The 68,345-nt window shown below is 43.1% G+C and overlaps 2 protein-coding genes across 2 annotated transcripts; both read right to left on the bottom strand.

Annotated features, from left to right (window-relative positions):
- Positions 1–12,690: 12,690 nt before the first annotated feature.
- On the bottom strand, positions 12,691–20,031 carry GPRC5D (G protein-coupled receptor class C group 5 member D). The gene is made up of 3 exons (XM_054718505.1): positions 19,137–20,031; positions 13,985–14,041; positions 12,691–12,920 (listed from the first exon to the last, which is right to left on the bottom strand). Exons 1-3 carry the CDS (start codon positions 20,029–20,031, stop codon positions 12,913–12,915), a joined length of 960 nt encoding a protein of 319 aa, XP_054574480.1. The 3' UTR covers positions 12,691–12,912.
- A 19,096-nt stretch (positions 20,032–39,127) lies between these two features.
- On the bottom strand, positions 39,128–60,705 carry HEBP1 (heme binding protein 1). The gene is made up of 4 exons (XM_008140428.3): positions 60,491–60,705; positions 53,723–53,861; positions 51,845–52,025; positions 39,128–39,657 (listed from the first exon to the last, which is right to left on the bottom strand). The coding sequence occupies exons 1-4, from the start codon at positions 60,566–60,568 to the stop codon at positions 39,486–39,488; spliced, it is 570 nt and encodes a 189-aa protein (XP_008138650.2). The 5' UTR covers positions 60,569–60,705; the 3' UTR covers positions 39,128–39,485.
- Positions 60,706–68,345: the final 7,640 nt, after the last annotated feature.

The following is a 68,345-nucleotide window of genomic DNA, read 5'->3' as shown; positions in this document are numbered from 1 at the left end:
TGGGCTCGATAAGCTCAAGGATTCTTGGAATTCTCAGAGTTCCAGACTTTTACTTGCCAAATTGTCGTGCCTGGTATTTGAATCTTAAGAACCATGGAGAGATTACCAGTTTTATTGTACAATATCCTCATACCTGCAACCCAAACACTTCCTTAGCCCTCAGGTGAAATGAAAATGCATTCCATTGTTTGGATGCGCCCTCACCTTTTGTGAGTGTTATTTGTTACTGGATGTTATAATCCACTTCCTAGCTGGCAGTTGTATTAAAAATTTTTTTTTTATTGAATTTATTGGGGTGACATGGTTAATAAAATTATATAGGTTTCAGATGTATAATTCTATAATACACCATCTGTATATTGTATTGTGGTGATTGCATTTTACAGAACAGTTCTTCATAGCCTTGCTTTAGGGAAGATGCTATGTGAATATAGTCATCCCTTGATATCTACCAGGTATGGATTCCAGGACCACATCCCCCACCCTGTTGATACCAAACTCTGTGGATGTCCAAGTCCCTTATATAAAACTAGAGGCCTGGTGCACAGATTTGTGCACCAGTGGGGTCCTTCTGGCAATCTGGGACCCCTTGGGGGACGTCGGAGAGCCAGTTTCGGCCTGATCCCTGCAGGCCAGGCAAAGGGATCCCACTGGTGCACAAATCCATGCACCAGGCCTCTAGTATGCATATAAGATCTTTGGTTAATCTCTTCCTGCCCTCCCTTCTCCCGTCTTCCCTCTGAGATTCATCAGTCTGTTCCATGTTTCCATGCCTGTGCGTTGAGTGTCTGCCCCCTGGTGGTCATTGCGCATCATAGCTACGGGTGGTCAGCTGGTCGGCCAGTTGCTTAGGCTTTTATATATATAGATGGTGTAGTATTTGCATATAACCTACACATATCCTTCTGTATACTTTAAATAATCTCTTGATTACTTATAATACCTAATGCAATATAAATGCTATGCAAATAGATGTTATAGTGCTTAGGAAATAATGACAAGGAAGAAAAGTCTGTACTTGTTCAGTACAGAATCAACCATTGCAGGCCTAACTACATAATACATGTCAGCAACAGGTAACATTCCCCCCCCCCAAAAAAAAATATTTTTAATTAATTAATTTTTCTGCAAAAAGCTTTATTGTTTCCATTTAGTCTACTGCATGGGAGAGGGCTCTAGGGCAGTTAAAAGGATGCCTAGTGGTTTTAGGGAGAGGCTCAGGCAAAAGCCGGACATCAGGGGGAGGCAGAGGGGCTCCTCAAAGGCCTCTGGGCTCCAAGGGCTCCTGGTCCTGCATGAGGGAAGCCCAGCCAGCCTGAGGGTCGGCTAGCCTGTGGAGGTGAGTCAGGTGTAGCCCATCTTCTTGATGAGTTTCACCTCCTCACCCAGGAAGTGGTTCTTCAGGAAGTCACAGAGATGAGGGTCTGGGCTGGTCGAACCCAGAGCCTGCAGCTCCAAAAGGACCTGGTTCAGGCTCTTCTCCATGACCATGGCGGCTTCCTGGGAATCCTGAGTTTTACCTCTCATCTTGGGAAGGCTTCAGCACGTCCTGGAAGAGAATGTGGCTGCTGTTGCATCTTTAAGAGATGCTCAGAGCCCTCAGGCTTCTTCTCCACCAACTCTGGGAAGAAGAAGCCCATGCACTCCAGAGCCACATTATTGCAGTCAAAATAGAAGCCTGGAGAGAGGTAGGTGTAAGAGGTCCGCAGATGCAGGCTGATCAGGTGGTTGGCGATGTGGAATACTTCTGATGAATTTGGGAGCTCATGGTTATTTGGCAATAGGGAGTTAAGGTAAAAAAAAAACAAACGGAGTTGGCTGGCCTTGTTGTTGGCTGTTCGTGGAGGCTGAGGTGGTTCCGAAGGTGGTGACTGGAAAAGAGGTTGGAGGTTGGTCGGAGGCTGGAAGAAGGGGCGTCCCTGGTCTATCCCATCCAAACACTGTTGAAGCAAGAGACAGATTCGGGGACCACTGAGGGCACAGCCTCCCCAAATATTTTAAATCTGGGTTGGTTGAAACTATAGATGTGGAACCTGTGAATATGGAGGGCTTGTTGTATATGCTATATTTAATATCACTTTATGTTGACATGGTGATAATGTAGAATCCTTTGCAAAGATACTTGAACTTTATAAACACCAGTGTCCTCAGATACATGCAGTCAATGCCTGAAATATTGCCCCATTTAGTTCTCTACATAAAAGCTACCACTTTTAAGTGCAAAATTTGTTCTTTGTTCTTTGAGGATGATTAATTGCATAAGAAAGAACCCTATTATTTGTATTGCTCAGCAAAATAAAAATGGTCTGTGGGTTGCCCTTGCATAGCACGAGTTTAGTCATCTGAGTCCTAAGCCCATGAATTCTATGAACATTGGGAACTAGGGTGAGGGTCCGAGGGAGCATCTGACTGGGCTTAACTAGATGAGAGGGACAGAGACGAGAGGACCAAGGTTGAGTGGGGGACAATGAGTGGAGTGGGGGTGAGGGGATGGGAAAGAGTGGGCTGATAGGTAGGAGGAAGAGTTGTAAAATCAGAGACCTGGCAAAATAATAAAGAGAAAATTATGTTAAGGTGAAGTTAAAGACTTAAGAGTCAGAAATTCAGGAGACTATTAAGTTATAATTCCCAGAGTATCATGAACTGCCTGAGACACTGGGCAGAGGGGCTTGGCCTCATCACAGAACCTCCTAGTGAGAGCGGCTATATCCTCCTGTCAGTTCCCGAAGGTCCCAGCCACATCATGTGAGAGGGGGACGATGTGAGGAGAAACAGCCCCCAAAGGCACAGACCCTGCTGTGCACAGAATGGGCTTCTTTTGATGACGTGGACTCCAGCCCACCCCAAGCCCCTTCAAAGGCACTGGCTGGGTCCTCTGTTCCCCCATTTTCCTAACATACCTGGTGGCAGTGACACACCAAATTGGTGCCTGTATGTTTTTGCCAGGTCACTGGGTTAGTGTGTGTGTGTGTGTGTGTGTGTGTGTGTGTGTGTGTGTGTGTGTGTGTGTGTAAGATTTCATTTTAAGAGAACAGGAAGAAAAATAGTTCTTTATCAATTCTGCATAAAGGATAAATGCAGAAGTTTTCATGCTCTTCAAATACCTTTTTTAGAGATAGTGGGAGTCTCTGAACTCCCTAGTATGTGAGTGAGGTGTCTGATGGTGGGTGTGTGAGTACACACACACACACACACACACACACACACACATATACTTACACTTACATATCCATATATACACAGATCAGATGTCATTGCAAGTTACAGAGGGTCATTTCTGTAAGTGAGATGAAACATTATCTTTAATCCTAACCACTGGCCACATGCAGACACATTGCCAAGCAAAAGAAAACACAGCTCCTTGCAAATAGGTAGCAAATCTGAAGACTGTATAGCTGAGGAGGAACGCATGCCACCAACTGTCCCCTGCTTGGGTGAGCAATCCATTCCTGAGACCTGGATTTCCACTTTCCCATGCGCCCTTTGGGTTGTGTCACAACCCAATGGCATTCTGTCGCTTTCCACGGCTTCCCAGATCCCTGCTTTTCTCAAGGTGTCTCTTCAGCCAGAAAGTCATTCCAGTCTTACAAAGCTCCGTATGTATGGTGACCCTCAGACCCTTCCTGGCTGCCCTAGAGCCCAGGCAGTCACACCTCACCATCCTTTAATCCATTCCAGTCACGTGGTGCTTGTGATTGGGTCTGCCAGCGCTTCTTGGTTCTGATCCTTAAAGTTAGAGTTCTTTTTTTTTTTAAAAAAATATATTTTATTGATTTTTTACAGAGAGGAAGGCAGAAGGATAGAGAGATAGAAACATCGATGAGAGAGAAACATCAATCAGCTGCCTCGTGCACACTCCTTACTGGGTATGTGCCCGCAACCAAGGTACATGCTCTTGACCGGAATCGAACCTGGGACCCTTGAGTCCGAAGGCTGACACTCTATCCACTGAGCCAAACCGGTTAGGGCTCAAGTTAGAGTTCTTAATGGTTCCAGTCACTCTGGTCAGAGACATATTTTTCCAGAAGTCCTTCCTTTGAGGGCCCCCAGCTCAAAATGCCTCCCACTGCAGTCCCCCCCCCACCCCCGCCCCAACTCTTCCCACTGTCCTCCAACTCTTTGTCCTGCAGAACATTTGCATCTCAGCCCACAGGTCACTTCCGTAGTGAGGCCTCCCTCAGCCAGCCAGTCTGTTTCCTTCAGAGTACTTCTACTTTGAAATTACGTTTATTTGTTGTTTTTTACTTGTTTTTCTCCCATTTTTCTATATATTTCGGGAAGACCAGAAATTGTTTTGTTTCCTCCTGTATTCGCAGGGGCTGGCACAGCGCGTGCACACATAGGAGCATTTGTTCATGAGCGAATAAACTTTCAGGGACAAAAAAATTTACCTGTTCATTTTGTGTTCGTTTGCCACAATTAAGATTATGGCATCTCACTCCGAGAACACCACTGTCAGATTCCCCCCTTGTGTTTTCTGTGCCAGTTTATCCATGAATAATTCTGATGAACTTCAGCTGATCCACCATCAGTTTTCTTTTTTGTTTTCATAAGAGAACACGGAAAACCAATGTGATAAAAGCTACTCACAAGCTCGAGGCTTGGAGGAAAGAAAGAAACGTCTCTTTACTCTTTGGACTGAATGCCTTTCATCAGCTCCAAGTTTTCATTTCCCCGAAGCTTTTCTCTGTCAAGCTTGGGAAAGCGCCGTTTCCTAGGAGAATTACACAAGAACAAACTTCACAATGTGAAGAAAGAGAGAAGCATGCCCCAGAGCCAGACAGCAGAGAAGCCTTTCGGATGGATCCCCCCCGCCCCCCCCCCCCCCAAAGATCAAGTGCAGTCCTTTTCCCCAAGTGCATTCCTTTCCTCAACTGACTTGAACCAAATGGATGAACAAGGACCTTTCACACCGAATAAACCAAGCTGGGAGGAGATGAGAGTGCCAGCAAATAGGCTCAGGAAGGGTTTATCTTCCTAAATTTCAAGGCAACAAGCTGCTTCTGGTCACATGTTCTCCTGGATGGTGACTGGGTGCAGCAGCTGTGGGGTGGGGGTGGGCTGAACATTACACCAGACCAGGGGAGAAAAGAAGATGCAAATTGGAAGCTGAATGTCCCCAAGGGCCTGACTGACTGAGAAAAATCTTTCCATTGATTGTGCCATACAAAGCCAATCCCTTTCTGCCTTCCGGGGGCCAAATTGGAAAAGCCTGGACAGTGTTTGCTACAAACCAGAGCACAGAGGAAGCCATTTCTTGTCAACAGAACAGTGCTTCCCAAACTCACACTATCTTAAGAGTTACCTAGGAACTTAAAAACGAGGAATCCCAGGGCCCCTCCTGCAGGTTCTGGGTTAGTAGGTCTGGGCCCCAATATGAAAATTTTTTATCTGTAACAAGTACCTCAGCTGATTGTGCTGATTAGGCAGGTTTGGGGACAGGCATTGGATAGTTGGCCCCATTTCTTCTTTTGCTGATTCATGCATCTTCCAGGCAAGCCCCAGCAGCTGCCTTCCCAACTCTGGAAGAATCTCAGTGTGCTCTCTTGGTTTACTCATCCAGAGCTCGAGTGTGGTTCTGCAAACAGGACCTTGGTGGAGATACCCCAGTGTAAAAGAGGAACTGGCTGTGGAGACAGAAGTATCAGGAGAGAATCCCTTTAGGGAGGGAGCAGCCTTCCCCACCTCTAGGCATTCTCAGGGCCTCTCTTTATGCTCCCAATACAATCACCTCTCCCCCCACAGTTTCCTCCTCCACCTCTAAGCTTGTTCCTGAATCTCTCTCTGTCTTTTGGAACTTCACAGCCTCTAAGCTCGTTCCTGAATCTCTCTCTTCTGTCTTTTGGAACTCCACAGCCTTCCCTTCATCTGTGTGTTTCCACTTCGCACTCTACTGGTTCAACTCTGTACTCATCTGCTGTCCTCCCCAACCCCACACCTGTTTCTCTTCCTGAGCTCGCCTCCTGGGTTACCTCTTCTACAAGGGGAACCCTCATCCCCTTAGTTACCCAGGCCTGGATCCTGACGTCTCTCTCTTTCTAATTCCTTCCACTCAATCCTAAATATCTGCTTATGGCAGTGGTTTGCAACCCAGGCTGCAAAACAGAAACATTTGGAAAGATTTTAAAACATAACCATGCCTGGGCTCCACTCCCAGAAATTCTGATGTAATTGGTCTGTGGTGAGGTCAGGCCATGGAGAGCTTTTAAAACTTCCCAGGTGATTCTACTGTGCAGCTAGTGTTACAGAAAACCGGAGAAGAACCAAGCAATACTTAGAGAGATGGAGTTACATTTATTATGTGCGGGTCCAGAGGAAAATGTCTCTCAAATTCTGGGCCCCAACATGGAGGAATTTTCCCTATTTATGTGTTTTTACCTTCTTTGTCTCCCAAATATGGGGTGTTTCTGGCCCCCTTTGCAAGTTCTTAAAAAGCCCCTATGTGCTGGGGCCTTGAGACCTCAACCAAAGGCTTGGCCTGGTGCCAGCACTGATAATTTCGTCCGGGGAAGGTTTAATGGCCTCTCTGAAGTGGGAGTAGTCTTATTTTTCTTATTATTTAAGCAAGCAAGCATTTACAGAAGCCAAATAGCAGGGTTAAAATTTCAAACAGCAGTTTTTATATAAGATGGATGCTTCACTAGGGCTCCCTCTCCTTCCCCGTCACACCCTTCCACAGGAGGCAAGTCTGATCCCCAGGGTTGGGCTGGGGTCAGGAGAGCGAGGCACAGAATTCAAGGGAGTGTCCAAACCCTCAGTAATCACGATCAATAATATTTTATACAACATTTTAATAATAAAAATTAATGCAAAAAAAGTCCATGATAAACAACACATCAAAATTTTGTAAAACAGGCTGTTTTGGTGTGTTTGCTTTATAACCCTGTGTTATTTTGCAACAGGAGCAATTGTTTCCAATCAGGCTGGGGTTCTGAGGCTGGTGTGGCTGTCACAGTCCTCTCATGGGTTTAGGAGGGTTGACCAAGGCTGCAAACAGATTAGGCAATGAGGCGCTTGAGATTCTTCAAGAGTTTATTTTACTTTTAATTTTTAAAAAAATATATTTTATTGATTTTCTACAGAGAGGAAGAGAGAGGGATAGAGAGCTAGAAACATCGATGAGAGAGAAACATCGATCAGCTGCCTCTTGCACACCCCCTACTGGGGATGTGCCCGCAACCAAGGTACCCTTGACCGGAATCGAACCTGAGACCCTTGAGTCCGCAGGCCGACGCTCTATCCACTGAGCCAAACCGGTTTTGGCAACTTTTAATTTTTTTATTCATTGGTTTTAGAGAGAGGAAGGGAGAGAATATGAGAGAGACAAATGTTGATTTGTTGTTTCACTTAGCTATGCATTCATTGATTGATTCTTGCATGTGCCCCAACCGGAGATCGAATCTGCAACCCTGGCTGTTGGAACCATGCTCCAACCAACTGAGCTACCCGGCCAGGCTTGAGAGTCTATACTAACTTTTTCTATTTGATTTAAAACATGGGAGAGTATTTTGATACGATCAATATTTAGAAATTCATCATTCAACTCATTTCTTTAATCAGACAGTTTAACCCCCATAGTAATCCAATCCCACTGGTTTCCTTGAGACATTCTTGAAGGCAGTCCAGGAAAGGCATTCTAATCAGAGTTTAAGCAATGGCGCATCTCTGTGTCTCCTGAGGTAGCCACTTTGAAGTTCTTTAAATAAGCGAGTTCTGCTATATGTTAAAATGAAAACTTAATTCTAACTAATCTATCTTTGAAGAGCAGCAAACTTGATCTCTCACAAGAGACCAGTAGCTTCAAACTGGCCTGAGCCATTAAGACATTTTTAACAATTCCAAGAAAAGTCTTTCTTTACTTAGATGTCAAGTATTACTTCTCAAAGTCAAGGTCTTCACAATCACTCCCATTTAATGTTAATTGAGAAGCATCTCCCTCAAGTGCAAAATATAGCAGCTTTTCTACCAAGGAAAAAAACATAGATTTTCTAGTTTATTTCTCATTGTGTGCTTTTAAAATAGGCTTATTCTGAGAAAGGTGCTACAGAAGTATCTTGTTTACTATCTGAGTGTGAAGAGAAAAAAGGGAACTTCATTGTGCCATAAGTTAAGTTGGTCTTGATGAGTGACAACCCCATGTCCCCATGTCTCCAGAGGAAGTTTCTGAGAAAAAGTAGATTTAGAACTGATTGTGGGAGGATGAAAAGTAGGATAAAAAGGCACAAATCTGACCAATACGAAGATATATAATCCTAGGAAAAGGGAGCATTTATGTAAAAGAAGAATAAAGGAATAATGTGTAGAGAGAGTGAGGGAAAGTTAGCCTAACCACACCACAGGTTGAATTAAGAAATGGTGCCGAAACCGGTTTGGCTCAGTGGATAGAGCGTCGGCCTGCGGACTCAAGGGTCCCAGGTTCGATTCCAGTCAAGGGCATGTACATTGCTTGCGGGCACATCCCTGGTAGGGGGTGTGCAGGAGGCAGCTGGTCGATGTTTCTCTCTCATCAATGTTTCTAGCTCTCTATCCCTCTCCCTTCCTCTCTGTAAAAAATCAATAAAATATATTTAGAAAAAAAAAAAAAAAAAAAGAAATGGTAAGTAGAAAACCTTTAGGTTTATGGGGCGATTATGAGATTTAATGTGGAGGGACATAAACCTTTGATGGGCTTTGAATTAGGAAAAAAAGCATCAAGATGAAGGATATCCTATCTAATAAAAGAGTAATATGCAAATTGACCATCACTCCAACACACAAGATGGCCGCCCCCATGTGGTCAAAGATGGCTGGCTGCCCCCATGTGGACACAAGATGGCCACCACGAGATGGCCGGCAAGGGAGGGCAGTTGGTGACAACCAGGCCTGCAGGGGAGGGCAGTTAGGGGCAACAAGGCTGGCAAGAGAGGGCAGTTAGGGGTGACTGGGCCAGCAGGGTAGGGTAGTTAGGGGTGATCAGGCTGGCAGGGGAGGGCAGTTAGTGTGACCAGGCTGGCAAGGGAGGGAAGTTATGGGTGATCAGGCCAGCCGGGGAGGGCAGTTGGGGGCGACCAGGCCTGCAGGGGAGGGCAGTTAGGGGCAATTGGGCCATCAGGGGAGCAATTAGGCATCGATCAGGCTGGCAGAGGAGTGGTTAGGGGGTGATCAGGCTGGCAGGCAGAAGCGGTTAGGGGCAATCAGGCAGGCAGGCAGGCAGGCGAGCGGTTGGGAGCCAGCTGTCCTGGATTGTGAGAGGGATGTCCAACTGCCCGTTTGTGCTCTAACTGAGTTAACTAGCCATTTACATCAGGAAGGTATTTTATAGTGAAGTTTTTCATTGATACCTTTTCTTTTAGATAAATAAATAAAATCAGAAGAGGACTATTTAAAATACTTAAGAGAATAAGTGCCTTTCAAATTATGTAACCCATTATATATAAGTAAATGAGTTTAGATCTTCAAGTCATACTTATTGAATTGAGTACTTGAGTACAATAGGCTAATCATAGTTTTATTTATTCTTTTAAATGGTTCCTCATGAATCTCAACTTAGAAGACTATTGGGGTTTTAGCTTTATGTGAATTGCTCCATAAACTCAAAAGGAATAAAATTGTATTTTCATTAAAATATTCTATAATTTTATAAAATTTTATTTTCCTGGATTAGTCTCTCCTGAGTGGGTCAGTCATGATGCATGTTATGCCTTCCCCTGTTGCCCACAGAACACTTCTCACTAGGGAGCAGGCATATGTGACCAAGTCTGTACCACATGACCAAGCCAGCTGAATGGACCAATGGTGGGTACTGGACCCAAGGGCAGCCAATCCACAGGCCGATTGTAAATTAAGAGGAGGAACAATGCAAAAGAGCTCCCAATCAGAGACAGTGATGAATAGCTGGACCAATCAGACCCACTCTTAGGAGTCTGAATTATGACATAGGGAGAGAGTCAGTCAGCTGATAGTGGCTAAGCAGGGGTTGGGGGACCAGGGTGGGGGACAGTATATGAAGTCCATGTATATGAAGCCAGATGGGTGACTATACTGGGTTCCCAGAGAGAGTTTTGTCTCCCTGCTGCCATGCGTAACCTTACAGTACAACTTCATTCCTGAAACAGCCTGAACGAAATACTTGCAAAATACAGCTTCCCCCCACACCCCAGCCCGCCAATCTAACTAGTACATAGTCCAACATTTGGTTAAATTGTGCTATCCACTTCAGAGGCAATTTGGTACAAAGATGTTCAATTTTACCTTTACTAATTTTAGGAAAAACATTTTGGGAAACAGTATGAGCTATCACCTGTGGCTTCAATGTGTTCATTAAAATTTGTGAGCTGACTCAACAGAAAATTTCCTGCCTGTAAAACAAACAAAATAAACAAAATTATGTCAAAGGTGTCATTGCCATCATTTGGGGGTTAGAAAGTAGGAGGATCAGTGATGACGGTTTTCTTCCAAAGATGTGAGGTTGCATGGGTTGCTGTTCCCTCTCAAGTTAGGGTCTTTATGTGGTTTGTTAAGTAGTATGCCACCTCATCAATAGGTCCAAGGCTTAATGTTTTGTGTGTTTCTTTCCTATTACCAATAAAAGCAGAAGGTAAAACTCTGGTCACTTAACCTAGGTACTGGTTTGTGCTGAGAACATTGCTCAGGGCACAGATTTAAAAAAGGAGCAGTTAATTTGAGGGTAGCAGAAAAATATATGAAAATGGAACATTGTGTAGAGGGTGAGCACTTAAACAGCAGCTGGGGACCTGGATTCTAGTTGGTTTTGTCACTAACAAGCCATGTTATCCTGGGCAAGTCCCTTTCCTCATCTCTAAAAGGAGGGCGCTGTTGCCCTGGCTGGTATAGCTCAGTTGGTTGGGCGTCCCATGCATTAAAAGGTCGTCGGTTCCATTCCCTGTCAAGGCACATGCCCAGGTTGTGGGCTCAATCCCGGTATGGGATGTGCAGGAGGCAGCCAATCGACGTTTTGTTCTCTCTCTCCCTCTCCCTTTCTCTCTCTAAAAAATCAATAAAAATAAAAAATTCTTTGCAGTGTGTTGTCTCCCCCACAAATAACATACACTGAGTGGTCAGATTATTATGATCTCTGAACGCATAATAATCTGGCCACTCAGTGTATATCCTATGTAATAAAAGGCTAATATGCAAATTGTCCCCTTGACCAGGAGTTCGACCAGCAGGCAGGCCGGCCAACTGCCCATGCCCCTCCCCCTGGCCAGGCTGGCCGGACCCCACCCATGCACGAATTCATGCACCGGACCTCTAATATATATACTGAGTGGCCAGATTATTATGCGTTCAGAGTAATCTGGCCACTCAGTGTATATCTACCAAAGCAGTGCTGTCTGCCTAGGACCGAGCCTGAGAACGGTTCCGGGTACCCTGCACATGCTCAGGAGATACTCGCTGACATTGAAGAAGTCCATGCTGTACACTGGTCATTAAAAAGGCTTTTTTTTTATGTATGGAGTCTCAGCTATTTTTCAAAGATCTTTCACACAGCAGCGCTCAACACTCACTGGTCTGAAATATCCCATTTGGTCCTCAGGGAGGAGCACACCTTACTTGTAAAGACAGAAACATAGGCATGGAGAAGCCTGCTGGAGTGGGAAAAAGAGCTGTCTATGCATTGGAAAACCACTAACCACTGTGTGATTTTGGGCAAGTCATTCCATCTCTCTAGGGTTCTGCTTCCTCATCTGCAAGGTCATTGGGCTGAATTAGATCCTTAGAGCCCTTCTGGCAGCACACCTCTGACTCTGTCCTGTTCTACCTGCTACATATAACAAATGGGTACCAAGGACAGATGAATCCATGGGGAAGGACGTGGGGCTGCATGAGGAATGAAGCCAGAGTAATTAGTGCAGAGGCATCGGTTCATTAGAAACTTCAAGACAGGCAGACCCTGCTTTTTATGTGCAGCACCTAAAATCCTTTATGAGCATCAACTGGGTGGCTCTTTCTTTGCTGCTACTGGTTCATCAAAGCAGGTCACTGACCCCAGCCGCATATGCCATCATACTCGCTGTCCTGGGGTGCAGACATCCTGGGAGAGAGCCTGCCAGCCTCCAAGTCTATGAAATGTCTGCGTTATTTAAAATACCCATCTGTGGGATCCTGAGGATTCTGCTATGACTTTTATCACAAATGCTGGGTCACTGATATGTAAGGGCCCTTTATAAAAAGTGACTAGCCCTGGCTGGTGTTTCTCGGTGGTTAGAGTGTTGGCTTGTACACCGAAGGGTCTCGGGTTTGATTCGCTGTCCAAGGCACGTACCTGGGTTGCAGGTTCGATCCCTGACCCTGGGCAGGTGCGTGTGGGAGGCAACCAATCCATGTGTTTCTCTCACATCGATATTTCTCTCTCCTCTCCTCTCTGTCTCTCTTCCCCTCTCCCCTCCCTTCCACTCTCTCTACAAATCAATGGAAAAATATCCTTGCGGTGAGGATTAACAAAACAAACAAACACACAAATAAATAAAAATGACTACAAGAGTATTCCAAGAGTGAGTTGCTGCTGACCTCTAGACTTTGTCATATTAGCGTGACCCTAATTTCTTCAGACCAGGGTCTTTCCGTCCCATTGGTGAGAGGAACCAATTTGTTCTAACGTTGCTAAGGAAGGGAAGCTCTCAGTTACGGAAGGAAGAAAGAGACACATAGTCAGGTAGGGTGGCCAGCAAGACTGTAATTATGCTTGAACAGGCAGTCTTCTGATGAAGGTCCAGATGGATGGAGGGGACCGGGAAGCAGAGCAGGAAGGATGAGGCGATATTTCGTTGGCAGTGTGATTCTGTGGGCTCCCCAGGGGCCCACCAGGGCTACATTAGGATGGTCTTCTGGGTTTTCACTACTTGTGGTTCCTGTGGACTTTATAATTCTGCATCAGAGTTTAGCCGTGGGATGAAATACTCTTGTGTGAGATCAACAGTCTAGAAAGGAAGAAATGCCATCATAAACTTTCTGAGCCAACATAGGGAATGATACTCTCTAGAACTATGTTTAAAATATTATTATTTCACCATCATTTAATACTTTGTTAATAAAAAAGGAAAAAAAAATTGAGTCTACCCATATCAGAACTCCTTTACCCTTAGTCGTTAACAAGAATTTCTTTGCAAGATTCTTGAATAGCAGCTGATCACCAGAAGTTGAAAGTAACCCAAGAAATTCTCACAGGGGATAATAAAGATTTTCCCATCATGTAAAGGCCCTCCAGAGGGTTAATTATAGCAAATGATACAGCTATATCCTGGACTGTGTGTCATTCCAGGAAAAGGCCGAGTCTCGGAAAACAGACCAGAGGGATTAGCCTAGAGTTGCCTAGTACAGTTTGTGACTTTCACTCTTGCATTTTAGTTACTTCTGATCCCCATAGTACAAGAATTTTGTCTGGATTGTGTGACTTCAGGCCATCTCAGCACAAAAACAAGTTTCCTCCAATTCTACTCAGCAGTGTTCCCTCTGCTTTTGCCCAGAAGGATTAAAATTGGTACATCCAGCTGGACCTGCAGATGATGATGTCAAGACCTAGCCCAGCTCTTGGGGCAGCCTGGGCAGCTGGAGCTGGACAGTGACTCAGACAGGCAGCCAGCGGGGCTCAGGGGATCATTTCGACAGCTGATACTAAAAACTTACTTACAATCCCCCGCTCTTGTGCCCAGGGCAAACAGCGGTGAGCCTGCTTCTCTGCACCCTCAAACAAACCCTCAAGCTGCCTTTTCTTTCCAGGGACACTCTATTGTTGATGGCAGTGGAGATGGGGATTGGGAGAGGCTTGGGCAGAAGCAAAAGGCCTGACTTGCCTTTATTGTGCCACCCTGGTATGGTTTAATCTAGAAGGCTCAAGCTCCACATGCCTGTAAGGATGACCCTGCCCTGCCACTCCTCTCTCAGGTCAGTAGAAGCCACCGGAGACGAAGCCTGACCGCTCTCTCTCCTAAGGTGGGAGTGCTCGCTCTGGCCCTCTCTGGTGAATGTAGATGAGCACATTTACCTGTAGCTGAATATGATGTTAATGCTACATCCTCCTCAGCTCCATCACTGTCTCGGGCTGAAAGCCAAAGGAGGGAAGGGCTGGGTTAGTGTCAGAGTTTCACTGGGAAACAGCACACGAGGACGAGGAGAAGATTTAATGGCTTGCAAAGAGGCTCTTGGCCCTTTAGAAAGGAATTCTCCATTGAGGCTGTTCTAACAACATCAAAAAATCTGTAATTTAAAAAAGAGTATTTTTTAAAGCTTCTGAGGAAGATTGTCTATGGAGAGCCTTTTGTGTTCAGGAGAAGCTCATCTGTGGTTAGTAATTAAAGAGGCTGAAGGTCCCTCATCGCTTTCTAGAGAAAAAAAACATGGGCACTGGGTCTGAGCCTTTGCTCTCTGGTATCGCCACACGACCAGGGCATCTCACTGTTCTTCAACAGCAAAATAAAAAGCCTCAACTAAGTCATCTCTAAAGTCTCTTGAGGCTTGACACTACACATTTTGATTTGATGTAAAAAAAACTGGACATGAAATAAAACATCATTAAAGACAATTTTATATTGTTGTAGAATATCACACATGTAGTTATTTGTTGAATGTCTGTCTCCTCAACAGGACTGTAGCTTTATGAAGAAAGTATCTGTGTTTGTCTCTAAGGCTAGGCCCTGGCTCGATACATGTTTGTTGTTTGATGGCTACAGACATAGCTGGGCCACTAGTATTTACACTGTGCAGCTGTAGAATTGGAGCCGGTCGGCTCTGCTCTCTCACTGGTTAGCTGTGTTACCCAGGGCCCAATTCCTTAACTGATTGTTGCCTTTGTTTCCTGATGGAAGTAAAAGAGGGATCATGATGATCAAAACAGTAAATCTATTTCATAGGTTTGTTTTGAAGATTAAATCAACTAATATATATAAAGCCCTTAGAATAGGGTATGATATACAGTATAGAAACCACCACAGTGCTATCCTTTGTGTATTATTATTGGTGGTAGTGCTGTTGGCATGGTTATAAATGATGGTCTGACATCCTCCTACTGGCATTTTTTAGAGGGGTTGGATCTGGTGATATATGAAAGGCTCTTTTTTCCTTCACAGGAGAATGAACTGAATTTTTGGTTTAACTTTGTTCCTTGTGGCATAACAAGACTCCTTCACACTCAACCCCTTGGTAACCAATGTTTGTCTAACATTCTTATCAGAACAGATCATAAATTAGAGAAGCCCAGTTCTCCAGCTCACTGCCTTCCTCCCCACTTTATGCCAGTTCTCTCTCTTTGTGACCTGTCACTCTGGAGGGTGACAAAAAGAGTGGGTTTGCAATTTGTTCCCTTGAAAGAACAAATGAAAGTCATACCTCCTGGGACCATTCAAATTGGGTTTCTCATAGTAAGGTGGGTGCCTTGAAGAAAAAATTGTTGAGAATTCTTAAAAAGAACTATGTTCAGCCGAAACCAGTTTGGCTCAGTGGATAGAGCGTCGGCCTGCGGACTGAAGGGTCCCAGGTTCGATTCTGGTCAGGGGCATGTGCCTTGATTGCGGGCACATCCCCAGTGGGGGTTGTGCAAGAGGCAGCTGATCGATGTCTCTCTATCATCGATGTTTCTAACTCTATCCCTCTCTCTTCCTCTCTGTAAAAAAATCAATGAAATATATTAAAAAAAAAAAAAAAGAACTATGTTCAGCAAAAGTGAGTAATTGCTATAAGGAAAACAACCCAAAGGGCTTATGTTTGCAAAATCATTTTTTCTCTTGGTTCATATTATTTTATAGTCATTGACCCATTTTTATATTACACTAGAGGCCCAGTGCATGAAATTCGTGCACGGGAAGGGTTCCTAGGCCTAGTGACGATTAGGGCCAATCTGTGGGGCGACCGGTGGGGTGGTCGGTGGGGCCCCCGCTGGCACCCACATTGGCTGGCCTGGGACCTGTGGGCTGGGAACAGCTCCTGCATTCAGTGTCTGCCCCTTGGTGGTCAGTGCGCGTCATAGCAACTGGTCCTTCCACTGGTTGTTCCACCATTCAGTCGATTTGCATATTAGGCTTTTATTTTATAGGATAGACTTACTATTTTTGTCTTTAACCTTCAAATGAAATAATACTAGGTTTGTTTGTACACATTCAAAGACTGGATGAAAAAATGCCCACAATAATGTGATACTTTCAAATATTCATCGGTCTTGCTTTGACCAAACCTGATATAACAATATTCTAATTAGTCTAAAACACGTAAAGTAGGCAATAATTAGAAAAGGAGCTTTCCCACCCTAAAAAAAGATTCATAGCTGATATTCTACTATACTTAAGGTCTCTGCAAATTCTATCACATTTAAAATTCTCAGTTAAAAGAACAACTAATTTAAAAAATCAATCAATATACTGCTTGTTAGGAACACATTTGTAACAGGGCATAGAATATTTATACCCAATTGTTTGGTGTCCTGTAGCAACATGACTGCATTTTCATTCTTCATTCAGATGTTTTTATATCTTGGAGTTAAGTCCATAAGCCACTTCAGAGAGATAAAGCCTAATCTTCTTTCGAAAGACTTCCAGGGAAATGGGGTCCTTAATCCCCTTTGCTGATCTGTTTCAGTGTTTGCCAACCCTTATTTTCCTATTTAATCTAAATCCCTCATGCTTTGGTTTGAGTCCATTTCTGCCCATTGTCTTCAATTGGAGACAGAAAATTATAGGACAATAGCCTCTTGGAGAGAGGTCTTTATATTTGTGAAATTCCCTGCGAATCTCCTCTTGGCTTATTCTTCTTTCAGTTGAATAATTCTGGTCCCACAACCCAGTGGTAAATCAAATAATTATGTGGCTGGAGTCACAGCTACGAACAGTATTAATCAGAAGAGTCCCATAACAAACGCATACTTCACAGACTCAAACAAGATGTCATGTTTTAGTACAGAATTGAGAGAGAGGTAATTTAAACAGTCTACGAGAATGGCACATCCAGAACTGCCATCTCAGTTTCATTGTCTTAGCCTTTCTGCATAGGTCTGACGTTCTAACTAACCCTTTAATCATCGTTGTGGTTTCCCACCGAAACCTCTCCAAGTTCCCCACACTTCTCATGAGTGGATCCCAGGACTGGAAGGGGTGTTCTTATTAGAGACTGACCCATGTTGAGTACAATGGCCTGATTGTTCTTGCTGACCACAGGTCTGTTTATATCATAGGGAGATTGTTTCCTGAGCAAACAAAAACAAAGACAGTGCTAAGCTGCTGTCCCACTGTCAGCTCATGACCTATGACACCCTTAGGATTTTTCAAGTAATTGTTATTATACTGTACTTACTATATTATACTTGCCTGGTTCTTATCTATTCTGTGTCTATTTGTATGTTTTCCCTAGCTAGGTGTAATCCTGTACTTTTTATTGAATTTTAATCATTCTTACAATATTTGATATTTTGTACTTTTTCCAGGTGACTTAGATTCTGATTCCATTCCCTAAAACTTAAATTTCTGGTTATTCTGCCCGATTTTGGAGCACAATCTATGTGTTCTTTACTACACAATTGTCCCCCGCCCCCCGCCGCCCCCAACAAAGTATCAAACTACTCTGACACTGACATCACTGGCAGGCTATTCTCTGCTCAGAAATGGATTTTCTAGCGATGCTGGAGGAATAGGCCTAGTCCCAGGAAACACTGTGCTTTTGCAAGCTCTTGCTCTTCCACCAGGACACTCCTTCAACAACGTTCAACACTTGCCCAATATTTTTGGGGTATGGAATATTGATCATTACAAATTCCAGTGTGTTTGGGGTTCATGAAACTAAGACTTCTTTCTCTCTCTCCTCCTCTCTCTGACTTTTGTTTCCTGGAATCATGAAACAACAATAAAACAAACACAGGAAGTTTTATCCTATCTTCTGGTGAGAACTATGAGAAGTAGTTTCAAGAAAGATGGACTCTGCAATTCTGCCACAAACCTCAGCGAGCTGATGACACAGCATCAGCAAGCAATGAAAAACTGCCATCGGAAGGATATATACTGTCAGTGTCTGGCTCTCGGTCATCTGAACTGAAAAGAATTAATGGATGCATCTATCTGAGAAGGATTTAATTTGAATGTGTAATTAGCCATAGATTACAGCTTTAAAAAGTGTATGCACTTGAAAGGAAAGCTCCTATTAATTTTTTGAGCCTAGTGACCATTATATGTGCTATGCAGTCTATAAAAGAGCATCATCTTTGCACATTAGAAATAGTGAGAAATCAGATGCCTATTAAGACACAAGAATTGATGTACAACTATGACATTTGGTTATGAATAATATGCCAGATGTTTTAGAAAGGAAATAAAGAGTTTTGATATATTTCCAGATGACTGAAATTAGCCACCATTTTCCTCAGGTTGTTGGTGTCCAAGCCTCCTTATTGGCATTGGATAATATATTTTATTCTTTAATAAAGGATAGTCAGGTGGCTTGCTCTTACATAAGGATCAAAATGTGACCTAGAAATTATTATGAAAATGTCACATAAGCACATTGCTTTTATTTCTATTAATGATGGTACATCTGTGCCTTTACTCAGGATTCTGATTTAATGCCTCTTCCTGTTCCTTTTTGTAAACCCTGAAGGGTTTTAAGCAGTGAACACTTTGAAAAGCAGAGATCCGGAGTTACTGGGCTTTGTGACTTTAACGAGGTGATGAGTCCTGCAAATCAGTTTATGATGATGTTTGGGCAAATTAACTTTGAGACTTAACTTTTAAAATGTCAATCACTGTTGCCAGGATTGACTTTTGTACTTGACAGCCACAACATCTGGATTTAGCGTTATATGTCATGCAATTGCGTGGTGCAAGCCTAATTTGGGGCTGATTAAGTCATTTTATAGTGGGTGCCTTTCTTTACCCAGCACGAGCACTAGAGCCACACCCTCTTTACTTAGGGCCTTTGATTCATTTCTGCCTTGGTCTCATTCCATTGGTCTCTCTGTATTTTAGAAGAACTCATTTTTTTTTTTTTCATAAAAGGTTAACCTTGATTCTGGGGTCTTCATTTCCATGCTTGAACTATTTAGCCATCCACTAAATTCTGACCACTCCCTTTTTCTTCCCTCTTGGCTATCCTCTTGTCCTATTTCTCTCCTGTTTCTCCCACAGAAGAACCTCCCTGCTCTCTGAATACCCGCAGGAAAGTACCTCTTGAGAGTTCCTGGTTCTCCGCTCTGAAGCTGCATTGGTAGACTGGGGCCGAGCAGGCGTTGCCCTGTAAGGAGCAATCCTGTTTACACGATCTGTAGAGAATGCAGAGCTCAGGTATGATGTACAGCAGCAGGAAAACCCATGCGTTGGTGACCAGGGCAATGCAGACGACAGGGTCATCCCACTGGGGCTGCCGCTGGAGCTGTGGGTTGCCTCTCATGAGCATGGAGATCCACACCACCCAGATAATGATGGAGATGAGCATAGTGACGAAGATGAACTTTCCATGCTGCTTCCAGTTCTCACATGGGCCACAAAAGGTGGCTTTGGAGACGAAGAAGGTGATGGCCATCAGGAGAAGGACATAGACCAGGAGTACCACAAAGTCCACATTGAGCTGACAGGGTGCCATATGTACAAACATCATACATCTGGTCATTATGAGAGTCACATACTCAATGGCAATGATCGTCTGCAACAGGCTACAACCAATAGCAATGCACAAAATTGTCGTCCAAGAGAAGGAGACTCCACCGCGGACTAGCTTCACCAGGTTGGAGGCATGAGCCAAGAGGCATGAGAAACAGAGAGCAAAGAGCACCCCAAAGAAAAAGTAGCGTACAGGGGCAGTCTGCTGATTGAACTGGAAGATGAAGGCAAAAGCAAGGCTAAAGAGCCCCAGCACACCCAGGAGGAAGAGGACCTGGGTGGGGAGAACATTCCACCGGCAACAGTCTTGAACCTTTCGCATGAGGAAGAGAAATGCCAAGAGCAGAATAATTGTAACCACTATGCCGATTATTGCCAGGCACTCCAGCACAATGCCCCATGGCCCCTCTGTGTCACAGAGGAAGTAATAGTCCCCAGTGGACTCGCTGAAGTCCTCATACATGGTGACTGTAAGTGGACCTCACGAGAATGGACTTCTGTTTTCCTGCAGAAAAAAGATGAGACAAACTTATGACTTTACATCTACCCACAAGAATCCATGTTGGGTATATGCATGTCACTATAATGTCTCTCAGTCTAAAATAAAGACGTATTAAATGAAATAGCCCCCAAACTATCAAACCCTCAAAACTATCCTAGCTCTATCCTTCCGGGAAGAACAGAACAGTCTTTCCAGATAATCCATCCATTTCTATGTTACAATTTCTCTGTTACAAGGATTTTTGAAGTTAATGCAGAATCTTTTTCATAAATTGGTGTGTTTGACAAGATATGCATGATCTATAGGATTCCAGATAAATCAGGCTCCAGGACAAGGGCTGTTGACATTAATAGATCATTGGATCACTAAGACACTGATGCACTGCTTGAAGGAGACAGACAGGTGATTTTTCCTAGTAATATTAATGACTGTTTCTTCTTTAAATTCAAGTCAATTCAATGCATCATGTTATTGTTCAATATCTACTATTTGTTTGTCAAAGAATGATACAACATGGTCCCTGTCTTTAAATAACTTTTTGGGTAGTTTATCACCAGAATCTATGTCTTAACAGAGGTTTTCTAGGAAAAAAATTCCGCATATTCATTTGGAAAAAAGTACCTTGCAATCGAATACTCCTAGCTCGCCTCCTCTTCAGTTATTCCCAAGCCAGATGGCTGGAGTGACCCAGGTTTATAGCTGAGGCATGGCCCCTTCATTCCGACTTACCTTCTCTGTGTCCACGCTGGAAGCTGAGGCTCTGGTGACTGCGAGGTTGTAACTGCCAATGAGTAAGAAGGAGACAACCTCAGCTTCTTTATTCTCTCCCCAAATGGGCGGAAGGACTGAGGCCCTCACTCAGATTCCTGCAGTGCCTATAAAAAAACCCGGAAGGTCAGAAAGACACACCTATTCCAGTTTCACAGCAACTTTTCTACAGAGACTTCTTTGGTGATAACAATTATTTTCCACTCCACTGCTCACTCAAGGCACCTTGGCCTTCGAGAGGTCCTGAAGGGGGAGTGAACTTAGGAATGACTGCTTGCTCCCCAGATACTCCAATGTGTTCTGGAAGCTGAGAGAGGCCTTTAGTTGGTCTTACATGAGGACCCTTCATTCTTCTCCTGACCTACTTCCTGCAAAGCTGTCTCCAGAGTCTTCCTCAGATCTTGATTTTGATTGTAAGATCCAAAGAGCATCCATTCAACAAAGGAATAAAACTTTTACTGGGCCAGAAAGAGAGTATGTGCATTTAAAGGGCCAGTCATTGGCAAAATTGTGAATTGGGGGAAATTTGTCTTCTCTGCTACTCTCTTTTAGAAATCCTTGCTCAAGTCTTGGCTGTCCATCAAGTGTGGGCTTTGGCTTAAGTTCTCTCCCTCTTCTCCTTACCCTGTATCAGATGTATTTGTTCTGGCTCTCAGTCTACTGGGCATTCCTAGGGCCCAAGATAGAACCCAAAACTGAAAGTTACCAGCTGATGTTGGCAGATCATATTTCTTTTCTCTTGTGGTCACATACAGTAGAACACACACTACCGTGTCCCACCTATACTGGCTATGGGCCCCCTCCTCAACCCTCCACCCCTGCTCCCAATGTACTCCTTGGTTCTTTTCCTGGATATTTGTAGTTTGACAGAGACGTCTGAAGACCCCAAATCAGTACCTGTTAGTCTGGTTTCAAGTTGCTCTGTGACCTGGCCCTACCTTTCTCATCCATATTTCTTTCAGGTCTCCTGGCCCTGTGGTTTATCCAGGTTGGTTTTCCCACTGCCTCCCAAGTAAGCAAGCTCCCATCTGCTTGCCTTCTCTTTGATGTTGTACCTGACCTGGACTGCCTTTGCTTTATTCCTACTTACCCTTTGTGCTTTATTCACATTGATCCTGTTTCCTACCCAAATACTTTTCCTACCTTTAAAATCTAGCTCAGCCCTAGCCGGTTTGGCTCAGTGGGTAGAGTGTGGGCCTGTGGTTTGATTCCAGTCAAGGGCATGTACCTCAGTTGCAGGCTCCTCCCCAGCCTGGGCCCTGATCAGGGCGTGTGCAGGAGGCAACCAATCGATGTGTTTCTCCCACATCGATATTTCTCTCTGTCTTTCTGTCTCTCTTCCACTCTCCCTAAAAATCAATAGAAAAATATCCTCGGGTGAGGATTAAAAAAATAAAAAATAAATAAAAAAAGATCTAGCTCATCCTCTCTCTTCTATGAACTTTCCTGCCTTCCTGATCACTCCAGCACTCATTTGTCCTCTCCCTCTGTGAACTCAACAAGCAAGCACATAGGGTCTAGCTGTTCAAAATGAAAGAAACCATATTTTCTGCCTCTTTTATTTGCATTAATTAATTTATTAATAAAATAAATGTATTAAAAATAGTAACTACATTTATTAATTTATTTTATTTGTATTAGCCGAATCCTCTTGATTAGATATATAGGTGCTTAGGGGTCAAGTTCCACATTTTATGCACCCATAGCACCTGGCCCCAAGTGGAGTACCTCCTACGTGGTGGACAGATTGTTTAATTGAAGGATCCTCATGATAGCATCCCAGGCCTTGTGAAGGTACTTTTCATCAGTGTGCTTTTCCAACAGATGCTTTTTAATGAAACCCACCTTAAATAAGTCAGGACCTTAACTGACCCCAAAGTCGCTCTGAAGTGGGGTGGTTCTATTTTAGAGATGGCTTAACTTTAAAAAGCCATTTTTTTTTTTTTTTTTTCTTTCCCTTTGAGAGAAGAATATTCTAGGGAGGCAAGTCCTCCCCTTTACTTGCTTTAGGAATAATTGTGGTCAGACTGAAGCTGTAAAGGCTAATCCAAAGTTTACATTAAAGGATAAAGGGATTTTCTAGATCATGAAATGTGACATCCATGCAAATTCACTTAAAAAGCCTAGTGAGTGGTTAAATAGTAGTCAGTAGGCCAAGAGAGGATTTCCCACTTAATGCTTCCAAGAGAATTATTTTGGTGACCTTTTCCCTCCTCCCAGCCCCTCTAGTTAGTCAGCCATTCCTCCCTGTTGTGATGTTCTGGCCAGCCTGTCTTCTGAGGAGATTCCTCCTGACCTGAGTGCTTGAGGCAGGGGGATTAATGGGTTAATGACACAAAGGCCTTTGAATACCTGAGATAAAAGAACGTGTCTTAGGTACTAATTATTGTTACTTAAACACCTGGGGTGCTAGAATTAACCCGGTGCTGCTCGGCCTTAAGGAAACGAGGCCTCCTTTTGCCTACACACCTCCACATCACGCACACCTCATTTCTTTTGGCTTTTGTGTGGCAACAACATCACACCAAACAGTTCAGATATGGCTTTGATGAATCAAAGTGTATCGATTACCACGAGTCCATTAAAAATGGAGATGAAACAGTCAAGAGGTCAAATGCCTTTTGTCAAACACCTATTTGTGTTGTTTCCTTCTCCCAGAAACAGAGCTGAAGGAAATGTTAGAGGTCACCCGTCCTAACCCTTTCATTAATAATTCATAATAAGAAAGCCAACTTTATTACATGAGGAATTAAATAATAAGGAAGCAGAGGGCCAGAGAAATGAAGCAATGTAGCAAACATGTGGAAAGGTAGAGGAGCAGCCAGGGTTGCTGGTCACATTGTTGTGTTTTTTTTTCTTTCTTTCTTTATATTTGTTACCTGGTCACATTCTTGCTGCCAGGAGGAATACCTCAGGAGGACACGTGGGTCATAATTATAAAGAAAGAAAAAAAGAACCACTGTGCTGTATACCTGAAATGAATACAAAATAATATTCTCTTTTTAATACAAAATAATGTTGAAAGTAAACTGTAATTGGAAAAAAATAGTTACAGTATGTAAAGTTCAGAGTAGGGAATATACTTAATAATCTATAATAATAAAAGTGTAATATGCTAATTAGACTGAACAGCCGAATGACCTTCCGGACTTCCTTCTGGACGAAGCCGGGGCTGTGAGGGCTGAGGCAAGCCTCCGTGGATGCGAGGGCCAAGCCCCTTGCATAAATTTCATGCATTGGGCCTCTAATATTGCAATAACTATGTATGGTGTCAGATGGGTACTAGACTTATTGGGGTGCTCACTTCATAAGTTATATAAATGTATAATCACTATGTTGTACACCTGAAACTAATATAATGTTGTATGTCAACGGTTAATACTATCTAATAAAGAGGAATATGCAAATTGACCATCACACTGTAACAAGATGGCTGTGCCCACAGCGGAGGCAGGAATTCTGTAACACAAGATGGCTGTGCCCACAGAGGAGGCCGAGTTCCTGTAACGAGCCTTAATGAGCAATCAGCAGAGACCTGAGGCTGCGTGGCGCTGGGCCGGGGCAGGGGACCTGAGGCTGCGCCCCTGCCTGGTGGGGCTTGACAGGGAACCTCAGGCTGCGCCCGCCGCCCCGGCACCAGGCTGGGGGACCTCAGGCCGTGCCCCTCGCCCCAGCGCCGGGCCAGGGGACCTCAGGCTGTGCCTCCTGCCTGTGGGGCTTGACAGGGGACCTCAAGGCATGCCCCCCGTCCTGGCCTGGGCCAGGGGAACTCAGACTGTGCACCCCGCCCCGGCGCTGGGCCAGGGGACCTGAGGCTGTGCCCTCCCGCCCGTGGGGCTTGACAGGGGACCTCAGGCTGCACCCCCTGGCCTGGGCCGGGTGACTTCAGGCCGCACCCCCCACCTGGCAAGGCTTGACGGGGGTGGGGCCGGCCGTGTCTGGGTCTCACGCGATTTCGAGGCACACGTGGGTGGGCGGGGACTTGACTTTGGTTCCCGTGACGTGCCCCAGACCCTGACAGGAGGAAGATTTTCATATACATTTTACTAATTTTCTTTCATCTCTGACACTTCTATTATAGAGAAAGGGCAAATAGCAATATTAAAATATTTTCTCTAATTAATTCCCTTTTAATGTGCACAAATTTTGTGCACTAGTTGAAAAATAAAAAGATAGAGTTCAATACCAAAAAACAAAAAACAAGAAAAAACCCCACCCAAAAACAAAACAAACAAACCCAGAAAAGAATAGATTATGAGAGAGAGTGCATCAGATATTCTTCATTCTGCGACAAATCCTGCAGCTGTCATGACTGGCCATGTGCAGCCTGGCCGTGTGAAATGGGGTGTACTGGCCAGGAACACATCATTTGCTTTTTTGTTCACAGTCATTTCCAAGGCTGGCTTTGTGGGGGTGTGACCAGTGCAGCTGTTCAGGGCCCCCCACTCAGAAGGATCCTGTGCTTGGAGTCTAATGCTCTGTGGTCATCATCTTGAAATTCTTAATAATTTTATCTCTGAGTTTGTGTTTTGTAAGTGGAGTCAGATGGGACAGTGGAGCATGTGCAGGGGCTGAGAGCCTTGGCCCATGTGTGATCCTGCCTCCAGTGCCTCCCAGCCTCCCTGACACAATTTCTTGGCATCCACTCCATGCTACCCTTTGGTGCCCTGAGTTACCCCATCTCCCCTTTCTGCCTCTGCCTCATGGATGCTGCCACATTCCCTCTGGGGTCACCTGTCCATCATGGGTTGGGTAGTGGGCCCTTGGAAAAATGGATTAACATAAGCATGTCTAGCCAGGGTGTCACATTTTCATTTGCACTGGGCCCTGCAAATTAGGTAGCTGGCATGGGCATTAATTCAATTTTCTGATATATGGTGGTTAATTTGATCAATATTATATCAGGATGTAAACATTGTTCCATTGAATTGTATATTATGTAATGTGCAGTTGGTTGCAAAGAACCTCAGTGTTTTATCTGGATCAGCAAATCGTCAAGACTGGGTGTCATTTATGAATGTTCAGGATATTTTTTGGAAAGAAAGTTTTCTAATATTTTTTTTCCAGTTTGTGACTATTATAATATTTTGAGTGAAGTAGTATACATTGTTCTTATATTGGGTTGTTTTATCATTATTAGAGGAAAGCAGATGGTGTGAAAAGTATAGAGGCATGTTCAAGGTCAATTGTTGAATCTGGAAGTGTAAATACAACAATAGTGAGAAAAATGTTAACTAATAAAAATTTTGATTTTATTTGGGCTGCATTATAAAAAGGAAAAGACCCTTATAATAAATATTATTTAAATGTGACTTACTAAAATATGCAAAGCTTAATAAAATGACAGACAGCATCCATATATATAAAGAGCCAGGGGCCGTCACAACTGAAACAACCGAATGGACAACTGAACAGGCTGAGTGGGGTGACAAGGCCAGCAGGAGGGTTAGTGAGGGGTGACCAAATGACTGAGCAGCAGGCTGCGTGGGGTGACCAGGTCAGCAGGGGGGTTAGTGAGGTACAACCAAATGAGCAGCAGGCTGTGTGGGGCAACCAGGATGGCAGGGGGGGCAGTGAAGGGCAACCAGGTCGTTAGAGGGGGGCAGTGAGGGATGACAAGGCTGTTAGGGGGTTAGTGAGGGATGACCAAACAACTGAACAGCAGGCTGTGTGGTGTAACCAGGCCAGCAAGGGGGGAAGTGAGGGGTGACCAGGCCAGCAGAGGGGGGCAGTGAGGCGTGACCAGGCTGGCAGGGGGGGCAGTTGGGGATGACCAGGCTGGCAGGGGGTAGTTGTGGGCAACCAGGCTGGCAGGGGGGGCAGTTACGGTGACCAGGCCGGCAGAGGGGGGCAGTTGGGGATGACCAGGCCACCAGGGAGGCAGTAAGGGGAGACTAGGCTGGCGGATGGGCAGTTAGGGGTGATCAAGCAGGCAGGCAGGTGAGCAGTTAGGAGCCAGCAGTCCCGGATTGGAGAGAGTGCAGGCTGGGCTGAGGGGATCCCCCCCGCCCCCCCGCCCCCCCCCCTGCACGAATTTCATGCACTGGGCCTCTAGTATAATTTATAATGAAAATTTTATAAATGAAAACTTAAAATCTTCAAAATGAAAAACACACCTGGAGAAACAACATGGTATCCTATCAGTAAGTCCCTCACATGTTTCCAAAGAAAGTTGTCATCTACTATTAATAAAAAAGCTTTATAATAATTTAGTAGTGTATTAGGTGGCAAAACAAAAATGGGTCACACAGCTGTTAAAAATTATTCTTCCAGGATGAATGGAACAATACATATGATATTGATGATACAATGATGAATCAGCTGACAAATTTAATATATCTCTTAATATACTAGTATAAGGTGACCAGATTTTAACATTGGTAAAGCGGGACACCATTGACTGGGTGGGGGTGAGTGTGTCTTTTTTTTTAAATATATTTTATTGATTTTTTACAGAGAGGAAGAGAGAGGGATAGAGAGTTAGAAACATCGATGAGAGAGAAACATCGATCAGCTGCCTCTTGCACACCTCCCACTGGGGATGTGCCCGCAACCAAGGTACATGCCCTTGACCGGGAATCGAACCTGGGACCCTTGAGTCTGCAGGCCGACGCTCTATCCACTGAGCCAAACCGGTTTCGGCCCGGGCGGGGCGGGGGGGGGTTCTTGATTAAAAATTTGGTCTATATTGTAATCGCTTTTGTTTTTTTTAATAAAAGGAAATTCACTTCTTAGATCATCGTTGAATTTGCATCCTCTTTTCTTACTCATTATGTTAAAAATCTAAAAAAAATAATTTAAAATTATATCATAAATTATTATATACATATTGCTTAAAAACACAGTAAGTAGGTACATAATTACATGAACATATTTTATTGTTAGTTTATAAATTAAATTAATTTGATTGTTATAAAGTAACTATATTTTAAAAATTATTTTAATCCTATATTTCTTTCTAAATAATAACAGTACTAACTTGTATTATTTTTCCTCTGAATTTGCCGTAACGTAAGTCATAAGTGTCACTTTCAAGGCCGGCACTAGACTTTTTGCCGCCACTATAAAATATAAATAATACGAGTACTGTCTGCTAAATTCAAGAAAATTTATATATTTATGAAATAAATAAATAAATTACTTACCTAAATTATCTGAATAGCTGATTTGTGTAACTAGCTTACTAGCACGCAGTACGATGTGTATCGTCTGAGAGACAGTTACAAAATGTTTTCGTTGTTGCCAATCCCAAAAAATGCCATTGTTCATTAAGTCCAAACAATGGTGGTCGAATTCTAACAACTGATCAACAATGCGAACTTTGATAAGCAGTTCTCGATAATCAGTTCTCAACAATTATTTGTTATTATTAAAGTTTAACATTATAAAATTAACAAAAATAATATAAAACTCATATCCTGGCTAAATAGCCACATGGCCGCTGAAAACCGTCTATTCCCTTCCCCTTCTCCCGCAGTTCCCTAGCTTGTTGTGCATTCTTTCCAAAAATCGGGACTTTTTTAAAACGCTGCGGGACACGGGACAAATTGTTAAAAATCGGGACTGTCTGCTCACCTTATACTAGTACCATAATATCTTATCAAATCTGTACAACTACAGAATATAGGAAAGCCATTTTATGACAGTATAGTTAACATGCAATATTACATTAGTTTCAGGTGTACAACATAGTGATCTGACATTTATATTCCTTATGATGTGATCACCACAGTAAGTCTAGTAACTATCTGCCACCATACAAAGTTATTATGATAATATTGCCTATTTTTTCTGTGCTGTACATTACATACCTGTGACTTATTTGAAAAGCGATGTTTTAACACAGTTACAATCTGATATAGATTTTGTGATTCAACTTAATGAAAGCACTGATGCTATCAGTTGTCAATATCTGCAGTTAGATCAGATGTGAGTGATATAGTTTTTACAGAAGATTTTTTGTATGTTTAAATTTAATTTTATTCACAATTGGATTAGGTATGATCTCCAAGTTGGAAAAGTGCATTGTTGTTGATTCAATATTATTTAATTGTAAAGGGATTACAAGCTTGGACAACAAAACTGGAAAAATTTATAAAGGGATTATAAGCTTGGATGACAAATATGACCAGAAAATATGGCAGTTATTAAAAATTGTTCAAAATGACTAACAACCATGGTTTATTCATCACGAAGCTTTGGCACCTAAATAAATTTTAGTTGAACCTCATGGATTTATTGAAATCAGATGAGATGTCAGTGAGCACAACTTTTAGAAATATTTTGTTCAGATGTTGGAGCTGACTATATCCACTTAGTATTCATGGTGGAATTGCTGGTTGTTATAAGGTAAAGTATTAAGCTAAGCACGATACATAAAATTCGATTTCTTGATTTGGAAAAGACTCTCATTTGGCAAATATTTTTGGACATGATATATGGGTAATAAAAGTGCATACTTAGATAATTCTTGGGCATTCTTAACTACAATTTTGGGAGAAAACTGTGATATATTTTAACATGTCAAACACATTCAACGATTCCAAAAGAAGTGGAAGTTTTTAAAAATGGCTGTGATTATCTGAGATTCCTCCCATCAGGGGTCGAATTCCCCTAGACTTGAATCTTGGCTGGCTTCAGTGACTCTCTTATAAACCGTAAACTGTTGTGGAAGTGATGATGCATGAGTCCTGAGACTAGGTCAAAACAAGCCTCACAGCTTTTGCCTTGCTCCTTTGGGATACTTGGTCTCCAGATGCTATCTCCTGAGACACAGCTGTCATGCTCTGAGAATCCTGAGCCACACAAGAGACCACACACACGTAGGTACTTCAGTCAACAGCACCAGCGGAGCCCAGCCTTTCAGCCATCCTCGCCAAAGCACTGGACATGGCAATGGAAATGCCCTCTGGGAAATGGATCCTCTTGTTCCAGCTGTTCAACTGAACCTTCAGAATTTATATACATATTTACATGTAAGAATTATTAGGATTGCTGTGAGTGTTCTACAGGTTAACATCTATTTCTATGGAGTTCTAAAAAGCCTAGTCAAAGCCAAAGGCACACATCCATATAGGATCAGATAACCCCAGCGGCACCGGCATTCCATTGAAAGGATGTTCATTCCAAAGTCTTTACATTTTTCCAATAAATGTAATAATTTTTGCTGCTGTATGTTCCCAATATTATTATAACACATAGAAGGGAACATTATAAAGTCAGTTTGAATAAAATAACATTAGAGATATTATTATAACTCACTTTTCTCTCAGTCACAATCATTACTTTTTAGAGGAAAAGCTGAAACTGTAAAGAAAGACATTTGAATAAACGATCTATTTGCATTTCAAAACTCAGTCAAAAATTGAATTGAACTTGGTGAACAAAGAAGAGAATAAGTGAATTTAATGTTTATACTGAAGAATGATTAAAAGACATTATGGCCCAGGCTGGTGTAGCTCAGTTGGTTGGAGTGTCATCTGGTACACCAAAAGGTGATGGACAGAGCCAGTAAGATTCAAAACACTTTGGAAGTGGAATCTCTGTCTTGCAGGTGGTTGGGAGAAGAAGAATGAAGGGAACTAGGTTCATGATACCTCCAAACCTGCTCCACAAGGAGCTGTCCATATCTCAGTTTATAGCAAATTCATCCTTCAGTTGCTCAACTAAAAAATCCTGGAGTCATCTTGACTTTTTCATTCACCCGGAATACAGTCTAACAGGAAATCCTGTTGGTTCTACCTTGAAAATACATACTCGTATACAGACTCTGATCACTTCTCACCACTGTAATGTCACCACCTGGGTCCTGTAACTGTCATCTCTTGATTGCATTGCTGCAGTAGACTCCTACGAACTGGCTGTCTGCTTGTCCTCCTATCCCAATCCCAACCTGAAGCTCTTACAGTGTACAATCAATATAGTTGCCAGAGGGATCCTTTGAAAAGCTGGGTTTAATTATGTCACTTCTCTGCTTCTAATCCTGTAATGGGTGTCTCCACTTTATATAGAGGAAAAGTCCAAGTCTTGAAAGTGGCCTCAAAGGACTTAAATGACCTGGCCCTTCCCATTACCTCTCTGATCTCCTTTTGTGCTCACCCAACTTCAGCCTCTCTGACTTGTCACTCAATCACATAGGCTCACCTTGTCTTGGGGCCTTTGCACTGGCTGTTTCTCTGCCTATAATATTTTCTCCCCAGATACCCACATGGCTAACTCACTCACTCCTTTCAAATCTTTGTTCTCTATGCGGTCTTCCCTGACCACACTAGTAAAAATTTCACACCACAGTCTCCACCCCATACTCTTGAACCCTGTCTATTTTCTTATCCTGCTCTGCTTTTTAATTCTGCCATAGCATTTATTACTTTTGAAAACACAAAGTAATAAACAATTTATTATGCCTATTGTGTACTATCTATATCCCCTATTCTACAAGAATGGGTCTTTGTCTGTTTTGTTCACTGGTAAATCTAATCCCCAGAACAATGCCTGGCATATTATAGGGGCTCGATGAATATTTATGAAATGAATGAATGATGAGATGAAATCCAAGAATGTGTTAAGTTGGAGAGTGGGGCCAAGCACAGGCAAACCAGGGTTAACAGGGAAGAAAGACACAGAGGGTAGCAAAATGCCTGTGGTCTTCTAAACTCTCACTCTTGGCCAGGCATGGCTGGAGGCACTGTGGGCCTGTGCTCTGGGAGGATCCCTCTCTGCCCCACCCACCCCTTCATTTTAAGTAAGAGAAGTTGGGAGGAGACAGAAAAGAACTGGCCAACTGATCAATTTCACAGGAGGGCTGTCCAAGGTGGGGTGAATGGTCTCATTGGCAAGAGAAACATTCTGATCTCAGATGATAGCTGCACAGGGGAGGACCATCCAGGAAACAGGGAAACTCTGTCTCTCCTTAAGATGATTTCCAGAGTTTTGCCTTGAGCAAGTAGGTGAATGGTGGTGCTATTTAGAGAGACGAGGAAGATTGAGGGAGAAAAATATTTTGGGGGATGGAAGAGTCTGAAGTAAGAATTCAGTGTTGGACATGTCAAGTCTGAGATATCTGTGAATTACTTGCCTGACTATGCCAAGTGGGTCATAACATGTGGGACTTACAGACGTACTTCTGTCTTTTTCTACTTTTCTTTATGTGCCAGGTTCCTGTTGGCCTCCTAGACACGTGCCAAGCTGTGTGGCACACAGGCAGACAGGCTAGCCCTCTTCATCCTCATTTCCCAGTGAGGTTTCAGCAGTTGCATGAACTGGGAAACACATTCATTCATTTATTTCCTCCCACAATCATACACTGAGCTTTTTTTTTGGTTGTGAACTAGTATTCTGCTGGGAACTGAGAGTGGGAAAATCCATAATACTAAATATCAGCACTTGAGAAAATCACATTTAATTGGGGAGATATGCTGACAAGTCATCGAAATCTATGTATTCTGAGTTATGTGTAACTTGAAGAATAAATTAATACTTTCACCTCCTTTTCTACTGGAAAGAGACCCCCCCCCAAAAAAAAAGAGAATGAATCTTATCAATTCCTTATGAGCCCTCATGAATGATAATTTCAAAGCTTTAGTTATTTGTTTGTGTCACTAAGGGAGGGACTATTCAGTGTATGTCTTAGCAATGGACCCATTTCTTAATTCTGCATGCCTGAAGGTCACATTTTGAAAGGAGATGGTATGTAGAAAAAAATGAAGTCAGGAAGAGAGGTGGGCTGGAAAAGAATCCTTGGGAGTCACCAGGACCTGGATGTCACAGAACTTATGGGCATAATCTGCATCGTCCTTGATGGGCTCATCTTGGGAGAGTGATGTGATATGATAGAGGATAGAGTATGTCCCCCAGAGAACACCAACATTTAAGGGCTGGGCATAGAGAGAGAAGACTATGAAGGAAGTAGGGGAATAGTTGGAAGTAGGTGCACCTGGAGAATGACAGGTCACAGGTGCCAAAGGAGGAACACAAAGGAGAAAGAAGAAGCGGTCTTAGTGTCAAGGGGTACAGAGGAGTCAGAGAAGCCAACTAACCTGATAAAGACAAAAAATGCACCTGCTGAATTTTGCGAATGGAGATCCATTTCAGAGGAAGTAAATGTGGATGAATAGAGTGAATGGAATGAAAGGATGGAGTTCTCTAATGGCCATCGAGCCTCTTCTAGGAATGAAATCAGTTCCCTGAGCTCCACTTCCTTCATGAAGCCCTTGAGGAGACATCCAAGTGCTGAAAGTTCCTCTTGATTCCTCAAATGGTTGAGCCTCCACTGGGCTCTGCTTCTAGCTTAGGTCCCCCCACTCATAAAACACAGGGCGAACACCCACAATCTGTTAGCCCATAGAAAGGGCTCTAAAATGAGAGCAGAGACAACATGATTACAAGCACACATTATATATTTAAACATTTTTCATAAACATTATTTTATTTAAGGAGGGGAAATGGTCCTGTGTTTTTATTGGTGGCATAAGACCTTCTTTTAGCTGAATTTTAAACTAGAGAGGGAAAGGGAGAAAAGATAGACAGGGCTGCGGATCTAACAGGTGGCATGTAGGTGGCTGTTGGGTAGCTGTGCTATTTCTGCAGCATACACCCTAGGGATATAGGATTATATCACTGCCACCTTGGCTGAGCCTCAAAATAACTTCTACAGGGAGGAGGGAGCATCCACCCAGTGTACTCACTTGTAGAGTCACATTCTGCCTCATTTCCTTTCTTGCCAGACAAGGAAACCAGACACTGAACTGAGTGTTTAGTAGTATTTGGTTCTGGAGTTAAACTGTCTGAGTTCAAATTCTGGCTTTGTCATGTACCATCTGTGTAGCCTGGAGCATGTTAATGAACCTGCTGAGCTGCCCCAGTTAATCTGTAAATGGGGTAGAGAATACAGTGCCTGTGACTACCTGTTAGGGTTATTGTATCAAATAAATAAGGCAGTTCATGGAATGAGTTTGCATAGTGCCTGGGACAGGGTGAATGCTCAATAAATGTGAGCTATCAGCCGAAACTGGTTTGGCTCAGTGGATAGAGCGTCGGCCTGTGGACTCAAGGGTCCCAGGTTCAATTCCGGACAGGGGCATGTACCTTGGTTGCGGGCACATCCCCAGTAGGGGGTGTGCAAGAGGCAGCTGATCGATGTTTCTAACTCTCTATCCCTCTCTCTTCCTCTCTGTAAAAAATCAATAAAAATATATTTAAAAAAATAAATGTGAGCTATCAATATCTCTTATTTTTTAAATTAGTAAGTTTTAAAACTAATCTACATTAATAAGACTGAGCATCTACTGTGCACATATCTTTATCCTCTAGGGGTGATGTGGGGACCGTAAAACAAAGAGGAAGTGGGGTGTGACTGGAGGGATCAGGGAAGAATTCAAAGACTCTGGGGGTGGGACTCGAGGGATGGGTAGAGGATGGACAGGCAGGCATGAGGGGATTCAAGGTGTGTGAGCAGTGTGAGCAAAGGCTTGGAGTGGGGAGGTGAGGAGTGCCTTAGGGGAACAAGCATTTATTCTCGTGATACTAGAGGAAAAGGAACCCAGGAGGGAGGATGAAGCATGATAAGAGAAGAGGCTGGGATTTGAGCCCGCTCATAAAATGAGTTTTTGATGAAAGTCTAATTAATTCATTGCCAGGGAAAACTTAATTCATGTTCTACCTGAAGTTTGATTATGAGGTAGGTCTACACAGCCCACATCAATTCCTACCACACCTTCAGTCGGCTCTGGAATTCCCACTTGACATGAATTGATTCTTGATTCTGCATTTCTGGATATTGCTTGGGTGTTTCCCCAAATTCCTAGAATGATGGTTGCTATAGAAACAAAATATTTCTAAAGAAAAAACACACACACTAGAACTAGTCAAGAATAACAGATTCTAAGGCAAAATCCATGGCATTCAACCAAATAAATACCCATCAATGTGGCATGCTGTGAAGCTTTAATTACTGTGCTCAAAGATCAAAGTGCCATTACTCAGGAGTGGAGAAGCCAAATGTAAATGAGGGAGGTCTTCCTTAAACAAGTGGTGACCAACTCCCTGAGCTCAGCCAAGGGTTCCACAGTGTTTATACACACAATCACCTGGTGGCCCTTAAACACTCACAGGCGCAGGACAATGTGGTATTGTGCTGCGCTGCATGCAGGACAACAGTCTACTGGGTGTTGCTTACAAAATGTACAAGGGGATTAATGTCACTGGAAGATGGCTTCGGGCAGAAGGCGGAGCATCCTTATGTAAGCAGTTCCGGAGAGGCTGCAGCATTAAGCCCGTCATCCTGAGCAGTAACCCCAGAACCTAGTCTGGATATTTGTTGATATCTGTACTCTACTGCTGATTGTTTTCCAACTTAATTATACAACAATCTAAACAGCGGGCCATATGCTCTACTCCAGACTCTGGGGAGAGGAGGAGTGAGATGGGACCACAGGGTGGTCTTTTTATCAACATTTATTTTGGGAAAGCTATTGACAAAAGAATGGGTTGGAGTAAGGGAGAGAGATTGCTTTACTGGTCCATCGATTGGCAATTAGCAAACCTGGTCTCTGTGGTTCTGTTTTTCATTGTTGAATCCAGAATGAGGATAAACAACTTATTTCCTTAGCTCCTGTCCCTCTTTTTCCTTTCTTTCTTCTTTTAAAATCCTACCAAAGGATATTTTTCCATTGGTTTTTAGAGGGTGGAAGGGAGGGGGAGAGACAGAGAGAAACATCAATGTGAGAGAGACACATCAAATGGTTGCCTCCTACACATGCTCAAGCCTGCAACTGAGGTATGTGTCCTTGACTAGAATCAAACCTGGGACCCTTCCGTCTGTGGGCCAACACTCTATCCATTGAGCCAAACTGGCTAGGGCCCCTCTTTTTTCTTTCTTTTTTAAAAAAATATATTTTATTGATTTTTTACAGAGAGGAAGGGAGAGAGATGGAGAGCTAGAAACATCGATGAGAGAGAAACATCGATCAGCTGCCTCCTGCACACCCCCTTACTGGGGATGTGCCCGCAACCAAGGTACGTGCCCTTGACTGGAATCGAACCTGGGACCTTTCAGTCTGCAGGCCAACGCTCTATCCACTGAGCCAAACTGGTTTCAGCAAGGCCCCTCTTTTTTCTTTTTTTTTTTTTTTTTAATATATTTTATTGATTTTTTACAGAGAGGAAGAGAGAGGGATAGAGAGTTAGAAACATCGATGATGAGAGAGAAACATCGATCAGCTGCCTCCTGTACACCCCCTACTGGGGATGTACCCACAACCAAGGTACATGCCCTTGACTGGAATCGAACCTGGGACCCTTCAGTCCGCAGGCCGACGCTCCACCCACTGAGCCAAACTGGTTTCAGCAAGGCCCCTCTTTTTTCTTAATCACTATATCCACACTATCCAGTCAATCCTATGTCCTCACTGTGGGGGAGGGGACTGACAACCACTTCCTTTTTCACCTTGAGAATGTTCCACTGTTTTGGATTTTCCTTCCTTCCTTCCTTCCTTCCTTCCTTCCTTCCTTCCTTCCTTCCTTCCTTCCTTCCTTCCTTTCTTTTTTAAATTTTTAAAATTGATTTTAGAGAGAGAGGAAGGGAAAGGGAGAGAGATAGAGATAGAAACATCCATGAGAGAGAGAAACATTGATAGGCTGCCTCCTACATGCTCCCTTCTGGGGATCTAGCCTGCAACCCAGCATGTGCCCTGACAGGGAATTGAACAAATCAGTAACCTCTTATGCATAGGACGATGCTCAATCCACTGGCTGGGCTGTTTTGGATTTTCATAGAGGGAGAGAGGAGAGATGGGGGGAGCAGAAGACACTGGGAAGAGAGAGTATTCGGTGCTCCTGATCCATTTGCATTGGCTCAGAAGTTAGAATGTAGAACTAAAACCTTTAAGATTCTGTGCAATCCGGCCTCAGTCAGTCTCTCCAGCTGTCCCCCAATTCTCACCTTCCAAACTCTTGACTCAAGGTGTACATACCTACTCACGGTCCCATTGCAGAAATCACTGTAGATTAACTGCCCTACAGCCATTCTGAATATCATTCACCTTTGCTGCTCCCCACTGGAGTGGCTGGAAAACCAAACACATACACTTTCCCATCTCCACTGCAGTGTCAGTTCTAGAACATTAGAGGTAAATGGAAATCTTCTGGGGGAACTTCTGGGAACTCTTTTGTTTCTTCAAAAAATGAGACAGATGCAACTGGTACAGCTTTTCCTCCTCTCCCCTTTTCCCTGACTTGAATGAACATGGATGAGATGGCAGGAGCTGCACCAGCCATCCTGCAGCCATGAGGGAAAGAAGAAGGCAAGTGCAGAGATGTAATCATGTAGCCACTAAATCTACCTCTAGATTTCTTGCTATGCAAGAAAATAAAACCTTAGTAGGTTAAGCTACTGTTGGTTCAGTTTCCTGTTACAGTTTAATTCATTCCTAAATGATATATGACCCCGAGCTGGGTGCTAGGGGTATAATGAAGAAGAAAGCAGGTATGGGGCTCATTCTTATCAAACATAATCAGTGTGAGGCACAGAAAAAAAGGAAAGAAATAAGTCCAAAAATTACAAAGGGTGGTTTGCGTTATGACATAAAAAAGTAATGCTATAACAGAGAACTCTAAGGGGGACCCACTTTAGATCAGGGGTCATGAAAAGTCTCTTGGAGGAGAAGGAGGTAAAGTTAGGACCTGTAGGATGAGAAGACCTTGCCATTCACAAAGGAAGTAAAAAGGGTTTCAGGCAAACTTAACAGCTAGTGAAAAGGCCAAAAGAGCTAAGTGCGCTCAAGGAAGTACAAGCTCACTGCGGCTGGAGGATAGTAAGGGAGAGATTTGAAAGACAGGAATTGGAGAGGTGGTCAGGGGCCAAAGCTCACAGGCCTGGCAGGTCATAAAATGGAGTTTGTCTTTTAGTCTGAGGGCAAAGTGAGTTTTTAAGCAAAGATCCCTCTGGATATTGGGTAGAAAATGGAGCGAAGGGAGATGAGAGTGGAGATGTGGCGAGCAGTCAGGAGGCCGCTGCAGGAGTCCAGGGAAGAGAGATGGTGACGTGTCCTAGGATGGTGGCAGTGGAGATAAACTGGAGATCATTGAGGACTTGCTTCCTGGCACCTCATGATGGAGTTTAACACTCGCTGGGCACCTCTTCCTTTTTAATGTTCTGATTTCCTCCTATACCACTGGTTGTTTCTTTTAGATCATTGGCAGGCTCTTTTCCTCAGTTCCCCTCTAACAATTGGGGTTCCTCCCGATTCTTCCCTCAGCTCTCTTCTCTCTTTACTCCATACAGGGTCCATAATTCATGCAGTGTCTGTGTATTGCTGATGTCACCCATATATCTTTATTAGGTTTCTCTTTTTAGCAGCAGACATACTTCCAGCTGCCCACAAGATAGCGTCACTCAGATGAACCACAGGCCTACATAACCACTGTGGACACGGTTCCCCAGTCAACCTGCTTCTCGCCTGTGCTTCCTACTCAGAGAGTGGCAGCCCCATCCTGGGCACTTTGACCCCTGCTCCCTTATCTCACTCACTGCTGCTCACCAGGTCCTGTTGATCCTATTTCTCTCTCCAAACTGTCCACTTCTCCCCATCCCCACGCCATGATCCGAATGGAGGCCTCCATCATCTTTTACTTAGAATCCTGTGATTGGCCTCCCTGCCTCTTGTCCCATCTACTTCCAACCCATTTTCCACATTGAAGACAGAATTTTCCTTCTTACACATGAAGATACCATGTTCCTGCTCAAAGCCATTGACTTGTCATTTTTCTTAGGATAAAATTCAAACTCCTTGACATGACCTAAGGCTCCTGCGGCTGCATTTTTGGCCCCGAGTCTGGTGCATGTCCTCCTCCTACCCCAGGATCTTTGGGTTTACATTCGGAAGGATTTTGGAATTCTAAATATCGGATTCCTGCCACAGTAAACACCATCAGTTATACTCATAACTGTATCACCTACTAGTATAAGATGGTAAAATCATTTTTTATTTTTCAATGGCAGTTTACTTTCAATATTGTTTTCTACTGGTTTCAGATGTACAGCATAGTGATTAGACAATCATATCCTTTACAAAGTGTTCCCCCCAATGTTTCCAATACCCACCTGGCATTATACATAGTTATTACAATATCGTTGACTAATTTCCCTATGCTGTCCTTTTACATCCCCGTGACTATTTTGTAACTACAAATTTGTACTTAATCCCTTCCTTTTTCACGCAGCCCTCCAATCCCTTCCCCTCTGGCAACCACGGATTGTAGAATCTTGAAATAATTATACTTGGATTTGTCTTAGCTATTTAAGTCAAATAACTTTATTTTTTGTTTCTTTTTAGACAAAGCTCTTATAAGAATCACAGATTAAAGATCACACACAAATTACATTCCCCCCTCAATCACAGAAATACAGATTCGATAATTTTAAAATATCAATTATCCCAGATAGCTGGGAAAATGCTGCTGGGGCCTATCTCCGCTGTATTTCCCACCACGAGGAAAAGAGCCCTCGTGTATTGAACATGCTTATTTCAGAAAGTCGGCAGTAACCGGCTTTGAAGGAAAGTCGGTTGAGCTGAAGCTGCAGTTCGAAGCCCCTCCTGCCCGTCCAGTGAGGGGACCCAGCACACATCCCTGAAGTGCTGGCTCTGAACGACTCATGTCTTCACCAGCCAGACCTCATTGCGACGTCCATAGGGCTTCATAGGCGGGTCGTACCCAGTGCAGAAGTAGATGTCACTCCGGTAGGTCGCTGTGCCCTCCAGGGCGGTGCGTAGCTGGGCGGCTTGGGCTACGTAGTCGGCTTCCTTGGCATAACCCCCAAACTGCCTGAGGGTACAAGAGCAAGGGGCTGGTTAAGAAAGGACGTGGCCTCCGAGAGAGGGGGATCTTTCAAAAAAGGTCACGCACCACACTTACTATGACAATCACATTATGAGGGTGAGATTGTGAACTTCCTAGATGACTGGATTTGAGCTTTCTGAGCCTCAGATCCTCATTTATAAAAGTGGGATATGTTTTCGTTTTCCTCCAAGGTTTTTATGGGCATTAAGTGCAATGATGGATGTGAAAAACTCTAATGCAGAACCTGAAACAGAGCAGTTCCATAGGAAATGTGAGCTTCCCCTTCCCTCTCTGAAATTTCCTGGAGATGGCAGGCTGACCTTCTGCCCCACGGCACACCCTTTTCTCTAGCTCCCTCTACTGCCCAGGGGCTCCTCTCCTCGGCCTCTATCTCCAGCTGGGGAAGGAGGAAGGATGAAGGGGAGTCAGGGGGTGGCTGCAGGTAACGTTTCTCCCACAGCAGAGCAGTTTTCTAATGAGGGAGCCCCTCTCGGCAGTGAGAAGCAGCAGCCAGCTTTGTTCAAAAACAGACACCTGAGGAAGCTTTGGAGGGCCCCTCGGCAAGCTTTAAGCATGCCCGAAGAAAGAAATGGCTTCTAATAAATCCCTTCCCCTGCTCAAATCACGAAAGCCTTCTTTTCCTAGTAAATAAAGAGACTTTCCCCAAATCAGGCTTTTCTCCTGATGGCAGAAGGTGGGAACAGGAAAGCAATAAAGCCTCTCTTTTCGAGATTATTATTCTCTCCTTACGTCATCTGCCTACGCTCCAAAATTCATCCTGTGGCCTACCCTAAATATACCACCCTAAGTCTGTGTTGCCCTAAAATCTTTATGAGAGTCAAAATCATTCCCCTTCCTAATGAGCTTTATGACTCAGAAGTCTGAATCCGCATCAGGCCAAGATTAGGCCAAATGCATTATTTTTGGTGGGGTTCTCTGACTCACGCTTTGCTCTTTTATAAGTGGTTAGTCATGCTCCACAAGCATTCAGCACGTTGATTACAGGGCTATTGATGTGAAAACACCCAGGATTTCATCTTTAAGAGATTGGTTATTATAATGTCTAGACAACAGCTACAGAACGTGGACAGAGCTGAGGCCAATTGGGAATAGAGGAGGCTTGGCTCTTCATATATATCGAAGGAAAATTATGAGGCAGGAAAGAAGTTGAGCTCTAGCTTCATTGAGGCTCACATGAGAGGAAACTGGATTAGTAGACAGAGGATGGACGTGAAGGAAGTATTTTTCTGGCAATAAAAGCCTGCGCTGAGGCTGAGAACCATCTGTCTGAAAAGAATCAGATGCTGGATGTGGGAGCAGGTGTTGAGTGTTCTCTGTAGCCCCTCTCATGCTGTGATACTAAATTGTTCTCTTGTGAAAATGGATGGTGTTGGCTCTTTAAGCTACTGGTTTTGGGAAACATTCAAAAGAGTGGTTCTCAACTGTCTTCATTTGTCAGTTGGAGGCAAAATGGCTAGTTGTGTGCTCAGCTCCTGCCTCAGCTACTTTCTAGCTCATGGGCTTCGGCAAATGCTTTAATTTCTCTAATCTTCGGTCTGTAATCTGATAAATAGGAAGGATAGCATCAATCTTCGAAGGCTGTTGTAAAGCTTAAAGGAGAAAAGACTATGCAAGCTGCTCAGCCCAGTGCCTTTCACATGGTAAGCTCCTGTCACAGGAAAATGTAGCCATTATTGTTATTTCATAATTTGCTCAGAACAACGATTCAATCCCCTGACTATGGAGGTGAGGGACATGATGTTCATTCACAGTAGTATATGACACAGGAAGAGAGCCTAATAATAAAGAACAAACTCCATTAGCAACCTCACCTTCTCAATTAGATCTAATCTCAAAACGCTGTTTAATCTTATAAACCTTCTTCCCTTCCTCTTTCTTCTTCCTTTGATCATTTTCTTTACTCATCGTGTTCATAGCTTATGGTCTGAGTTCCCTGATAGAATACAGGCTCCATGAAAGCAAGGATCTTTGTCACTTTTTGTTCACTGGTGTATCCTGAGCACCTAACACACTGCCTGACACATATTAGACTCCTGGGTAGATGAACCATTCTGGGATAAACAATGGAAGTTACTGTCTTCAGGTTGACAGACCTAAAGATGGTAGCACTTAAGTCTGCTTGCCTCCATGTTCACATATAATAAACACTGGAAGTACATATTGAGGGGACAGTAGAGGGAATTAAAACAGGAGACGTGGATTGACTGGAGGTACATTGTGAAGGGTCTTGAATGCCATGCTAAGGATGTTGAACCCTACCCTAGATGCAAAGGTAGACTTATAAAGGGGCAAATATGATCAAATTGTACTTTGGACTGATATTTCTGGTGGCAGTGGAGGGATAGGAGAAATGGAGTCACTGGAGGCCAGGAACAGCTAACTATGAGATGACAGAGGCCTGGACAAAGGCAAATTTGAAAGGTGTCTGGATGGGGGGGAACTGGGGGGATGGAAAGAGGGGAGTTGGGCAGGGCTTCCAGTTAAGCCTCTGGATGGATTGATGCCACTAGCCAGATTAGGGGTTCTAGGCTGAACAGTCACTTTGGAAGGAGAGTTAATAATTTGGTTTGTGGCATGCTGATATGAAGTTGCCACTGTAAAATACATTCATGCAACAATTATTATGTACCTAAGTATGTGGCAGGCACTGTGAAAATCTCCTTAGATTTGGGGAAGAACTGGAGTCAGAGCTATTGATTTGGGAAATAGATGAGAGAAATGTGGGAGTCACCAATGAGGAGGTGCTAGTTATAATCGTGGTAAGGAGGGAGACCAGGTATAGATAGTGAGCAAACAGAATCAGTAAACTGCTTTTGGGAATCCTAGTCCCCAAGTGGTGGGAAGACTGAGGACTTGGCCAAGGACCCCGAGAAGTTGTCTGAGAGGTACAAGGAGACTGGCAGAGAGTGATACAAAGAATGTCATCATTTGGGGTTTCCTAAGTTCATTATTGGAAAAAACATCCCAACTGTTTATATTTACCCTCAGTGGACTGAGATGCTGGTAATGAGCATAAAAATGTCACTATTGCTTCATCCTGGGAGCCTTCTACTAGAAACAAGCAAAGCTAGGTGGGCTATGGAACAGATGCTTGTGTTCCCCTTCCTGCCAATCTAACCATGTCACAGAAGTGCAGGAACAAGCCAGAGGACCAAACCCTACCAGGCACGTAACCCTGATAAATGCAGGAAGCCCAGCTCCGGCTGCCTCGTTTGTGTTCTGGGACGAGCTACCTCATTCCTCCCCGTCTCAGCTTCCAAGCTGTACTTGGACGGTAACAACACAGTGCCCACAGCTTTCCAAATTCACCCGCATGTGTGAGTATGAGTTAAGGCATGCTCGTAAAGTGCCTTGAGCTTCTCAAAGGAAATAAACATGAAGTCTATACATTATTTTTGTAAGCCTATTAACAAGTCTCTAAGTCTCCATCTTCAAAGAAGCTCTCCTGGGGGCACTGTATTTTATCTCACCCAGCATCAGAGCTCAGCATTCCTAACAAAGACTTTTTTTGGTTACCATGGGAACCAAGGAGCTAACACCTGTCTTGGATTCCAGAAACACAAAAGACACTAAAAAGGGCTGGGAGAGTTGGAGGTAGAGTGGAGGGAGGAGATGATGCAGGCTCAAGGATGCAAAAGATTCTAATGTGTTGTCTTTCAGGGAGTGTCTGCTGCAGGCAGGCAGTGGGGAAGAAAGAAAAATAAAATGACTCTAAGCCTGACCATCCTACTTGGTTTAAAACTTTAACAATTAACAAGTCAGCAGAGATTTGTGGAGAGTCTGATGTGCATGTAGCTCTGTGCCAGACCAAAGAAATGTAGGACTAGCAGCTGACAATCTCATGTTAACAGAAAGAGGCTTAACACCATAACACATGTCCTTCTATCAAGTTGAATCAAGCTTAGTGAGCTGAGCATCACTGAGCACAAAGCACAAGCTAGATACCACAGAGCTGTAAAGATGATAAAGACGTCTTTTCGCCCTCGTGAGGTCTAACTAGTGGCTGGGACAGAAAGATATAAAGATGATACAGGGCAGAAGGCGCTAGAATGGAGTTTTGTAAAAGGCACAAACAGAATGGTGGGCAATAGGAAATGATTTGACTTTGACTATGAAGGGAAGGCATTTTGAAAGATGAGACATTAAGAAGCTATTATTGAGTATCTCTTCTTAATGCTAACAATAAAGAATATGACAACAATTCCTGTCCTCTCAGAGCTTCCAATAAGCAGAGACTGGGGAGAACATTTGTGAGGAGCTGGGTGAGTGTGAGTGGAAATGGACACTGTATGTGTGTTTGGGGGGGCTGTTGGGAAGTGGGGGTGAGATGCTCTGAGATCAGGTGGACAGTGGAATGGGGCTATGTGTGGAGGGCAGTAAATGCCACATCAAAGCATTTTTACTAGGCTTCCCTGCCGGGTCAAGCATTTGGGGACCCAATCCAAAGTTCACCCATTCCCCTACTCATGGCAAAGGAGCATTTATGACTAGCTTGGCCTTGGTCCCAGCCTTAATGTGTGCTTGGGTCAGAGGCAGGCCGAAGCCCACAACCAGAGCTGAGCAGCAGGGGGAAGTAGTGTGATCGGTCCTGTGCTTCCAGCGGCCGTGATCAAAGGACACCTTAGAAAGGGCAGAGGTGGAAGAACTAGAAATAATCAGGAGGCCATGGTAGTAGTGTAGACAACAGGTGATGAAGACTTGTGGCAGTGTGGATGGAAGGAAGGACCAGCTAGGAGGTGACTAGAACTTGGCCAATAATTAGGTGAAGGAGTCAGGATGACATTTGAACAGGGTGGGTAGGAGGATGGAGGGGACCTTCAGTAAGATGGGGATCAGGTTTGGGGAGGAAAGCTGAGTTCCATTTCAGACATGTTGATGTGGAAGATGGCTGAGGAGGTAGATGTGGTGATACCTCCTGGTGAGCAGGAATGTAAGGCTGGTGCTTGGGAGAAAATGGTAGACTTGGGCTCATCCACCCAGAAATGTCATCATTTATAAAAGACTGGTGGGACAATTGATGAGTTGGGGGTGATTAATTTATGGTGATTAATTTAAATTCTAGGCGATTAGGTTTTAGAAATAGCATCTTATCATTGACAGGACTCTTGGAGGTGAGGTAGGCTTATGTATCAGAGGTACTCAATAAACATTTGTCAAATTGAACCAAACTTCCCACTTAGTACAAATATTACATAGCATAATTGTCATATGTCTGTCCAGATGGTACTTGAATTCCTCCAGGGCAAGGACTTATTGCCTCATCATCTGTCCATTTTACTGATAGATACCTTATGCCAGAATGTTTTTAGTTTTGAATAGAAATATGCTTTCCTATAATTTCAATCCACAGATACCAGTTCTTATCACTGAAACAACACAGTCCTGAAATATCTTGAGACGTTTGTTTCTTTTGTGATGTTTCTCCCACTTCAAGGAGCAGTCCCTTTGCTTGGGACCTAAAACAATTCCTGGTACAGAGTAAGTAAAAAATGAATATGTGATTTTTTAAAAATGAATGAATGTGTAAATATCCACGCCTTAGTCTTCACGATAAGTTCAAGAATAATAAGACATTCAAGGGAGACGGACAGAGGTCAGGTTGGAGTGTTACTGATAAAAGGGCAGCAAGTGATACTATGGAAGGGGACTAAGATCTTTAAGGAAGAAGGAAAAATAGAGAAATGCAGGGAAGACAAGGACCAAGACCCTGGACCCTCACAACAATGCACCATACATTCTATTTTATAGGTTAGAAAGCCCAAAGTTATAAAACTCAATTATTAGAGTTGAGGTTTGAACTCAAGTGTATCTGCAGTAACTTGACCTTTTTGTTGTTAATTCAAAGAAAACTAATCTCAGAGGGAGGTGAAGTCAAGAAGTAGAGAACATTTCCTGAGTGTTTACCTCACATCTAGCATTGTGTAGGCATTTACAGGTATCATATTCCATCCTCACAACAACCCCATTTTACAGATGAGAAACTGAGGCCCAAAGAGGCCCAATAACAAGCAAAAAAGTTCTAGCCATTAAGTGGTAGAGCTGGGACTAGAGGACAGGTTGCCCTGACAATGATCTCCATGTGTCCAACCCTTTCCTTTATACTCAGACATTTCATTAAAACCATGAAAGTTTCATTAAAACTATCAGACCTCTGCTGCTGTTAGTCTCTCTTGAGAACCCAGTGCTGAAATGAGTAGAGGAGGCTGAGCTTTAACCTAAGTGGTCTTTACAGACAACAGAGGGAGGGCAGTGTGGTGGGATGTGGCCACTCATCTAAGTGTAAGGATAATTCTATGGTCTTTTGTGAAAATGAAAAATATTCTGATAGTGTTATTTTTTCATAGCCTTCTATTCATTTTAAAGCACTTGTAATGAATACTGTGAATGGACATCCTTCACAAGGTCATAGCACAGGAAAACTGAATTCAGGACACCAGATTTGCCTTTTAGAACGAATTTTGTCATCTAATGGTGTATTTGAAATAGGGCTTTTACCATCTACTACCTCATTCACTCTGCCTGCCTTCCACCCTAAGGTACTCTTAAATGCACACGTGACTGTGCAGCGACATCAAGTGGCTAGTTGAGGAATTACTGTATGCCAACTTAAAAGACTGTAGGTTAGGTTAAAAAAAAATTTCACTGAGCCAGGCTGCACACCATATTTGTTACTTTCATCTGTTTAGATTTCAGAGAATTGAAAGGAAACTTCCACAGACCTGGCTTTAATAGTACCTTTTAATAGATACCTTTTCCCGCCATAAGAAACCAGGGTTCCTTAGCGAAATGGCTAATTCCAGCTGTAGAACAAGAAATGTCAAGGTGTGCTTGAAACATACCAGAGGGCAACACTACTTCACCTCTGGAGGCTGCTAAGGAATGAAATCATCATTCTGAAAACTGATTAACAAAGAGAAGGTATCAAGCTAAAGAGAAGGCATCTTGCTTTTTCTCTCCGACTCTATCTCACGGGAACTAAATAGGAGATAAGGGGAAATTTTTCTTTATCAAAGGACTCCAGCTAATACACGAAGAGGGAAAAATAGAAGACATTATTATTTTACAACCTCTGGTGAGACAAGGCATCTAGGTAAGAGTGAGCTCTATCACTAACATCACAAAAACAGAAGCAATCAGATATTATGAGCCAGTGTGGAGGAATACAACACCACCAGTGAAATATCCTGGCTAAAACCTGAATCTAATCATGCCTCTAGTTCCAACTAGTAATTTACAGGCAATGCAGGGGACAGAGGGACATGTTAAAAAGGCAACCAGCAGAATTCAGACCATGAAAAACAATAGGACGAACGATCCATAAACAGCAGGAAAAAATGAAAAGGTGTGGTGGTGAGAAAAGCTACAGATGAATAAAAATGTAAAAGGTGTACCAACCAATTGAAATGGATGGATCTTATTTGGATCCAGATTTAAACAAACTAAAAACAAATGAGATATGGGAGCAATCTGAACACTGGATGATTTACATTGTTATAACATTAATGAATGCCTGCTAAAATTTAGGAGTGATAAGTTAGCCTGATTATTTAAGAGTCTTCAGCAGTCACACTGAAATATTTACAAATGAAATAATGCAATATCTGGAATTTACCTAAAACTGACCCAGAGTAGAGACTGGGTGGAAGTTGTGAAGGTACACATGACACAGAACTGGCCTTGAGTTAATTATTATTGAAGGTGAGTGATGGGTGCATAGGGTTTCATAATCTTATTCCTGCTATCTTGTTATTAGTTGGAAAGTTTCCATACTAAAAAGTTAAAGACAAATGAAAAAAAATTGTACCAACTCATTATCCTGGGTCTGGTCATACATATGATTAACAAGGGTGAGGAACACCCTGGGATGTATAAGGCCCACAAAATCATTTGGTCTCGCCCTGCCAAGGCATTAGGGGTGAGTTAATTAAATGTTTGACCAAATATAGCAGGCTAGTTTCTAAGTTGATCATTTTGTATGGCCCGAAAATGATGTTATAAATATCCAAATGGCCCTTGGCAGGAAAAAGGTTCCCCATCCCTGAATTAGAAACTAGGCCCACCTGCTTAGAATCTAATGTGAACAAATTTAATCATTAACCTCATTCCTTATGGAATAAGAAGGGAAAGAATTATTACTGAGACCTATTAGAGGTCATAAACATTAAGTAACTTATAAATAGCATCTTAGTAAATACTGAAAGTCACTCTTTAACAATAATCCTACGAGGTAGATGATAGTATCAGTACTTAACGGATGGGGAAAGTAAGTCTTAAAAACTTCCCAAGCATCATCCTGGAATTCAAACTATACTAAAATATAACTGTTCATTATATTGCACCAGGCTGCCTCCCAAGACACAGGAAAGAGAATGGAGAAGAGGAGCAGGAACTAGGGTGAGACAGCTGAGACACCTAGTGTGTAAGATTTAAGGAGGTACTCACTCTCAGTGCCAATCCTGTGATTGGACAACTGTGAGAGTAAGTGCCTCCTTAAATCTTGCATCACAGGTGCCTCACTTCCCCACCCTAGTCCCTGCACTGGAAAGATATTCTTTAATTAGAGTTTACTTTCTCTGCAGCCTCTATAGTGAAGGCTGGAGAGTCTGAATGAAGATTGGAGTATGCCGAAACCGGTTTGGCTCAGTGGATAGAGCGTCGGCCTGCGGACTGAAAGGTCCCAGGTTCGATTCCGGTCAAGGGCATGTACATTGGTTGTGGGCACATGTGCAGGAGGCAGCTGGTCGATGTTTCTCTCTCATCGATGTTTCTAGCTCTCTATCCCTCTCCCTTCCTCTCTGTAAAAAATCAATAAAAATATATTAAAAAAAAAATAGATTGGAGTAGAAGAGTTGGGGGTCTCCATTTATTACTGCCCAGCTGTAGTACACTCAGTGTCCTCTGGGGGGCCCTGGGTCTCCTGGACTAACTGCCCAGTTCAGCCACGCTCAACAGTATCAGTATGCATCCTCTACAGAGAAAACTGCACCCTCGGGTGTAGAGTTGGAGCAAGTCTGCCAAATAACTAAGCTTGGAGGCCCCCCTGCGAGTGGACTGAAACTGTCCAGTGCAAGACTAATTGTATATTTATTTTTCATGAGGTTGTTCTGTGGTAACTAGTGGTGAAACTCCTGGTGTCTGCCTATACATGGTTGGGTACCCATCACACTGTAAGATTTTAACAAACAGTTACTGATTATATAGAAAAGACTTGGTTTCTAAGGGGAGGTTGGGGTCCAAAGAATAAGAGCATGCAACCATTTGCACCTGTTATTCACTACAGTCACGGGAACATGGCCACAAATGAGGCCCTGGAAACAGGACGAGGATGAAAATCGGATGCATGTGTGCTGTGCTCAAAGGACCACAGATCATGAACCACCAAGAGCTCTGGCATATACTCTGTGCCCTTGCAGCATTTAGGGAAGTGTGAGGTAAAAATGAGGTATCCCAGCCTTATGCCTCCTATGAATTTATGACCCCAAACTACAGCTTGGCTTAGCTTTTTTCTGAGTCTCCCAGAACCTTGCTGTGGCTAATGTTCAGCTTAAACTGAAGGGATATTCTCTATAGTCAAGTCAATTGTCAACTGACAAAGGTATTCAGATACAATGCAAACGTTTGTGTGCTGTAGGCTGAGGGAAGTGAGAAATTGTTTGGACTTAGTATTTCTTACTTAATCAACAATCTAAATTTAGAAAGTGAGACTAAGAAAGAATCCCATTTACAATTGCATCGAAAAGAATAAAATCTAGAAATAAATTTAACTAAGGAGGTGAAAGATCTGTACACTGAAAACTATAAGACATTAATTAAAGAAATTGAAGAAGAAACAAATAAATGGAAAGATAATCCATGCTCACAGACTGTAAGAATATCATTAAAATGTCCATACTATCCAAGCAATCTACAGATTAATGCAATCCCTTTCAAAACCCCAATTTTCACAGAAATGGAAAAACAATCTTAAAATTGGTATGGAATCATAAAAGACCCTAAGTAGCTAAATAAACCTTGAAAAAAGAAGAACGAAACTGGAGGTATCACATATTTCCTGACTTCAAACAATATTACAAACCTATTGTAATAAAAACAATATGGTATTGGCATAAAAATAGATACATAGATCAATGAAATAAAATAGAGAACCCAGAAATAAATCCATGCATATATGGTCAACTAATTTACAATAAAGGAGTAAAAACTATACAATGAGGATGGGATAGTTTCTTCAATAAATGATGTTGGGAAAACTGGACAGCCACATACAAAAGATTGAACCTGGAACCCTATCTTATACCATATACAAAAATCAACTTAAAGATATTAAAGACTCGAACATAAGACCTGAAATATAAAGTTCCTAGGAGAAAACACAGGTGGTAAGCTTCTTGACATCAGTGTGGCAATGGTTGTTATATTTGACAGCAAAAACAAAGGAAACAAAATAAAAAATAAACAACTGGGACTACATTAGACTAAATAGCTTCTGCACAGCAAAAAAACCCACAAAACCATCAACAAAATGAAAAGACAACCTACCAAATAGGAGGAAATATTTGCAAATCTGATAAGGGGTTAATTTGGTAAGAGCCAAATCTGAGGAGAGTTTAAATCTGAGAAGGGGCAAGTCTGAAAAGGAATAATATTTGCAATGCTCATAAGGGGTTAATATCCAAATATAGGGTGTCCCCCAAAAATGTATATACACACTTTGAATAATGATAAAGGCAGTGTGTATTAAAATATATTTCATTTTCAAAACTGAGCTATCAGCTGTTAAAGTGTGTAGTAGTATACAATTTTTGGAACACATGTATATAAAAAACTCAATAGCAAAAAAAAGCCAATCTGATTAAAAAAAAGGGCAGAGGATCTGAATAGACATTTTGCCAAAAAAGATATGCAAAAGGCCAAAAGGTATGTAAAAAGGTGCTCAATATCACTAATCATCAGGGAAATACAAATCAAAGCCACAATGAGATATGACCTCACACCTATTAGGATGGCTATTATCCAAAAGACAAGAAATAACAAGCATTGAGGATGTGAAGAAAAGGGAACTCTTGTGCACTGTTGGTGGGTATATAAATTGGTGCAGCCACTGTGGAAAATGGTATGGAGAGTCCTCAAAAAATTAAAAATAGAACTTTAGCAGATCCAACAATTCCATGTCTGAGTATATATCCCAAGGATATAAAATTACTACCTTGAAGAGATACCTGAATCCCCATGTACAATGCAGCATCTATATATATAAAAGGCTAATATGCAAAGTGTCCCCTCGGGAGTTCGATTGGGACACCAGGAGTTCAATCACTCACTATGATGTGTGATGACCACCAGATGGTGGCACGAAGTGAAGGAAGGCCCCACCAGCAGCCGGGGAAGGGAGGCACCGGCCGGCAGCTAGAAGGCCCTGATCGGCCCTGATTGCCGGCCAGGCCTAGGGACCCTACCCATGCACGAATTTCGTGCACCAGGCCTCTAATTTATAATAGCCAAGATCTGGAAATAACCTAAGTATCCATCTGCTGATAAATGGATAAAGAAGATGTGGTATATCTATAAAATGGAATATCATTCAGCCACAAAAAAGAAGAAAATCTTGCCATTTGTGACAACATGGGTAGATCTCGAGAGTATTGGGCTAAATGAAATAGGTCAGACAGAGAAAGACAAATACTGTACAATCTCACTTATATGTGGAATTAAAAAAAAAGAAAAAGAACTCATAGATACACAGAACATATTGGTAGTTGACAGATAAGGGGGAGGGGCAGAGAAATGGGCAAAGGTGGTGAAAGGGTACAAACTCCCAGCTGTAAGATAAATTAGTTCTGGGGATGTAATGTACAGTAAGGTGACTACAGTTAACAATACTGTATTGTATATTTGAAAGTTACTAAGAGAGTAGACCTTAAAAGTTCTCATTTCAAGAAAAAAATTCATTCGTAACTATGTCAGGTGATGGATGATAACTAAACTTATTGTGGTAATCATTTATCAAAGCATTGTGTGTACACCTTAAAGTAATACAATGTTATATGTCAATTATATCTCAGTAGAGCTGGAAAAAATATAGATGTAATGCAAATGCTCACTGCGGATGATTCAAGCACCCCCTTGGAAGCCTAAAGAATGGTCTCCTTACGTGGAATAGACAGTGATGCTTTCCCTCTCCTCGATCTTAATGCTGTTGTCACTGGGAACGGGCGGGTTGCTCTGAAACTGGTTTGGAATCCGGAACCAGACTTTGATTTTCTTCTGTAGGGAGCCATCGTCACTGGGGAACACGGCAAAGGAAATGGGGACTGTCATCCCCATCCCAATTCCTGCAAACAGAAAAGCCCACGGGGTGAGATGGGGTTGAGAGACAGGACTTGCTCAGGTCTGTGAAAATCTGCTAGTCTCCTTCTCCTTCCATGACAATATTTTCTGGTCACGAAATTAATAATAAACACTTGAGGCATCAAAAAAAATATGGTGGCACACTTCATACACACAAAATACCTCCAATTTGCATATATTGGAAGTAGGGGGGTAGTAATTCAACAACCTTAGAAAAAATTATTTAGTAATATATATCAAAACCGTAAATATTATCAGTACTTAATTACTTCCTATCTAAATGTCAGTTTTAAGGAAATACCCAAAATACGGAAAAGGCTATTAGTAACAGGATATTCATTGCATCAGATTTTATAACTGTGAGAAACTGGGAGCCATATAAATAGGCTCAAAATAGGAATATGTCCTAATAAACTATAGGCACATGATGCAGTACAATGTAGCTAGTAATAATTATGCTGAAGAAGACTATTTCACAACAGTGGAAAATAGTGATGAAATAAGTAACAGAAGCAGGATATACAATTACACAAACACTATGATTATATTTAAAAAGCCTATTAAAGAGCCCTAAAGAAATACATTCAAAAGACAACAATGATTGTCATAGAAAAGATGGATGAGGGGTGCTGTTTTGTGATTTTCAAGATTTTCTTTAATGAGTTTTATAATTTTTACACATATTTTCTTATAAAATATGTTATGCTAATGTTAAGAAGAAAACGATTTCTTCTTGACCTCCTACGGGTCAGCTTATTGTTCAAAGACTGATTACTATGGTCCTAGTAAATGTAGCTAAGGTTAATACCAGTTTCTAGCCTTCTAAATGATCAGCTTGAGAACTACCCTAAAAATTAACCATGCCATCTCTTTTTTCACCTTGCTTTCTGACACATTTTAAGTTTTCAGTGATTCCAAACTGTAGTCGAAATTAGAGAGTTTAGTAATTAAATTCATATTTAAATGTGGTTTACATGCTAACAGGTCCATGGAAACTTCAGGCCTATCATTTTAAAGTAGAAAGGTAGCCCATACCAACTGCCCACTCTTTAGGAGTGGGACAGCTTTAGAATCCTCAGACCCTTCCATTGTCAGGGATCTGCCATAGTCATCACTCACTGACTCTGAAGACCCCCTCAGACTCTGAGCTACCAGGGAGCTGACTGGAGATTTCCATTCTGGGAGTTAAGATCTCAAGTCAGAGGCTGGCCCTCTCTTTGTGGCTTGACTTACCGTGGGCACACTTCACCGAGTTCACCAATCCAAAGACATGACAAGCACGGTACGGTTAAAACACAACAACAAATCACCCTGGCTGGCTCAGTTGGTTGAACGTCATCCAGTGCATGGAAAGGTGGCTGGTTAGATTTTGGTCAGGGTACATGCCCAGGTTAGGGGCTCAATCCCTGGTAGGGGTGCATGCGGGAGGCAACTGGTCAATGTTTCTCTCCTTCTCCCTCTCCCTTTCTCTCTCTCAAAATCAATAGAAACATTAAAAAAACCAAACCAATCAACCTAAAACAGGTATATACAGAGTGAGGGGTTGGCTGGGCAGAGGTCAGCACAGCAAGTTCACATGTCACTGAAACAGGTAGTGACAGGTGCACTGTGGCCCCTCCCTGTGTTTTCCACTAATGAAGTGAAGACCCTGCAAGGCTCGCCTCTGAGACCAGACACTCACCCTTGTCATTGGTGCCTCCCACATACTTCATGACTTTGGGCATTGCTTCCCGTAGAGCCTCATCCACAGGCTTCTCTGTCACTTCCACTGTGGCAAACTTCCCGCCTTCACAGGTCCTTTCCTCATAGGACACTTCTTCCTACAGACAGAGAATACACAGTGCTTACGAGATAGATGGGAGCAATCTGTGATGACGTTAGAAACAGAAATAATCCAGTTACAGGAGGCGTAGCTGCTAAGGAACTTTCCATAACAAGCCTGGGTATGTCCACAGGGTAGAAGAAACAGCCTGAATATAAAGGGCCAGGAGAAATAGATTCTGGGATTTCTTACGATGTAGAGACAGCAGAAAAAACTTCATGCGATCAGTATTCTTAGAGAGGTAGGAGAAGACACTGCTTCCAATACCACCCTGAACATCTCCAGAATGCTGTAAAAAATAGAATGTTCAGAGATCAAAGAGCCCTTGGAAATGAAAAATACAACACAAATTTAAAAATTCTGTAGAAAGGTTGGATGATTAAGTTGAAGGAAATCTTACAATGGAGAAACAAGTTCTCACTGGAGAAAGCTAGCAGGATCTTTTCCTCTTTTATTCATTCAGCCAACAACTATGGAACATGTACTATGTGCTGAGCACTGTGCCAGGTGCTACAAAACAGAAATAAAAGATATGATTTCTGATCTCATGAGAGGCACGGTCTAATAGAAGTAGCCAGGAAACAGATTATAATATGATGACATGTTTAAGGGGAGAGGAGTGTAAGGGCAGTGTGGGAACACAGAAGAGAGTTACTTAGGTTAGTTTAGGGGGCATGGGTGGGTGTGTTTATATGTCTGGGTAGGTTATGCTGACTTTGAGGTGCTTACAGATCATCCCACTGGACATTCAGTCACTGCTGCATTGATTCATTAAGTAAACATTTATTGAAAACCTCTGCCAGGTGCTACATATTTAGAGTTCAATATGACAGAAGCAGTCTAGTTGGGTGGTGAGAAGAATTACATAATTGTTATGCAATGTCGTACATGCTCTGATAGTTTAGGGAGGGCAATTCCAGAGAGTAGGCACCACAGGGTGAAAGAGAAGAGTTAAAGAATAGTGTATTGATGGTGACGAATACAGGTCGTTCTTTGTGGCTGGAGCATGACTGTCCAGCAGGGCAGGGCAAGAGAGGAGGCCAGAGGTCTGGCTGGGGCTGGAACCTGAAGAACTTGTAGGCTGTCATGGGGAGTTGGGTTTGTGACTATCAGTCCAATGATGGTGATCTGACAGCAAGTCAGTTTCATCTACCCCAAATTAGTTCAACTGATTTTTGTGTGATCTAAATATAGAATTTTGCAAGTGTGCCTGAATCTTGAGTTCTGGGGAATAGTATAGGTGATCCGTGCTCTTAGCCTGTTCCCCAGAAAGGCTGCCAAGGAAGCAATCCAGTTTGGTGCAGAGAGCCAATGGCCCCATGAAAAGTCAACCATCCTTTAAGGCTTAACTCAACCTCTTCTTCATAAGTGATCCTTCCTTCCTATGAACTCCAAAGGTAGAAAACTCTAGGACTAGAAGGGCCCTTCCACATCTGTCCGTTCACCTGCCTCCTGCTATAAAGGAGCAAACTGTCCATTGTGCAGCTGGACATGCAGGTCTGGAGCTCAGCAGGCGACTGGCATAGGGATAGGAATTTGGAAGTCATCAGCATAAAGGGTAACTAAAGTTGCGATGAGGATGAGATTGCCCAGAGAACATTTATGGAGCATTGTATATAAATCCAATCATGTTAATTAATCCCCTGTCTACAAGCCTTCATTCACCAAGTTCTTATGGCCCAGGGACCACCTAGCTTCTACCTGCCTTGCCAGCTACACCCAGAGCACCTCTTCACTGGCCTTCTGCTATCTCTTTTTTTTTAATATATTTTATTGATTTTTTACAGAGAGGAAAGGAGAGGGATAGAGAGTTAGAAACATCGATGGGAGAGAAACATTGATTCAGCTGCCTCTTGCACACTCCCTACTGGGGATGTGCACACAACCAAGGTACATGCCCTTGACTGGAATCGAACCTGGGACCTTTCAGTCCACAGGCCGACGCTCTATCCACTGAGCCAAACCGGTTAGGGCTTCTGCTATCTCTTTAAATGCCATGGTCATTCCTGCCTCAGGGCCTCTGTATCTGTTGTTCCTCTGCCTGGAGTATTCGTTCCTGTCTCTGCCCCTACTCATCTAAAAGTCACTTCCCCAGAGAGGATCCTTATTATAAACAGCTTCCCAATGATATTTTTATAGGCCATTGTACTTTCACAACACAACACTTATTGTAATTATAACTGAATGATAATGTTGTTAACCTCTGTCTGCAACCATAAGCCAGCCTCATGGAGTCAGGGGATTGTCTGTCTTGTTTATCACTGTATCTCTTAACACCTAAGCACTATGTCTTGCACGTAGTAGGCACGCTATTTGTGGGAAAGAAGGCCGTGGAGTGCAATCTAGTTTTTACTCTAATATTAAGGGATACAATAGCCATAGCTGGGTGGAGAGATGAGAACCTTGTCTAGTTATATTTATCCTAAAGAGAAGCTGGTTATAATGTCTTAAGGTGGTTCTATGGCAGCTAGTCCCTGTTTTCACAGCCTCTGTGTCCATAACCTCTCATTGGACTCACTGGATCTCAGAAAATTTAGGTTTGAGAAATTGATATTATAAAACTACTAGAGGCCCGGTGCACAAAATTCATGCCCCGGGGGAGGGGATGAGGTCCCCTCAGCCCAGCCTGAACACTCTCCAATCCAGGATTCCTTGGGGGATGTCTGACTGCTGGTTAAGGCCTGATCCTGGGGATCGGGCCTAAACTGGCAGTTGGATATCCCTCTCACTATCCAGGACCACTGGCTCCTAATCGCTCACCTGCCTGCCTGCCTGGTTGCCCCTAACTGCCCCCTGCTGCCAGCCTGATCTCCCCTCACTGCCTCTGCGTGCTGGCCTGGTCGCCCCTAACTGCCCCCCCCCCCCCCACTGCTGGCCAGGTTGCCCCCAACTGCCCCCTCCCTGCTGGCCTGGTTGCTCCTAACTGCTTCCCTCCCCCCGCCGTCTTGGACACCCCTTACTGCCTTCCCTGCTGGTCTGGTTGCCTCCAACTGCCCCCCACCCAGTCAGCCTAGTCACCCCTCACTGCCCCCCCTGCCAGCCTGATCACCCCCAACTGTACCCCCCCGCCGGCCTGGTCGCCCCTAACTGCACCCCCCCACCAGCCTGGTCGCCCCTAACTGCGTCCTCCCGCTGGCCTGGTAGCCTCTTACTGCCCCCCCTGCTGGCCTGGTTGCCCCCAGCTACCCTGCCCCTCCTCCCGGCCTGGTCGCTCCACACAGCCTGCTGTTCAGTCGTTTGGTTGTCCTTCACTAACCCCCCTGGTGGTCTGGTCACCCCACGCAGCCTGCTTGTTTAGTTGTTTGACCGTCCCTCACTAACCCCTCTGCTGCCTGGTCATAGGCAGCCATCTTGTGAGGGCATGAGGGTCAATTTGCATATTACCTCTTTATTATATAGGATTTTAGTTCTTCAGGGAGCTAAATTTAAATAGAGTTCTCTATTTTTGCAGAAAATAAAGCAGCTAAGTTAATACAGTTAACACATTTGATTTTTCAAGTCTAATATCTTTAAGTGCATTTCCTTGTTACATGGAACATGAGAATAGTCCTTCTCCACTCTGTATTCAGCTAGCTCATGCTCCCAATTGATTACTAGATGAGGATTTTGGCCTGTGGCCACAAACACCAATTTTCAACATTCATTGGGAACCCTGGTCAAGTTCAAGTCCCAGACAGAGACCTTTCAAGAATGCTTCTTGGTATGGGATTTGCAAGGTCCTCTGCAGGATCAGTTTTTTCCCTTGTCACATGCTGATTTTGGAAGCTAACTTTCTCATTATAAGAAAATATTAATCATCATCATCATCATCAACCTAACTGAGTACTGTCTATGTGTCAGGTATTATTTTAAACATTTTACCTGGATTCATTCATTCAATCCCTCCAGCAACCCTGTGAGGAAGTTAGTTTTTTTAATCTTTATTTTCAGATGAAACAGGAGCACAAGAGGTTAAGTAAGTAATGTGCCCAAGTTATAGTGGGCAAGTGGTGGAGCCAGGATTCAAACCCAGGCAGTCGGGTCCCAACCAGTGTACACAGGCTGGACACAAATCCCATAAAGATGTCAGTTATTAATATCAGTCTGCTCTGAGCATCCACAAGGCCCACCCAACCCAACACAGAGACCATGCGTCCTCCGCCCTCCCTGAGCAATGCAGAAGGCACATGATAAGGTCTGCAGCGCCTGGGCCTCCCCTAAGAGTGCATGGAATCAGTCTTGAACATCTGGTGAGCCCAAACTCAAGTTACATGGGACACATCATGTGCCACCCATGTGCCCAGGAGAGTGGTCAACAGTTTCTCACTCAGACTCTTTCCAGGGTAAGAGATAATTTCAGGGAGAGGCTCTTTTCAAAATAATAATACCCTGGATTTTCATATATATATGTATATATATATGTACATACTAGTATATACTGTATATTGATATGTTTGACAAGTTTACAAGTATCTGAATATTTAATTGTTACACAGATATTATCATTCTCATAATTGTGGAATTTTAGGATTCAGAGTGGTTAAGAGGTTAAGTAACTTTCCTATAAAATTACCTGAAAAACTAAGAGGAAGCTAACAGTTACCACCCTCCACCAAATGCTAGGTAGTGTGTTGAAAAACTTATAATTGGTTATCTCATTTAAATTTCAAAACAATCTTATAAGATATGACATTATTTTCTCTCATGATTAGCTTTAGAGAGGTTAAGAAAGTTGCCTGTGACCACACAGCTAGTAAGAGTGGAAATGAGGTGAGTTCTGACATAATGATATTACCACCTTGGCAGGGTATATTAGGTTACAAAAATTTTTAATATTTATAGTAACTCTGGAATCAGATGGGAAGGGCATTTGTATACCTATTCTACAACTACAGAATCTGAGGTTCATTCAGGTTAAATGATTTGCTTTGGCCTGGTGACAATATCCCATATTGCCCCATATGCCCATCAGATGCTGAGGGAAGATGCTTATCAGGCAGCTGCATTTATCCCTAGAGGCATCAAATCAGGGGCAGGTGATGCTGTATCAATAAACGTCAAACAGAAAGCAGAAACTACTGGAGTATTTTTAACAGAGGCATCTTAATTCAAGGACTTGATTTCACAGGTAATAAAGGACTGAGATACCTAACAGTGGACAGTGAGGCAATCCAGAGGTCAGTAAGCGCCTTAGGAGAGGTAGAAGGAGGATTATCTGTTACCCGAATTCAGGTACCTGGATCACTTGGTGGAAGCTAGAACCATGGTGACTTGTCTAGCAAGAGCCACAGAGAAGCACCTTGTGCCAGAAATATGACAGGGTGGACAAGGAGAGGGAGAAATACCCTGGTTTCTCCCTTCCTCAGGCCCTCTCATCTCCCACTAGTGCCTCCCACTGGGCGAACCTCGATGGGAGCGAGCTGACACTGCAAGCCTGGGAAACAGCCCACAGGGGTCAGCCCCCACTCCACGAGCAGACACAGAGAGCGGAACAGGAAACGGGTGAGGAAGGGATCTGAGGGCAAACAGGCAGCAGACCAGCCCAGACCATCAGCCTGCACCTGCATTGTCTGTTAACCCAAACAGACCAAGTGAGCCAGACTCCACTACAGAAAGAAAAGCTCTCTGAATGTTGATGGTAACATGTGGATTCCTCAAGTGTTAGAGCCAACAGGGACCCTAGAGATCCCTGGGCTGAGTTCACAGGCATTTGAATGTCCCCCTTGTTCAGGGCTAAACTGCTCATCCTATAGCTGAGGAGACAGATACAGACAGGTGAAGTGACAGCCTCTGGCTCTGGCTGCTTGGAGAATCCAGAATCCAGTTGAGTGCTTTTGTGTGATGATCACCGTACTAGGCACCAGAACTTGGCCCCCAGACAACACAGTCCTTGAACAAACGAGGCACTGTGTTGGAAGCTGAATATACAGCCACTAAAGGCACAAAGTAAGGAAATGATCATCTAGTGGCAGACTCCTTGTTTTGAGGGGGCAGTCCAAGTTGCCTGTGTTAGCAGTGATGTCAGTCTCAGGGGAACACAGCAATTACGCCCTACTCACTCATCCTGTATTCTAGGCACCCAACTCTGGGAGTCCCGCGGGCCAACAGCCGTTTTACTGGGCCTTTGCACACGCGTTCTCCTTTCGGTGAACTCTTGCACATTCCTGAGACCCAGCTGACCACACTTCCTCCACAGAAGGCTCATCCTCACCCCCAGGCGGAATGATTGCTTCTCCCCTGTGCTCCGGCCTTGCCCATTTACCTCTATCTTGTCCTTAAGCGTGTGTCTTAAGGACAGCAGTTTTTCAGTCCTTTCTGCCACGGAGAGTTTCTCAGCAAACCAAAGTTCAGAATGTTTAGATGCATTCAACAGGCGCTGTCCACCTCGCCCAGCTGGGATTCTCCCCGCCAATCAACCTTGCCGGCGTGTGTCCCCTCCTCGCAGCAGAGCCCTGAGCCCCGCTGCACCGGACCTCTCCCTTCCCTCCTTCCCAGACCAAGTGCTGGGCAATGGAGGGCCGTGCCCAAGGCAGAAGCCATAACGCGCAATCCGGGGCACATTTCTGTCCCACCGGCCCCTCAGAACCCGCTCCAACCCCTTCAGGGTGCACGGGGCGCAGCTCCCCCCTGCAAGCCCTGCGGGCCTACCTTGTCCCCTTTGCTCAGGACCTGCCAAGGCCACGTCTCTACGCTCCCGAACAACGAGTTCTTGATCATGCCGAACATGGTGCCGGCGGCAATCGGGACACACACGAGCGGACGTGGGGTGGCGGGGGCAACTGGGTGACCGGTGCAAACTAGCTCGGCAGCGTGCAAGGGGGCGGGAGGGCGGGGCGCCTCGGGCTCCGCCCGCGGAACAGCGCTTGGTGGGGCGACCCCGCGGCACTGGGCGGGGAAGAGGCGGGAAGAGCCGCGCTCCGCCTCTGCCTGGAATTCCTCCAGGTCCTGGGGAAGTCCCCCAGGCCGCCTCCTCTGCGGAGTCTGACTGGTTTGTGGGATGTCTGTCTGCAAACTGATTGTCTCCCCCCGTCCTCCCTTAAAGGATTTAGGCAGGGGCGGTGTAGAACTTCCTACCTCTCCCGCCCCCCATCTTCTGTCCACCGCTGTGGCCTCTCTCATGTACCTGGGCGCCAAACTTGGAGGGCACCCCTTTCCTCCCCGCCACCACCCCCTCCATTCCTTGCGTGCTTTTCTGAGCCTCCACCCTAAGGCTCGGTCCCGGGCCGGTACTGAGCTGTCCAGGTTCACAGTCTTGTTAGTCACCGCCCCCTCCCTCCCCCACCCCCCGCCCCAGACATCTGACTGCCACATCTCCACTGACAGATACCCTTAGTTTGTCACTCTCCCCCGACCCCCCTTCTGGACGATTGAAAAAGCATCTTAACTAGCTCTCTACTTACCAGTATTTCCCCTCTAATCTGTTTTAGTCACAGATTCTACATTAATTTTCCAAAGCATGGCTTTGCTCATGCACTCCTTCTATTCTAAATCTTCTAACCAATGCCATTACCATTCACTGAGTGCCTACTCTCCCTGCCAAGTATTTTGCAAATATTATTTCTACTCACACAACTAAACATAAATATTTTACTACTAGGGAGGAACTCGAAGGTCAAAATAATTAAGTGACTTTCTCAAGGTCAAAAACCAGTGTGTGGCTTGGCCAGGATTTGAATCTCACTCTGGTGTCAATGTCCATCACGCTTTTATTGCACAGTCACCCCACCTGCTACACGTCCACATACACCCTCTGTATATTCCTGACTCTGTGCCACACTGATGCCTCCATAGGACATCTTCCCCCTCTGATTCACCCCTTGAAATCTGACTTCTCTGAAAACACAACTTTTATTGTGCCTCCAGGAACACTGGGTCAGATCCTTCTGTCTGAACTCGTGCTATTTTGTTTATTCTTCTCACAGGCAGCTCTGAACCAGCGCTGAGGGACTTCCTGCCGTACCTGCATCTGAAGAGAGGGAACACTGAACTTGAGCCAGGCAGTGAGGATCAATAATGCTGATACTGATGACCTTTAGTTTTGTGGTAACAGATATTAACTTAATTAACTGCATACAAAAAAGGTTTACTTTTTGACAAATAGTTATTTGCTGATTGCTATAAAATAAATGGCCATTTAGTTATTTTATATTTTCTTGACTCTAAGATGCCATTGATTATAAGAGACACTGTATTTTATGTGCCACCAAGAAAAAAAACACACAAATGCTACCAAGTAAACTATGACATTCAATTGATTTGAAAGCATCCAGAGACCTCAAAGTGTGAACTGGCATACAGCTTACAATTCATAAGATTGTTTGTTGCTTTTTAAGAGTTCCTGAGTATTTTTTCTGCTCACAGCCACATTGTCTCCTTTACAGACTAATCTCTTAAAGGGCAAAGATGTATTTTCCTTTAGCTTTGAACTCACTCACCACACCTAGGAGTTGCTTAATAACTGCGGAATGATTAACAAGACTTTTTGATATTAGATCTAATTACCTATTTTAGTTACTGAACTAGGTACAGTGAAATGGGCCTATTACTCAGCATAGTCAAGTAGCAAAAGCATTTGGGAATCAGAAGACATTGGGTCAGAAGATCTGGATTGCAACCTGACTCTGTTCTACTGTGACTAGTGTCTTTTCTGCAAATTTCCTAACCTCTGCAGGCCTCATTTTCTACATCTGCAATATTGGGGTAATAAGGTCACCTCACAGTGCTGTTGGGAGCATTAAAGGAGCTCAGGAACTTAAAAGCCCTCTGTATACTGTTAGGGGATGAACTCTCTCCACTCCCAAGGTCAAGTTGGTTCTGCTACCAAAAACTGAACCCAGCTCCTTCAAGAGCATTGCATGGATACATCATTTTAAAGAACAGATTACTAGATATTTTCCTTTATCTAAAGGCTTTGATATGTTGTGAAATACTTTCTTTTGCAATTTTTTAGGCATTATGATTGAACTAGAGGCCCGGTGCACGAAATTCGTGCACTGGAGGGGGGTGTCCCTTAGCCCAGCCTGCACCCTCTCCAATCTGGGACCCTTTGGGAGATGTCCGACTGCCGGTTAAGGCCCTGTGCAATCAGGCCTACACTGGCAGTCAGACATTCCTCTCACAGTCTGGGACTGCTGGCTTCCAACCGCTTGCCTGCCTGCCTGCCTGATTATCCCTAACTACTTCTGCCTGCCAGCCTGATCACCCCCTAACCACTCCCCTGCCGGCCTGGTCATCCCCAACTGCCCTCCCCTGCTGGCCTGTTCGCTCCCAACTTCCCTCCCTTGCTGGCCATCTTGTAGCAGCCATCTTGTGACAACATGGATGAGGCCATCTTGTGACCACATGGGCATGGCCATCTTGTGTGAGGGCGTGATGGTCAATTTGCAAATTACCTCTTTATTATGTAGTATTATATAGGATACTGTTGAGTGTGTATGTGTGTACTGTGGACAAAATAAATTGTACATGTTGTTATGCAATGGTTTTAAGAATAAAATGAGCCAGTAAGCATTGTAAGTGCTCTGCTTGGTTTATCTCATTTAACCTTGACAGTAACCTTGGGAGGAAGGTACTATTATTTCCCCAACATTGTAGATTAGGAAATTGTGGCATAGAGAGGCTTGATTATCCAGCTAAGAGCAGACAGCCAATAATGGTGAGGGCAGATTACAAAGGCAGGTATTATAGGGCCAATCAAGCTGCTCTTAAGGCTTCTCTAAGCACCTAGGGCAGCAGGGCAGGAAGTATGAACCCAAACTCTCAAATCCCCAAGTGCTGAAGAGGGTGGGAAAGAAGACACTAGGGGACTTCACAGTTAATCAGAGCAATTGCTGCTGCTGCTTGTAGTTGTTTCCCTGGAAATGATACCCAGGAAGAGAGATTAGTTCAAGGGATCTCGGGTGAGAGGTGGGGGCTGTTATTTGCAGCAGAAGAACCTATTCAAAATATGGAGCTTGATGGGTGAGGCACTCAGAAGCCGAGTAGACCTTGCCTAGAGTGAAGTAATGGAGGTAGTAATATCTATGTGCAAAGCAGAACAAAGCAGAACCCTATCAACAAAGTTGTATGCATGTTAAATGGTCTACTAAAAAGTTACAAGGGCAGGAATGCAAGACCAGGGGCTATGGGAAGAGAGGCTGGTGAAGAAAGTGTTAAAGCGAAAGCGAAGTCAGCCGCTGAGAAAAGAGGAAGATTTTGAAGAAAGAGACTTTAGGGGGAAGGTTCCCTTCCTGATATGATTTTCCCTTTTGTCTGACTCTTTCCTCTAGAATGTACACATCATAAGAGGAGGGACCTTGATCAGTAATCTGTCCCCAGTACTTAGAATCATGCCAGCCCTAGCTGGTTTGGCTCAGTGGATAAAGCCTTGGCCTGCAGACTAAAGGGTCCCGGGTTCGATTCCAGCCAAGGGCACAAGCTCAGGTTGGGGGCTTGATCCCCAGTGGGGGGCATGCAGGAGGCAGCAGATCAATGATTCTCTCTCATTGTTTCTATTTCTCTCTCCATCTCCCTTCCTCTCTGAAATCAATAAAAGATATATTTAAAAAAAGAGAATCATGCCAGAAACATAAGTTCTCAATAAGCATTTGCTGAATGAATGAAAAAGGGATGGTGTGGGAGGGGCAGACTGTAGGAAGGATGGCAACATGAACAGGGTTATTGGAGAGGTTGTGTGTGTGTGTGTGTGTTAGCATCTAGGGTTCCGTCCTACACCAAATACATTTTTTTTTTAGAAGGGAGAAGGAAAAATATGTAAAATATGCTTATATTTGAAACTTAGAGGCTGATCACAATCAGCAATTTTAGAGAAAAAGAGGAATCAGAAGAGAGGAACTTTATTATGTCCATAACTCAATTGTAACATCAGCTATTTATTTTTGATGACAGAGTCTATATTAAAATTGCAGCTAGAATGGTAGAAGGATCTAGTTCCCACTTACATCTTAGATCATAGCCCCAGCTTTCTTTTCCATTGGATTTTTCTGATGCCTTTGCCATATTTTATTTTTAACTTTTTCTGAGTTTGGGGCACACATATTTGAACTATGGACAAAGAATCCTACCTCTGCCTATATGTTCTCTAATGTACCCTATATCTGAAAGCACATTTTTCATTCGCAGAGATCCACCCATAAATGTATAATCAGTATCAGAGAAGTTTCCAAATTGATCTGTGACATCCAAAGGTAATATAGGGTCAGGGTTATCTTTAGGGGTAGCATACTCCTCTTGATTCAGCTCCTACCGAGCAATGAGATATTCATTTTCAAGTGGTCAAAGCAATATGCAGTAGAAAATCTCCATTACATGCGCCCTTATACAGAGCAGAGTTTCACTTTGTGATCTAATCTGAAAACTTTTTCTTTTAAAAGGTGAGTTTAGTAATTTCACATTAAATACAAGACTAATGTTTGGTTGCAAAATTTTAAGTTATATTTTCTGTTTTCACAATTTATAGCATCTTTGTTTTTTGTGTGTTTCTTCTGTAAACACTAAAGTATTTGTGTTTTTGTACAAGTGGTTTCCTTTATGACTATGTTAATTATAGCACTCCAATTCACCTGTATTTCTTGAGATAATGCTTATTAACTCCCTACAATGACCAATAATAAATTTAGTACATTGGTTTTCCACCTCCTTTCTTGAATTAGTGTGTTAGAGCTGCTGTAACAAAGTACCACAAATGGGGTGGCTTAAGCCACAGAAATTTATTGTCTTATAAATTTGGAGGGTAGAAGTTCAAGATCAAGGTGTTGGCAGGGTTGGTTCCTTCCAAGGATTGGGAGGAAAAGGTCTATTGTAGGCCTCTTTTCTAGTTTCTGATGGTCTCAGACAAAAGAAGGAAGGATGAAGCAGAAAAGGAGGAAAAGATAACCTGAGAACACTTCACACTGAGTTGATCCCACTGTGGGGAGCTGGAGGTTAATCCTCCTTGGGATTCTTTGGGAAGCGATGTAGAGTGCATGTGAGAATTGTCTGCTTGAGAGGGAAGAAGGGAATGTTTATCACTCACTCCCATGCTTGTATGAGGGTGGCCCAGGTGGTATTCATTTTCTTGCATTTCCAGTTTTTAGAAAAGTTATTCGGTTCTTTTTATCCACTAAAGTTTAGGTTTTTGAAAAAGTATCATAAACTTATGGACTTTACCATATGTCATATGTTTTTATTGCAATCACTATTCTTATTGATAATGTTCCATATTTTGCTATTGGGAGCTCTTTCAAACTGTTTCAATTTTGACCATTGCAAGCTTCTTCACATTGGTTCCTGTGACCTTTCAAAGTGACCCCAGTGGACTTCAATAGCACCCTGGTTTCCTAGTATGAGTAGGTATTCCGTCTTATTCCTGCTCCCACAGGAACTCATCCATTTCCCCAAGGAGCCAGGTTATTTTTCATGAGAAAAAGTATTTAGAGATTACAATCTGGGCACTAGGGGTCCTCATTGGGTTGGTCATTGCTTCGAGGCTTTTTCTCTTGATAGAGCTAGAAATATGTATTCTACGAAAAAGGAAAATACCTCATGAGTTAATACTCATATTTCCAATTCAAATACAATGTTATAGTTTTCTTTATCTAACTTTTTTGATTTTATATTTATATCTTTTTACTCTTACTCATGAACATAATTACTTAATTTCTTGAGCTTATTCTATGTGTATATATGGTAGTTTCAAACAGCATTACAGATTTCTTATTTGCTTTATCTTATTATATACATGTGCATAATAGTTTCGTACTATTGTTATTAGCAATATGACCCCTGCATGGAATTTAAGATTCCTTTTGCAATTCTGGTTTTCCCTTTAGAATGTATTCCACTAGGATGGTATAGTGCAATTGCTGTATTTTAAGTTATCAAATTAATTCTTCTCTATATAGTTAATCTATCAACATGATATATTTGACATTTTGTTTTCCATTTTCAAGGATTGATATTCTATTTTGATTTAGTTTTGTTTTAAAACTATTTAAATGGTTTCTAAGTTAAAAGCTATAAAGCAAAGTATATTCAGAGAAGTTAACTTCTAACTCTATTCTTTCTAACCTGCTCCTTCCTTCCTCCCTTTTCTATTACATTTTAATATATTCTTCCATTTTTGAAAATATGTGCATTTTTCATATTTTCTCCATTTTTACGTAAAAAGTGGAGTCTATATACTTTATCCTGCACTTGCTTTTTTTCACCTAACCACACATCAGTGAATTCACTCCATACAGGTGTGAATTCCTTTCTATATATGCATAGTTCTCCATTGTGTGAATTTATAAATTGAATACAGTACCAATAGATTTGGAATCAGTAACTAGAAGGATAGAATTGTCACTTATTGCAATAGGGAAAGGCTGCAGAGGGACCAGGTTTTAGGGGGAATATCAGGAGTTTGGTTGAGAATACATTTTGTTTGAGATGCCTATTAAATATCCACAGAAAGTTATGAATAGACAGTTTCTTCTGTATGAGTCTGGAGTTCAAAGGCAAGGTCCAGACTAGACCTGTAACTTGGAAGTTAATCGGGAAGCATGGTGAAGAAATGGAGGAGTACATGCTTCAGGCCCACCTGTTCTCCCCTGTTTTTATTAACTCCTAATTCTGGCTGAGAGTTTGGTTGCCTTATTTTATTTGCTGGTCCCCTATTTCACCGATTTCCCTGGTGAACACAGAAGCAGTCATTGCCTTAAAGCAGAGTAGGGAAGAAGCAAAAGGAAGTGTAGTTGTTGCCACTAACCTACTTCTCTCTGCAATCTTCTGCCCCAGGCTATAGCCAACCCCTGCCTCACCCCCTTCAGGTGTACTGCTTTCATCTCCCCAGAAGTTTCTTACTGTCCACGTCATTAGCTTCTAGAATTCATGTTCCCTTTAAGCTTTTCCTTGTTTGATTCTTGGGAAGGGAGTCAGCAATCTGTGCCAGGTTTCCATCTTTTTAGGAACCAGAAATTCTGTTTGATTTTTAAATAAACAAGGAAAACAAATATTTATTTATTTTTAAGAGAAAAAATATGGGGACACTCTGGTTTATCATCTCTTTCAAACATCCTATGAAAACATAACAAAGAGATTGAACCTGATTAGAGTCAAGTCGAGGTAAACAGGGATTCAACAAAACTGGAAACTACATACTGGGTCAGAAAATGAAAAACTGACTACTGCTAGAAAAAAGGTCTTCTATGTAAAGAAGTGTTATAACAAAAATTCTGAAATTCTACCACAGATAAACTTGTGTAATGTCTCCTCAAGAGATACTTTCCCTGTCTAAGTATGCAAGGAGAAAGATATCAAAGTTCACCACGGACTATTTCATAGAAAAGTTACAGTCAATGTAAAGTACAATCACCCATTAAAATACACAGGAGAGGTAGATTATAAAATTAAACTAGATAACATAATTGGAGGTAAAAATTAAAAAAGATATTAGGAAAGTATTTCAATGGAAATGTTGTTGGCTAGTTAGACAGACGTGAGCAGAGCAAGGACAATGGGCCAAGTACAGAAGCCAGGGTGG

Source organism: Eptesicus fuscus, chromosome 7 (assembly GCF_027574615.1).
Source record: "Eptesicus fuscus isolate TK198812 chromosome 7, DD_ASM_mEF_20220401, whole genome shotgun sequence".
Taxonomy (NCBI): domain Eukaryota; kingdom Metazoa; phylum Chordata; class Mammalia; order Chiroptera; family Vespertilionidae; genus Eptesicus; species Eptesicus fuscus.
Note: the sequence above shows the minus strand (reverse complement) of the source record. Positions and strands in the feature narration are given on the sequence as shown.

What these genes read in the sequence shown, in the direction of transcription:
- GPRC5D (XM_054718505.1), bottom strand. Translation starts at nt 20,031, where the DNA reads ATGTATGAGGACTTCAGCGAGTCCACTGGGGACTATTACTTCCTCTGT. An exon ending in GAACCAGGAACTCTCAAGAG is followed by an intron (nt 14,042 to 19,136) that starts GTACTTTCCTGC and finishes TTTGGCTTTCAG; the next exon opens with CCCGAGACAGTGATGGAGCT.
- HEBP1 (XM_008140428.3), bottom strand. Translation starts at nt 60,568, where the DNA reads ATGTTCGGCATGATCAAGAACTCGTTGTTCGGGAGCGTAGAGACGTGG. An exon ending in TCCTGAGCAAAGGGGACAAG is followed by an intron (nt 53,862 to 60,490) that starts GTAGGCCCGCAG and finishes CTCTGTCTGTAG; the next exon opens with GAAGAAGTGTCCTATGAGGA. An exon ending in GGGAGGCACCAATGACAAGG is followed by an intron (nt 52,026 to 53,722) that starts GTGAGTGTCTGG and finishes TTCTGTTTGCAG; the next exon opens with GAATTGGGATGGGGATGACA.